This window comes from Triticum aestivum, chromosome 1D (genome assembly GCF_018294505.1).
Source record: "Triticum aestivum cultivar Chinese Spring chromosome 1D, IWGSC CS RefSeq v2.1, whole genome shotgun sequence".
Taxonomy (NCBI): domain Eukaryota; kingdom Viridiplantae; phylum Streptophyta; class Magnoliopsida; order Poales; family Poaceae; genus Triticum; species Triticum aestivum.
Genome location: NC_057796.1, coordinates 473413083 through 473484351, shown reverse-complemented (window position 1 = coordinate 473484351; position 71269 = coordinate 473413083). Strand labels below are relative to the sequence as shown.

The 71269-nt window shown below is 47.5% G+C and overlaps 3 protein-coding genes and 3 pseudogenes across 5 annotated transcripts; 2 read left to right on the top strand and 4 right to left on the bottom strand.

Moving 5' to 3' along the window:
• The first annotated feature begins 14233 nt into the window (after positions 1-14233).
• LOC123183140 (uncharacterized) lies at positions 14234-21399 on the top strand. 2 transcript variants are annotated; one of them, XM_044595878.1, is made up of 3 exons: positions 14234-14611; positions 18485-20333; positions 20450-21399. In XM_044595878.1, the coding sequence occupies exons 2-3, from the start codon at positions 20085-20087 to the stop codon at positions 21134-21136; spliced, it is 936 nt and encodes a 311-aa protein (XP_044451813.1). In that variant the 5' UTR covers positions 14234-14611; positions 18485-20084; the 3' UTR covers positions 21137-21399. The 2 variants fall into 2 exon arrangements, with proteins under 2 accessions (XP_044451813.1, XP_044451812.1); XM_044595877.1 differs by lacking the exon at positions 20450-21399 and having other exon boundaries at positions 18485-20443.
• Positions 21400-27868: 6469 nt separating this feature from the next.
• On the top strand, positions 27869-43692 carry LOC123183137 (uncharacterized). Its single transcript, XM_044595875.1, has 3 exons — positions 27869-28322; positions 41004-42798; positions 42941-43692. The coding sequence occupies exons 1-3, from the start codon at positions 28021-28023 to the stop codon at positions 43547-43549; spliced, it is 2706 nt and encodes a 901-aa protein (XP_044451810.1). The 5' UTR covers positions 27869-28020; the 3' UTR covers positions 43550-43692.
• On the bottom strand, positions 37351-45427 carry LOC123183138 (uncharacterized). Of its 2 annotated transcripts, none has more exons than XR_006492434.1 (3): positions 45305-45427; positions 38613-38666; positions 37351-37619 (listed from the first exon to the last, which is right to left on the bottom strand). XR_006492434.1 is itself a non-coding variant. In XM_044595876.1 (3 exons), the coding sequence occupies exons 1-3, from the start codon at positions 39491-39493 to the stop codon at positions 37600-37602; spliced, it is 807 nt and encodes a 268-aa protein (XP_044451811.1). In that variant the 5' UTR covers positions 39494-41015; the 3' UTR covers positions 37351-37599. The 2 variants fall into 2 exon arrangements, 1 of the variants encoding a protein (XP_044451811.1); XM_044595876.1 differs by lacking the exon at positions 45305-45427 and adding an exon at positions 38761-41015.
• Positions 45428-48854: 3427 nt separating this feature from the next.
• Positions 48855-51170, bottom strand: LOC123176727 (uncharacterized; annotated as a pseudogene).
• Positions 51171-55494: 4324 nt separating this feature from the next.
• LOC123161033 (uncharacterized) lies at positions 55495-57714 on the bottom strand (annotated as a pseudogene).
• A 2905-nt stretch (positions 57715-60619) lies between these two features.
• LOC123161025 (putative F-box protein At3g10240) lies at positions 60620-61780 on the bottom strand (annotated as a pseudogene).
• Positions 61781-71269: the final 9489 nt, after the last annotated feature.

Below are 71269 nucleotides of genomic sequence, written 5' to 3'. Positions count from 1 at the left end.
AATGGAGCGTAGTAGCAATAGCTCACAGAGTAGGCATCTTGTGTATGTGAGTGTTGAAAAAATAGTCTTCTGTGTATGTGATCTTTTGTTAGAAATGGAAGTTAGATAAAAATAATAATACATTGCGAACGCCCTTTGAAAACATGGTTAAAAAGTTAAAATATGCAATGAACATTTTTTAGAAACATGATGAATATATATGAAACGATATTTTTTATATACATGAGTATTTTTAATATGTGGCAAACGTTTTTTAATACATGATGGACAATTTTATATGAAACAAATTTTTTTATATACATGAGTATTTTTAATATGTGGCAAACATTTTTTAATACATGATGGACAATTTTATCTACATTTTTTGAGAGAAAACATTTATATATATTTGAAGAGAAACAATTGCTCAAGTGAGCTGGCTAGAGTTGGCCCGCCCATTGTGCCTCTGCTCAGACATAGCCTTGACTATTTGACGCCGATGGGCGTCAAATATAGGTTTCCTCTTTTATTTTGTTATGATAACAAAACATATTTTGATTCTATTCTGATGGACCGCCTCAGTGGACTTCGAGTAAGTGCTGCATGCTTAGGGCATCAGAAAATAACGACCAAAGTTTGCCGGACTGTCATTGCCGTTGTCGTCGCCACCATCTATCTGAGAAATTTTGGTCCCCTCGCCTCCGGCTGCCATCTTGGCGCTGAGATGGGGGGCCTTGGATCTTCAAGACATCTATGTTCTTCGTGATGTCTAGTGATCATCATAGTTTTGTGAGAAAAAAATTCCTCTCGTTCTTTTGGTGGTGCCATGAGATTATTCTGCCCTCACATATCTGATTATTCGGATATGATGAGTTTATGTTACTGTGTCAAGCTTTTTGTGTTGGTCTGATTCTTTGTGAAGGTAAAATCTTTCATCGACACCATGATGAAGATATAGTGAGTCGGCGGCCTACACTTCTAGGGGATCATCCCCGGCCCAAGTACATTCATCGAACAAGGCTTCCATCTTCTTGGATGGGCAACTCAAGGTGCTTTCAAAAATCATTATTGGTAATGTTCGCGCGGGTGAAAGAGTGACAACATCGTTGCACCAGTCCAATTTGCAGCCTCTTTACCGAAGTGTTTGGAGTATTTTTTTTTTTCAAGCAGAGATTGATGTGAAGAAGGCGAATGGCCGCCGCAGGGCAGGACCAAAAACCACCACCGCGCGCATGCAGAACTCGAGAACTTTTGGCAAACCATCGGAGGAAGAAATGAGGGAAAAAAATAAAACGCTAGATTACCAGGGAACATGTGGAACCACAGAGGGTGGCACATGTGTAAACACACAACACACGCACAAGAAGAAAATGAGGTGTTTCCTATTCGGCGCTTCAGGCAGTTTCTAAGGTCCTCCATTTGGGCTCATCCCATTTAAAAAAAAAATCCTTCTTCGCCCCGCACAACCTAAGAAAACGTACGCTTCATCCCTTTTTTGGGGGAATGACCTAGCAGATTTGATGTAGTGTCTAGAAGCTTTCATGTATTTTCTCTCTTTATTTCATGTATTTTCTAATGGTTTTTTATCTTTATCTTTTTTGTTTTATCCTTCTTTTCAAATTCGTTAACATTTTTTCAAAATTGATGATCTTTTCTCAACTTTTTGGTACCATTTTTTCAAATTTGACGAACTTTTTTCCAAAATCAATGAACTTTTTTTAAAATTGATGTCTTTTTTTCAAAATCGATGAACTTTTGAAAAAATAATGAACATTTTTTCAAATTTGCGATGTTTTCTTCAAAATTGATGAACTTTTCTTCTGCTTTTTTGAATTTTATGAACTTTCTTTGAATTCCGTGAACTTTTCTGATTTTTGTGATCTTTTTATTTTTATTTTTATTTTGAATTCGGAGACGATCCAGTTTGAAAGTGAGATCCATAACAATTTCGTGTAACTCTGTCGAAGTTTTACCGCAACATTCAAAGGTTCATGATACCATGGCAAGTTTCACATTTTTCAGACTTAATTTACACTTTTTATAAAATTCAAAAACAATTTACCTCCATTAAGAACATGAAAATTCATTTAATGCCCTAAAATATTAAATTAACCCTAAAAGGTACCAAACTTTTATATGGAACTTCCTGTGATGTACCTTTAATGCACAAAAAAATTGGGCCATACATCCAAACTTGAAAAACTATAATCATAACATTACAAAAAAAAACAAAAAAAATGGCGGGGGCCAACCAAAAGAGATCGCCAGTGGTATTTTCGACCGACAGTTAAGTCAGACCCAAACTTACCAGTGGCGAGCACAAAGTCACACCCATCACTGGCGGGCAGAAATTTTTACCCGCCACTGGTACTTTTGGCCCATGACTATTTTGTCTCGAGATACCAATGGTGTGCACATATTTCTACTTGCCACTGGTACTTTTGGCTGATGGCTATTCTAGCCGAAATTCCAGTGGCGTGCACATATTCTACCCGTGACTGGTAACTTCCATTTCAAGAAGCCAAATAAGAAGAAAAAGGAATGAGGTCAAAGTCCGCGAGCGAAACTCAAATTGGAGGTTTTCTTTATTGGAACTATGTTTATTTTTATTTGTTTTTCGGAATTTGGTTGGGTGCTCTTTTACCTTGCATTGGAAAATTATAGTTGCCCTATGGAGAGTAGCAGCGCCCACGAATGAGATAAATACTATTGTTGCTTTAGCTTTACTGATGTCGATGGCCTATTTTTATGCTGGTCTTAGCAAAAAAGAATAGAGCTATTTCAAGAAATATATTAAACCAACTCCAATCCTTTCACCAATTAACATCCTACTAGAAGATTTCAGAAAACCATTTTCGGTGATGGGCATGACTTTGTGCCCGTCACTGGTAAATGGTCAGATTACCGGTGGTGAGTGCCAATGTCCTGTCCAACATTAATGTGATTCTGCCTATAAGTAGTTTGGTGGTAGACTACCCACAGTGGGAGTAATATAGGTGGTAATATCACATATCTCTAGGCAAAACAGATGATGTGGCGAGTAAGTAATGAGGAAATCGGGCATGTGGTAAAATAGCTAGTTACTGTAACATCACACATACCAAGACAAGATGAGTCTACAACCTAATAAATGAAGTGTTGCATGACACCACATATATGTTACTCCCCACTATATAGAGGTAGTAACATATGCATGTTACTAATGTAAAAAGAAAAACATATGCATGTTATTAGTCTCTACTCCTAATGTCTCAGTTGGTAGTCTCCGTTCCGGGTTTATTTTCGTACCACCTCCCCTGGTTTTTTTTCGTCCTCCCTCCCACCTCCCAATTTCGTTGGTTTTTTTTCGTTGGTTTTTACTCGCCCCCTCCCACCTCCCAATTTCGTCCGGTTTTTCTTCGTCACACCTCCCACCACTCCCTCGTACTAGTTCTTTTTCTCTCCACTCTTTCCTTGCAAACAAATAATTTCCTAACATACAAAAGATCACGAATCTATCTTTCCTTACCTGAATCAATCGCTCCCTACATCAGTGCATTCTTTATTAAGAAAACTAACACGTAAATCTTAACGCATTGTAAACAAATCCCGTTATGGACCTAATTAATTTATTATGGAATCTGTACGTGGTCGCATTGGTTTTTTTCTCTCCACTCTTTCCTTGCAAACCAGTAATTTCCTAACATACAAAAGATCATGAATCTATCTTTCCTTACCCGAATCAATCGATCCCTACATCAGTGCATTTCTTTATTAAGAAAACTAACACGTAAATATTAACGCATTGTAAACAAATCCCGTTATGGACGTAATTAATTTATTATGGAATCTGTACGTGGTCGCATCTCTCCCCTCGTGAAAAAATCGCATCCATCTCCCGTTAAAAAGGAAAAGAGAACATGAACGATCACTCCCACACCCTGCATCTCAGTAGCAAAAAATCGCCCCCGCCTCTGCTACCGCGCCTCGCCGTGTGCCCGTCTCGACCCATGCCTCGCCTGCATGGCTGGACGCCGCCATCTCCACCGCCACGTACAAGAAAACGGTGGGCAGAACCATCCATTCAAATCGCACACCCCCACCCTCCTCCGCAATCCCTAGCCCCGCATCACCCTATCGCTTTCTCGCCTCTCTTTCCCCTCGATGTAGATGGTGCCGAGCGGCGGCCTCGAGCACTAGCAGCGCCGCCCTCTCTATCTTCGCCGCGTCGAGAGATGGGCCGAGGCTATCGTCGGTTCGCCGCCCACGATTGGGCCGCCTCCGGTTGTCGCGCACCACCGGCTCCACCTAACGTGCCCGACCCTCTCCGCTTTCGACCTTCCGGCGACCACATCCCTCCGCGCCTCCATCCATCATCCACAAGGCCACTCCCTGCACCCACCCTCCTAAATTCTCCATACCGGGGGACAATCACCGAAGATCCAAGTTGGCCCGATATCAATTTTCTTACGTGCTTTCTTTATCAGTTGGTGATGGGAATGGGTTCCAATTTCTCTATCTGACTGTGGATTCGCAGGCAAGAAGCGCTTCTACATGCATCCTCCTGTCGGTCCCTAAAGTACCAAGGTAAATGGTTGATACTGCGTTTGTCTAGGATGATATATGTTGGCTCTGTTCCGGTTCATCCGAGCAGTTTGGTGACTAATTTACTGATAATTTAATTATATTAATTAAATGAGTCGGGTGTATCGTCGTGCATTTATCTTGCCAGTAATGTTCTGTGATGCTCTGATGCACTTTGGGAATTGTTTATCTTGTCTTCAGTGCAGAACATTTGTTTATTAATGCATTAGAAGAATCCTTGTTACTACCTTGAACCTGTTTTATTACTGAAGTAAGTACCCAACCTCTAAATTGCTACATTACCTTGTAGATTGTATACGCTCATTCTCTTATGATTTTGTGGTTGTATATACAGTGTTTTGAAAACTTTATTTGCTAACATTATGAAACGCCTGCTTTTGGCAAGATATTAACTTGCATGGATGCATCCGAAAATCAATTGACAACCCGATGCATGTTATTTTTACGATTGAGAGATATTAACTTCAAATTTATGAGATTGATAGTTGGAGTTATGTTCTGAGGAGTTCTGAACATGTGATTTTTGGGAATGCTTAACCAGTTCATCTTTGGCCGTCAGCTTTATTTGTATTTGAGACTGGAACATAGTTTCTGAGTTACTTCATCAGTGCGCTTCAATTTTTTCTTTGTGCATGCCTAGGAGCTGGTATGCACGTGCATGGTGACAAGTTTAACATGGCTTTTGTCTTTGTTCCCGCTGGTCTGGATACATATGTTTTCTTGTCCGTAGCTAACTAGATATTGATCGTGTGTACAAGGATGCAATAAGCTCTGCAATGCTACGGTATTTAACAGTAATATATCGGCTAAATAGGCTATGCTGATTGGCACTAAAGTTGACCTAGCACCGCTTGATTATGTTACATATAATCTCCAAGATCTCGTCAGCGGCGTCATCTCTTTCATGTGCTCTACTGCATCACATAAATCGTGTCTCGACAGCAAAATTGTAGGAGTAACCGGTCCTGGTTGCACAACCTTTTAAATAAGAATAGGGTCAGGCAGATTAAGGAGTTCGCTGACGTGAAGAGTTGGATTGTGTGATACCACCATTCAATTGCGCCATTCTTTTGTTTTTTAGGAGGAAACGACAAGAGAGGCTTCTACTGCATTTAATTAACAAAAGATATTAATGTTACATATTTACAAGAGGGGTGCCACTTGTTTGTTGTTTTGCCTCAGTTGCTCTTAACGCGTTCCTACCTTCTGTCATGCGATGCCAAAGGCGTTCCAGGAGGCGTTGCTGTGACGTCCCCGATTTGACCGTACACTAATCATGCACGCAAATGTGTACGATCAAGATCAGGGACTCACGGGAAGATATCACAACACAACTCTAAAATATAAATAAGTCATACAAGCATCATAATACAAGCCAGGGGGATCGAGGGCTCGAATACAAGTGCTCGATCATAGACGAGTCAGCGGAAGCAACAATATCTGAGTACAGACATAAGTTAAACAAGTTTGCCTTAAGAAGGCTAGCACAAAAGTAGCAACGATCGAAAAGGCAAGGCCTCCTGCCTGGGACCTCCTAACTACTCCTGGAAGCCGAACTCCATGTAGAATCATCCTCGGGATCTCTAGCTCCTGGACTCCAGCATCTGGTTGCGACAATCAGGTATAGAAAGGGGAAAAGAGGGAGAAAAGCAACCGTGAGTACTCATCCAAAGTACTCGCAAGCAAGGATCTACACTACATATGCATGGGTATATGTGTAAAGGGCCATATCGGTGGACTGAACTGCAGAATGTCAGAATAAGAGGGGGATAGCTAATCCTGTCGAAGACTACGCTTCTGGCCATCTCCATCTTGCAGCATATAGAAGAGGGTAGATTGAAGTCCTCCAAGTAGCATCGCATAGCATAATCCTACCCGGCGATCCCCTCCTCGTTGCCCTGTTAGAGAGCGATCACCGGGTTGTATCTGGCACTTGGAAGGGTGTATTTTATTCAGTATCCGGTTCTAGTTGTCATAAGGTCAAGGTACAACTCCAGGTCGTCCTTTTACTGAGGGACACGGCTATTCGAATAGATAAACTTCCCTGCAGGGGTGCACCACATAACCCAACACGCTCGATCCCATTTGGCCGGACACACTTTTCTGGGTCATGCCCGGCCTCGTAAGATCAACACGTCGCAGCCCTACCTAGGCACAACAGAGAGGTCAGCACGCCGGTCTAAACCCTATGCGCGCAGGGGTCTGGGCCCATCGCCCATTGCACACCTGCACGTTGCGTACGCGGCCGGAAGCAGACCTAGCCCCCTTAATACAAGCGCGAGCTTACGGTCCAATGCGGCGCGCGCCACTCAGTCGCTGACGTCACGAAGGCTTCGGCTGATACCACGACGCCGGGATACCCATAACTACTCCCACGTAGATGGTTAGTGCGTATAGACCAAATGGCCAGACTCAGATCAAATACCAAGATCTCGTTAAGCGTGTTAAGTATCCGCGAACGCCGACCAGGGCCAGGCCCACCTCTTGCCTAGGTGGTCTCAACCTGCCCTGTCGCTCCGCCATAAAGTAACAGTCGGGGGCCGTCAGAAACCCAGGCCCACCTCTACCGGGATGGAGCCACCTGTCCTTTCAGCCCCCTGATCAGAATCACTTGCGGGTACTCAACGAGCCGACCCGACTTTAGTCACCACATGTGTCATGTATATAAAGTATATAGTATATACCCGTGATCACCTCCCGAAGTGATCACGGCCCAGTAGTATAGCATGGCAGACGGACAAGAGTGTAGGGCCACTGATGGAACACTAGCATCCCATACTAAGCAGTAGGATAGCAGGTAAGGGTAACAACTGTAGCAACAATGACAGGCTATGCATCAGTATAGGATTAACCGAAAGCAGTAACATGCTACACTACTCTAATGCAAGCAGTATAGAGAAGGATGTTGGGAATCGTAGCATAATTTTTAAAATTTTCCTACGCTCACCAAGATGCATCTATGGAGTATACTAGCAACGAGGGGAAAGGAGTGCATCTACATACCCTTGTAGATCGCGAGCGGAAGCGTTCCAATGAACGTGGATGACGGAGTCGTACTCGCCGTGATCCAAATCACCGATGACTGAGTGCCGAACGGACGGCACCTCCGCGTTCAACACACGTACGGTGCAGCGACGTCTCCTCCCTCTTGATCCAGCAAGGGGGAAGGAGAGGTTGATGGAGATCCAGCAGCACGACGGCGTGGTGGTGGATGTAGCGGGATGCCGGCAGGGCTTCGCCGAGCTTCTACGAGAGAGAGGTGTAGCAGGGGAGGAGGGAGGCGCCCAAGGCTGTGATTGTGCAGCCCTCCCTCCCCCCCTTTATATAGGCCCCCTGGGAGGGGGGGCGCCGGCCAAACCCATCTAGGGTGGGGGGCGGCGGCCAAGGGGGTGCCTTGCCCCCCAAGGCAAGTGGGAAGCCCCGCACCCTAGGGTTTCCAACCCTAGGCGCATGGGGGGAGGCCCATGGGGGGGCGCCCAGCCCACTAGGGGCTGGTTCCCTTCCCACTTCAGCCCACGGGGCCCTCCGGGATAGGTGGCCCCACCCGGTGGACCCCCGGGACCCTTCCGGTGGTCCCGGTACAATACCGGTAACCCCCGAAACTTTCCCGGTGGCCGAAACTTGACTTCCTATATATAATTCTTCACCTCCGGACCATTCCGGAACTCCTCGTGACGTCCGGGATCGCATCCGGGACTCCGAACAACTTTCGGGTTTCCGCATACACATATCTCTACAACCCTAGCGTCACCGAACCTTAAGTGTGTAGACCCTACGGGTTCGGGAGACATGCAGACATGACCGAGACGCCTCTCCGGTCAATAACCAACAGCGGGATCTGGATATCCATGTTGGCTCCCACATGTTCCATGATGATCTCATCAGATGAACCACGATGTCGAGGATTCAATCAATCCCGTATACAATTCCCTTTGTCAATCGGTATGTTACTTGCCCGAGATTTGATCGTCGGTATCCCAATACCTTGTTCAATCTCGTTATCGGCAAGTCTCTTTACTCGTACCGCAATGCATGATCCCGTGATTAACGCCTTAGTCACATTGAGCTCATTATGATGATGCATTACCGAGTGGGCCCAGAGATACCTCTCCGTCACACGGAGTGACAAATCCCAGTCTCGATCCGTGCCAACCCAACAGACACTTTCGGAGATACCCGTAGTGCACCTTTATAGTCACCCAGTTACGTTGTGACGTTTGGCACACCCAAAGCACTCCTACGGTATCCGGGAGTTGCATGATCTCATGGTCTAAGGAAAAGATACTTGACATTGGAAAAGCTCTAGCAAACGAAACTACACGATCTTTTATGCTATGCTTAGGATTGGGTCTTGTCCATCACATCATTCTCCTAATGATGTGATCCCGTTATCAACGACATCCAATGTCCATAGTCAGGAAACCATGACTATCTGTTGATCAACGAGCTAGTCAACTAGAGGCTTACTAGGGACACGTTGTAGTCTATGTATTCACACATGTATTATGATTTCCGGACAATACAATTATAGCATGAACAATAGACAATTACCATGAATAAAGAAATACAATAGTAACCATTTATTATTGCCTCTAGGGCATATTTCCAACAAAGGAATAGGCGATATCTGGTGATCAAGGGGGGGGCTTGCCTAGTTGCTTTTGCAAGGAAGGGTCGTCAACTCCGTAGTGGAACTGGGGTCACCGGCAGTCTCGGGGTCTACCGGAAAGAAGTAACGGAGGGGGAACACAATAAATAACAAAGCAATCAAATGTAAGACAAAGCAAGAAGCGGCGATACGTTGTGCTAGGGGTGACCTAACGTAGGGATAGGTGCTACTGGCGAAGGGGGGAAACATCCGGGAAAATATCCCCGGTGTTTCGCGTTTTCGGACAGATGAATCGGAGGGGAAAAGTTGCGAGTTTGCTATGCTAGGGATGTGTGGCGGACGAACGGGCTGCGTATCCGGATTCGTCTCGTCGTTCTGAGCAACTTTCATGTAGAAAGTATTTTCATCTGAGCTACAGTTTATTTTATATTAATTTTAAAAGATTTAAATCATTTTTAGGATTTATATAATTATTTTAATTCAATATTATCCAGAACAGTGTTTGCTGACGTCATCATGACGTCAGCAGTCAACGGAGGTGTTGACTGGGTCAAACTGACGTGTGGGTCCGGATGTCATTGACTAAGATTAATTAAACAGGTTAATTAGTTTAATTAGTGATTAGGTTAATCTAATCAGGATTAGTTAAGTTAATTAATTCTTTAGTTAATTAATTAATTAATATGTTTGTTTTTATTATTAATTTTTTTATCTCTTTTCTTTTTTTAAAACGTTTCAGCGGCGTGGGCCCCGAATGGCAGTGGCCTATCAGGCCAAACGGGCACTGGTGCTTGCGGTTACGGGCTGCGGGCGCTGGGCGCTAGCGGCGCCCGTCTGTTGGGGAACGTAGCAGAAATTCAAAATTTTCTACGCATCACCAAGATCAATCTATGGAGTAATCTAGCAACGAGGGGAAGGGGAGTGGATCTACATACCCTTGTAGATCGCGATGCGGAAGCGTTGCAAGAACGCGGATGAGGAGTCGTACTCGTAGCGATTCAGATCACGGTTGATTCCGATCTAAGCGCCGAACCACGGCGCCTCCGCGTTCAACACACGTGCAGCCCGGTGACGTCTCCCACGCCTTGATCCAGCAAGGAGAGAGGGAGAGGTTGGGGAAGACTCCGTCCAGTAGCAGCACGACGGCGTGGTGGTGGTGGAGGAGCATGGCAATCCCGCAGGGCTTCGCCAAGCACCACGGGAGAGGAGGAGGAGGGAGAGGGGTAGGGCTGCGCCGAAAGAGAGACGTTCTCATGTCTCTTGGGCAGCCCAAACCTCAACTATATATAGGGGGAAAGGGGGCTGCGCCCCCTCTAGGGTTCCCACCCCAAGAGGAGGCGGCCAGCCCTAGATCCCATCCAAGGGGGGCGGCCAAGGGGAGGAGAGGGGGGGGCGCCACTAGGGTGGGCCTCAAGGCCCATCTGGACCTAGGGTTTGCCCCCTCCCACTCTCCCATGCGCTTGGGCCTTGGTGGGGGGCGCACCAGCCCACCTGGGGCTGGTCCCCTCCCACACTTGGCCCACGCAGCCTTCTGGGGCTGGTGGCCCCACTTGGTGGACCCCCGGGACCCTCCCGGTGGTCCCGGTACATTACCGATATCACCCGAAACTTTCCGGTGACCAAAACATGACTTCCCATATATAAATCTTTACCTCCGGACCATTCCGGAACTCCTCGTGACGTCCAGGATCTCATCCGGGACTCCGAACAACATTTGGTAACCACGTATATCTTTTCCCTATAACCCTAGCGTCACCGAACCTTAAGTGTGTAGACCCTACGGGTTCGGGAACCATGCAGACATGACCGAGACGTTCTCCGGTCAATAACCAACAGCGGGATCTGTATACCCATGTTGACTCCCACATGTTCCACGATGATCTCATCGGATGAACCACGATGTCGGGGATTCAATCAATCCCGTATGCAATTCCCTTTGTCTATCGATATGTTACTTGCCCGAGATTCGATCGTCGGTATCCCTATACCTTGTTCAATCTCGTTACCGGCAAGTCTCTTTACTCGTTCCGTAACTCACATCATCCCGTGATCAACTCCTTGGTCACATTGTGCACATTATGATGATGTCCTACCGAGTGGGCCCAGAGATACCTCTCCGTTTACACGGAGTGACAAATCCCAGTCTCGATTCGTGCCAACCCAACAGACACTTTCGGAGATACCTGTAGTGCACCTTTATAGCCACCCAGTTACGTTGTGACGTTTGGTACACCCAAAGCATTCCTACGGTATCCGGGAGTTGCACAATCTCATGGTCTAAGGAAATGATACTTGACATTAGAAAAGCTCTGAGCAAACGAACTACACGATCTTGTGCTAGGCTTAGGATTGGGTCTTGTCCATCACATCATTCTCCTAATGATGTGATCCCGTTATCAACGACATCAAATGTCCATGGTCAGGAAACCGTAACCATCTATTGATCAACGAGCTAGTCAACTAGAGGCTTACTAGGGACATGGTGTTGTCTATGTATCCACACATGTATCTGAGTTTCCTATCAATACAATTCTAGCATGGATAATAAACGATTATCATGAAGAAGGAAATATAATAATAACCTATTATTATTGCCTCTAGGGCATATTTCCAACACCGACCAGGCGTGGACCGAGCGGTGCAGATGGGCACCGGCGTCGGGCGACGACCGGGGCCGCGACGAGGCCGGCCGGGAACGGCACCGGCGAGGCCAGCCCAGCGGCGGCCTGCAGCAGAGGACGACGGGGGGGTCGCGCGAGGGGGCGGTGGAGGCGGCTGCGGCCGGAGACGAGGCCACGACAGGGAAGGGAGCCAAGGCGGGTGCCGGCGGCTGCAGCAGAGGCGGGGAGCGGCGGTCGCGCGTAGCCAGGGCGCGCGGACCGGCTGCGGAGGTGGGCAGCGGCAAGGGAGGCACTGGGAGTTGCGGGCAGAGGCGGGCGTAGGTCAGGCGACGCGAGCGTCGAGCAGGGGCGCTCAGCCGGCAGCGGCGCTGGGCGCAGGCGACCAACGCGGTAGGTGAGCGGGAGCGCGTGCGTGTGCGGAGAGCGGCGACCGCGACGACGGGGACGGGGAGAGAGGGAGAGGCCGGGGGCCTCACCGCGGGGCCGTAGGGCAAAGGCAGTGGGCTCGAGGAGGTCCGGCGAGGCAGATCGACGACGGGGGGAAGTGGTGGCGACATCGAACCGCGTTGGCGTCTGGGCTTGGTTGGAGAAGAGGTCGAGGACGGGGAGCCGCGGCAGCCATGGCAATGGCTTGTGTCGGGAGGAAGCAGAGGCGCCAGGAGGCCGGTCGAGGAGGAGGGTTGAGGAGGCGGGTGCTGGCGATGGCGGGGCGGCGATGCACGCCGAGGCGATGGGGTCGGAGCGCCGTTTTCCCCGATCCAGATTGGGGACAGAGGAGGTCGTGGGGGGAGGAGTGGACCGGTTAGGGTTAGGGGGGAGTGGGGGAGGCCTAAGTAGGCCAGTGGCGTGGGCCGGCCTGGCTGGGCCAAGGCCCAGTTGGGCCGAGGGGGGTTTCTTTTCTTTTTCTGTTTGTTTTGTTTTTTTACCTTTTATTTATTATTACCCTTTTCTATTTTATTTTATTTTAGTTTTATAAATCATAAAGTTTGTACCTAAATTAGTACCACTAATTATACCTCTACTACAAAAAGTTTAAACCTCCAATTAAAATAGTTTAACATTTTAATAACTATAAAAGGCATTCAATTAATTCTTTTGCTACTGTTTTATTTATTTTAGAACATTCAAACACTTTTAAAGATGTTGGTTTCTCCACCATTACTACTTATGCATTATTTGCTACTACTAGAACAATTTGATTTTAATATTTGAAAACTTTTATTTGTTTGCCTTTGTTTTAAATTTGAAATTTGAACTGGGTTTCGAACTGACACGAGTTTATCCACAGTAACCGAGGTGACGTGGCATTCTTAGCGAGGGATCACTGTAGCTTAATTATCCGGGCGTCACAGTTGCGCATGATGGAATGTTGGTGAGTCACAGGTGCACCAGATCATCAGGGCCTCCAACAGTACCACATGGTACGTTGAGGTTCACGCAGCATTCACAAGTTGAAGATGAAGTTGTGTGAGTCGTAAATTGGAGTGGCTCGTGATTCTGTATGTTAGCCCTTCCTTGTAGGTGCTTCTCAAGCTGGAGGACAACATATTAGTCAAGACATTAGGGATCCTCATTGATGTTTTATCTCTCGTCTGCACTTATTTTGTTTGCTCCAATTCTATATATTCTCACGAGTAGATGAGGTGTAAGCATGTGCAATGTAGTTCCTTTTTCTACGTATGGTGATTGATTTCTTCTTTGGTAACCCAACTAACGGATGGTAATCAATCTTCAAATACCAAAACCAAACGTACAAGGCAACAATCAATTCACGTATCACAATCAGATTCTTCTTTAGTACCCAGCTTAACTCACGGATGGTAATCAATCTCCAAACAAAGGAAACAATCACTGTCGTTTACCTCTCGCCAATGTTACATAAAAATAACACTGAGAATTTAGATGCATTGTTTGTCATGGAGCTGTGGCTGGCCGATTTACATGAGTGAGGAATATAATACACATAATCCATATTGTTATGCACTAGCGCGTGTGCGTGTGAAATAGATGGATTATGGTCCCGTATCCAATAAGATGGATATGTGCGTGTGTTAGAGAGAGAGAGAGAGGGAGAGGGGGAGAGAGTGAGGAAGAGGGAGGGAGAGAGAGTGTGTGTGAGAATTTGATGGTAAAAAAGGTCGCCAATGTCACTTGATATGTATGAGAATATTAAATGTAATATTAACATAATTGATATTGAACTCTTAAAGTTAATATGGCCCCGTTGCAACGCACGGGCGTTTTTCCAGTATAAGTTACTCCCCACTATGACCAGCCTTAGTGATGCTGTGTTGTAGACCCCTATTCTTGTGTATATGCCACTTTTTTGCTGTCCAGGATGTTCCCTCTCCACCACTAGTGCATTTACCCCTTTCTCACCACCAGCGCGTTATTTACCTCTTCCTATCCCCTCAATCATTTGGCTTTAGCTATTCACGCATCCTCTCTGGTCATCCACTCCTCAGTCTTCATCCTCAGAAGCTAGCTTGCTGAACTCGCCACCTCGCCCAAAAATGGAGGTGGCCGCGGGAGCAGTCGTAGGGGCATTAGTCGGTAAGCTGATCAAGCATGCCATAGCTACAGAGGAAAAGGTGGTGACCGGACGCGGGCAACCGGACCACCAAGCGCGAAAGCGGCCGGAGGAGATGTCGCTCAACAGTTACGCGCTCCTTCAGGCGTACGTTTTGATGGCGGTAACGGGGTTAGGCTACTTGGCGCTCACATGGTCAACGGTAGTTCTCCTGGGCGGCTTCGTCACCTCGCTGGGGAAGAAGGATTTTTGGTGCCTCACAAGCATCAGCATGGTACAGGCAGCCAGGTCAGTACTGCTTTAGGGGCCTCTTTGTTCTGTCCAATCTTTTTCTAGGCTCGGGGGCTCGTTCCCGCTCCCGGAGGTTCTGGGGTCGGCAGACGCGGCGCAGTGACGAGAGGTACAGTTGGCGGTGTCCCCTGGTTTGGACGCGGGTCAGCGGCGGTGGCCTTCCTCACTCAACGGAGAAGGTAGCCCGGTGGGCGGCGAGGTGCGTCCATGAATCCATGATGCCTTGGCGCCGCCGATCTTGGGATCCCGCAGGTAGATCTGGGCGGCCGCACAGTGGCCGGGGGCATTTGGCCAGCGGCTGGCTGTGGTGTTTGCCGTGGGCGGTGCACGAGTCGCGCGACGGCCTCGCCGGGCTGCTGAGCGGGGGTGGGTCAGAGACTCAGAGCTCGTGGATCGCGGTGCGGGCCGGTCTGTTTGTTTTGGTAGGTGGAGGAAGCACAGCGTTGGAGAGTTTAGGATTAGGATTAATTCCTCCGTGGCCAGAGGCATCCATAGGACGCCGTGGCGCCTGTTAACCTCGTTGGGGGATTAGGATTTGCTACCACGCCATTGCAATTCTCCTTGGAAGTGTCTCTCTGGACTCTGGAGCCCCTGATCGGCGTCCTGTCTTTCCGTTCTTGCTCCACCGAGCTGCAGGCTTCAGGCAACCATGATTGCTTCTGGGACCTGGCTACCTGGCGCACGAGCGCCCGTTCGGGCCAGCGAGCGCCCTCCTCAAAAGGAAAGTTTTACCGCACGCCGCGTCAGGACAGTCTAGAAAAGGAAAAACCTCCCGCACCAGCTTCCACCTGCATTTATTAGGGGATCAAAAACTTTAAAAACTTGTAACTTTTGATTAGAATGTCAAAATTCAAATCCGTTTTCACCGGTGGGTTTCCCGCGACGAGTTCTTCAAAACTAGACCCTACATGAGTAGGTTTCAAAGAACTTTTTTTTCCGAGCAACTTTGTGTGCTACAGAGGCAACTTTAGTGTTATAGAAAAGCAACTCCTTTTTCCTAGTATGACTACCTATCAACGGAGGATCCTTTTAAGTCGGTTACCATGACTATCAATTGACTAGTTTCACCTCTAAATCGCCTAACATAAAGACAACTCCAACGTGGATCACCAAAACGCCCCAAATATCGGAATCGACCTCTCTAGACACTTTTAGCCATCCAATGAGTCCAACTACTATCAAGTATGTAAAAACGGTCTGCTGCCCCATATGAGTTCCTTGCAGTAAAAAATAGCATGCATCCCCTATGCAAAAGTAAAAAAACATGCAACAACTTTGCTATGATTTCAGACAACTCTTACAAAATTTGAAGCAACTAGTGTCATGCATTAAAAGAGGGGCTGCTGCCCCATAAGCTCCTTGCAGTAACATCATGCAACCCTTGTGCAAAAAAAAAGAACTACAAAAATAACTAGTAGAGACAACATATATAGGTATGTTCCACCTGCTCCCCTCTACGGTCGCACCAAGGGATCTCACCCGAGGAGGGGAAAATCTTGACTCCCCCTCTATGACCCAAACTTAATTACAGGTATCTAAAACATTTAGATATTTATCAAAAATGATCTTGATAAAATATTTCTGTTCGTGAGGATTGGGCAACTGGATACATGGTTTTAGACAAACTATTTGTTGATTGTGGGCAACTGGATACTTTATTTGAGCTAATTGTATGGTTGACTGTGGGCAACCGGATACTTTTTTAGGGCAACTTTGGGTGTGAAGGAGGCAACTATCGTGGTATAGAGAAGCAACTTCTTCTCTTTGGCCTAGTAGGACTTCCTATTAGGTTTGTTGGCGTAAAAACAAGAAAAATCGGACAAAACATAACGCCCCTTTAGTGCAACATACAAAACAACTTCACTATACTATGTGTACCTGTGAATTTTACTAACATTATCCCAACTTGCCTATCATGCATGGTTGCTCATTTGCCTATTGTTTGATAGTTAGTTGCCTACAATTGATGTGCAGTTGCCTATAAATATTGTAAATTGCCTACCAATTGATGCCTAGTTTCCTACTATTGGTAATTAGTTGTCTATCATTGCTTCTCGGTTGCCTAACTTTGCAAAAATAGTTGCCTATAATATTGTGAAGTGGTTTACCATTGTTTTTCTAAGTTGCATGCAAACACTCTAAAAGTTGCTAAAATTGAGCACCAAGTTGCCTATCGTAGTTAGCAATAGCAGATACAAGAGTATCAATGGTAGATGACTTCATAGTATTATAGGCAGTTTAGAATCAACAATATGCAACTTAGAAGTACCAGTGAGGAAGCTAGGAGAATATGCAACTTAGAAGTACCTGTGAGGAAGTTAGGAGAATGTTAGAGAAAATTAATTAGGAGAAAGTGTAGTGAAGTTGCCTATTTTTTGCACTAAAGTTGTCTCTCGTAGAAAGAAAGTTGCTTATAAAGTTGGTATGATGTTGTCTACCTCTGTTCAAGGTTATTCTCTATTACTAGTTAGTTGCTCATTGTTGGTACTTAGTTACTTTAAATTGGAGTGGAGTTGCTTCTGTTTAGCACTAAAGTTGTCTCATCTAGCGTCCAAGTTGCTTTCTGAAAGAAAGAAAAACCATCAAAACATATTCATGTGGGTATAGTTTTGAAGAGCTCGTCAGGACCTGGCTAGCCAACATCCGTGTGCTTAATAGCGTTGGTGGGTAGACTCCCGTAGAAAAGGAAAACACACAGATCTCATACCACCCATCCCCACATAGTTCAAAATTTGAAATCATGATAGATGACTTAAATCCCACAAAAACTTTTCGATATTGTAGGCAACTTAGGTCCCTTGATGGACAATTTTCATAGTATTGTAAGAAATTGAGGATCACTCGTAGGCAACTTCGTAGTGAAAGGGCAACCTGGTTTCTGCGGTAGACAACTTATAAGCCATGTTAGAGTTTCCACTCTACGGTAAGAAATTTTCATAGTATGATAGGCAACTAAACAATCCACAACTTATTTTCCAATGTATGCAACTTAGAAATCATGGTGACCCCCCCTATTACACTGTTGCACACAACTAACTAGGTGGCTACTAGACGAAGTTAGTCATACACACGGTGCAATTCATCTAGCAACAGAGTTGCTCATGTTTAACACTATGTTGCTTCATCTAGCATCAAAGTTGCTTTCGAAAAAAAATCATCAAAACATATTCATATGGGATCTAGTTTTGAAGAGCTCGTCGCGAGGAACCCTGCAGTGAAAACGGTTCTGCGTTCTGACACTCGGTTAAAAAGTTGTAGCTTTTTGAAAATTTGAAACAGAATAAATAGATGACGTTGGCACATGCATGTGCTTTACACTACCCAGTGGATAACGCGTTTATTACAGACAGCAAACTAGTTTTGTCATCTAGCGCGTGCGCTCGCCGCGTCCATCGGGCGCAGCTGCACTGTGAAGTATTTAGGTTGCTTCTGTCTCAATCGGAGCTGCCATAAAGAACACACCCACATCAACCCACCTGCCCACACACACAAAGTCTATTGAAGGTCTAAGTTTTTGAACTTCAAAATTAACGTAGTTACCATAGAACACATCACTATTGACGGACTTTCAACAATAATCTGTGTTAATGAGACACCAAACTTGAAGTTTAACCTCATAGGTTTGGGTATCACCATTCTCCTAACCATTCAACCAGTTTGTGCTTGCTTGTCATGCTTTGGTAGCAGGCAGATGGTGCCTTGGGTCTTGGCCTTGTGCTAGGTAGTGTGTCCATCATGTAGGTTTTAACTCTTTCTTTTCTGTAAGTTAACAGGTCACCCTGTTTTCCGGTTTCGGAAAATAAACATTAACTCACTCCAATTTATATTACCGACCGGGCACTGACTATGCATTTGCAATGCCACACACAGGATCTTCAACGACTCAGGGGACAACATGTTTCCTATATTTCGGAAGCTAATGAGAAAACTTGCGAGGAAAGTTTTTGCAAATCCTGTAGGTGGTTTTATAAAAAAACTGTTTCCTGATCCCTTGGTGAACGGTGGAATTACCAAGCCCAAGGGCCACAGTATTTTTACATTTCTATGGGTACAAGTTTTCCTTGTCATCGTCCAACTACTATCCATGCCGGCCCTGGCTGTGGTTCTAATTGCATGGATCCTTTATGTGTTTGGGCCCGTCGCCTGCATTGTGCTCTCACTGTGGCGCCTACGGCAGCATGATTATGGCGACACCGCAGGCGATGACAGCAAAGCGAACCTGGTGCCAGCACTGAGCATCTTCTACTGGTTGGCTATTTGCCAAGGTCTGCTCTTCTTCATTTGGTGGTTGATCGATGTCTCGGCATTGTGGGTTGTCGTTTCGTTCCGTGAAGAATGCCAGTTGCCAGAAAAGTGGGGCAGCGTAACAATTGTAGATTACCTCTATGATACCCGAGCCAAATGCTGGCGAGACCCTACATCCATCGATGGCAGGAATTTGATCAACTATGCTGTTGATTTGGTTGACTCGGAATCACAGAAAGACTATCTCTCAGGAGCAAGGATGTTGGACAACTTTATTAAGCTGGAGGCAGATGTAAGGTCCCTGCTACTCCCCTCTAGACCAAAGATTCAGAAGCTGATCGATACACTTGGGTGGAGAAGCAGCGACAGAGAACTCAGGGAGGTGGTCGCACGGATTGTCGCATACCTTGCTGGTGATATTCATTTCACCCAGTTCCCTGGAGCAACGCAGTGCATATCCTCACTGCTCGATATCAGCCTTCCGTATTGGAACAACCAACAAGGACCTGACCATCACTCAACTTTTAGAATGTCAGGAAAGGGTACTGGCGGCGCTAAGGGAAGATTGATTTCTGTTGTCAAAGGCATAGAGAAATACAGAGCAAAAAAAAATTAGAAACCAAGGTGCTGACATTCAGCAAGATGGAGTGGATAACTCATCCCATAGCAGCAAAGGAGATGGTTGGAATGAGCTCATTCTGCAAGGCCTGGCAATTCTCGAGAGGCTCGCCTTCGATCAGCACAACTGCATTGACATATACAACGCCCCAGATCTCATCACTAAGATCATGGCACCCCTGTACTCCGAGACACTAATCCAAGATATCAATGCAAGTGCATGGGCCAGTGTAGCGAATGGATCGCTTAAAGTGGTGCACAGGCTTATCCGTGCTCCGGATTGGAATGGCAAGCGCTATGTGGTCAATTGTATCTCTTCCAGCAACCAGGCACTGAGCAACCTGACGAGTTTTCTTGATGAGCGAAACAATGCTGACAAAGAACTACAGACTAGAGCCATAGAAATCCTCACAGAACTGGCTTTTAATTCGTCGGCCAACCTCAGCACGGAAACAAAAGAAAATCTAATCAAGATGCAGTTACAGATATTCCTTCATGGTGATAAAGGGGAAAAAGAAGGGGAAACAGAAAAGCTTAGAGTTACGGCTGGGAAATCACTGGCATTACTTTCCGAGACGAAAGAAATTTCTATGTTCCTCATGATGGAATGGAACAGAAGAACATTGTTGGTCGTCTCATTGCCATACTTGATGTTACGAAAGACATTATTTATCATGTCAATGAAATACGTAATGATAAGAAGATTTATCTACTCAATGAAAGAGAATTACATGATGTTACGAACCACATGACGTACAGCATCACATACAGTACAGTAGCATTGGAGATCTTGGAGAATTTGTGCACTCACTGTACATTGGACAAGGATTGTGTTAAGGAAGCTTTGCTGCCAAAGGTTAGCTTACAGATCCTTTCATCTACTTATATCTGAATTAGCAACGAGCCCACGACAATAGTTTTGTACCATCTGGGGAGTGATTTGTGTTTTTAAGAGTTACATTATTGTTGTAGGTCCTCATGGAAGTACTGGACAGTAGGCGAGACCTCCCTAGAAACGGAAGAAAAAATTCTTCATGGGATAGGTTATTGCAGAAGCTTGCAAAAAAGGGCAACAGAATAACGACAATTTTTAAAACCAAAAAACGTGAAGAAAACCAGGCAATTTCTAGACCAGAAGATGATGAAGAAAACCAGACAATTTCTGGACCAGGAGACCATGAAGAAAATCGACCGGTGCCCAAACGCAGAAGCCAAATCAACTCACCTGAACAGTCAAATGAGGAGAAAAATGCTAAAAGGGAATTCCAAGAAGCATTGTTATCGCTTACTTGGGTGATGTGTGACAAACTGATCAATGCAGGTGACTTCGATGATGTAGCTCGAGAGATTGCCCTCGGAGAAGGTGAATTTGCGTGGAAGCTTACGGACATAGTACAAGAGAACTGTGAGGCCACAGCTGATTGTCTAAGAATTGTGAAGCTTTGCGGCCAGATTGCCATATTAATGCTGAAGCGTGGCCAGGACACCGCACAGCTCAAGGAATGCGTGGACTCATTGCAAAAGGCTTCAAAGATCATGTCTAGCCTTGAAAGCTGCATGCTCTTTGCAGGGACTGATTGCGGAGTGAAGAAGACTGCCAGGCCTCTGTGTCTCCTCTCAGATGTTGCAAAAGAAGCGCGAGAATTAGTTGAAATGTGATAGTTGGCTGGTATTAAAATGTGAATGTAATTTCTACCCATGTGCTGTCTATGTATCAGGAACAAACATTCATGTTTCTTTAGCCCTCCTGACCTGGTGCCTTTTCTCACTTTGAAGCAATATTGTATTGTTGGAAAGCTTGGAATCTACTGTATATCTACTTGTAGATTGCTCCTGAATTGGTGTGGCCCCTCAAGGCTTCTTTTTCTCGCCACACATGTAAACATATTGCACGAAAAAAATTCATGTGTATAGAAAAGATAGCCACATGGTATTTTTAAGACATTAAGATTCGATGCGCTTGGTGTTTCTTGATAAAAGATGTAATTGGTGTCGTATGCATTGAAAGCAAGGAGTGTGGTCTTCGGCTTCATTTGCTTGGTGCTTAAGCACGCACACTAAAATCATGACTACAAAATCATAATTTTGTTGCTTTCTCTAGAAAAGATTAATAAAAAATAAATATATCTTACTCTCTGCATTGCAGGGCACTTGCTGACTTTACTGCAGCAGGAAAATTTTACCTTCCCACATTGTTCCGCTCAGAGAAGAAGAAAAAAAATGATGTCAACAATCTGGTAAAAATCTTTTGCTCAAAAATAAAATAAAAAAGATCACTCTAATACTGTCGTCACATCAAGTTCAGTCACCCATTCTGACAGCATATATGGGTACAGATGTTGGTACTTGTAACGATGGGATCCGACCACAATGGTACTCCCTCTGTAAACAAATATAAGAGCATTCAGATCACCACTTTAGTAATCTAAATGCTCTGATATTTCTTTACTGAGGGAGTAGAATACGAGTACTTGGTCTGTAGATCAGAAGCAGAAGGTTCAACTGCAGGCGCCTGGGTATGAATTTTATCCGAAAGTGAAGTCAGAGGGACTCTCCATCACTCTTGATAAGACTTGGCAACTGCCCAGGAACCAGCATTCAGACACTGATGCAGGGAACGTCCATCCATCATGGACCAAAGACCTCTGCCTGTCCTTTGCACTATACCGGCTATTCCATTGCAGATTTGACGACTTACCATGAGGACGAAGATTAATGTATGAAATTATTGGCAAGAAGGACGAAGATTTGTCTGCACCAATAGACCACCACGTGTTGAGAGCATTCAGCGTTGATTTGCCTGCACAAATAGACCACCACGCTGAGCAGATTTGCCTGCACAAACAGATCGACCACCAAGCTGACAGAGCATTCAGAATTGCTAAGTTGGAGCTAGCGTTCCTCAACGACTACTTCTACACAAGATACCCCATCCTATTTTGGCGTGGCTTCCCGCTCATTTTGTCTTGGCACCCTCTCTTGACCATTGCTCTCATCGCTTGGCTTGGAAGGGACATCCACAAACTCTACAAGCCTAAGAAGGGGGAAACTGCGCACGTTGTACACGGGGTCAACGTTGATCTCATCATCACATCTATACACACACACGCACCGGGGAGCCCCCGCCCTCCTCCTACAGCCTCGCCCGACCTCCGCTCCCCTCCACCGCCGTCGCCCCGGGCGTCACAGGGCAAAGCCCTTGTGGCGTGGCGGCGGCGGCAGTTTTCTCCTCGGATCACGATCTGGTTGGGAGGCGGCGCTCCTTTCCGGCTAGATCGGCGGCGACATGGAAGTGGTGCGTGCGGCGGCGGCGGTGGAGGACGGCACCAGCAACGGTGGATCTGGCCTTGATGGGCTATTTCGTTGTGCTACCGATCTCAATCGCCGTCAGCGGTGCACTGCTCCTGGACTTGATCCGCAACACGAGGATGTCTGGGGCGCCGGCCCTAGGCTTGTTGGTGGTGGCCTTCTTCTTCGTTGGAGTTGGTCGGCCGGCTGGCTGTGCTCGCATGGTCATGGAGGCCGAGGTCGCAGTGGCTGGCGGCTTGGCCGGTCGGCGGCGGTGGAACATGGCCGGTGGCAGCGGCAATGTTCTTTCTGGATCCCGGGGCGGCGGCCCTGGAGTGTGGCGGCCGGTGAAGCTAGGGCTTTCCGCGGCGGCATGGAGTGGTGCAGTCCCTGTCCAAGGCGGATCTGTGACGGCGATCTGATCTACGGATTGGTTCGGATCAGAGACGGTGACGAGCACGCGGGATCCATCTCGGCGGCTCTCGCGGCTTGGCGAGCGGGGTGGGAGCCCTCCTCCTAGGCTCCAGTGGTGGCACACTCAGGCAGTGGCCGGTGCGCCAAGGCTCCTACGGTGGCACTACTGTTGCGGTTGGTCGCCGGATCTAGGCGGCTAGATCTGGGGCTTTGAAGGTGGTCGAGGCAAAGCACAGGTTATCGGGTGGACTACTTGGGACGGATCCGGGTGAAAACCTGGTCTTCGGTCGATGCACCGGAGCCGGTGATGACGATGTCCTTATCATCGTTTCCTTCATGAAGGCATCATCGAGGTGAAGCTCCCAACTCCACTCAATACCTCCGGGGGAAACCCTAAATCAGCTGATCGGATGTTGGCGGCAATCATGTGTCGTTACCCCCTTGGGGGCGGCATTCTTGGAGGTGCACTCGTTCTCGCGGGACCAGCGGACGGCTTCTTTGGTGGAGCGATGCTTCATCCTACACATTCATGGCGATAGATCTCGACGGCATGGCGCAGTACAGATTCGGCGTTCGATGTGCGAGGATGGACTCGCGCAGGAGGACGACGCTGTCTGGCGTCGATGGCAGAGAGACCTGGCACGATAGATGCAACAGTACAGCTCTGAAGATGGATTGGTGATAGGTGACTGCGTCGACCTCATACCCGGCAGGCGTCCTGGTTGAGACCTCAGGTCTTAGATATTTAGATTTGGCTGCGAGGTCTGTTTGGTATTAGACCCAGACTATTAGCATCCTTTCATCAACTGAATAGGAGTAGCGACAGATGTTGCCTAGACGGTGACTTTAGTCTTACTGTTATATGACTTTATAAGGTCTTGTGTGAATAATTAATAAAGTGACCGCATGCATCGTCTAGATGCAGAGGCCGGGGGTCCTCCTCCATTTCTAAAAAAAACACGCACACACACAATGCCTGTTGTTGTAAGTTGTAACAGCTGTTGGCGTGGTGGGTTGTCAGGTTAAGTAGTTCCGTGGCGAGAGAGCTAGGCTGCTGTCGTTTGGGCAGATTGTAACTGAATCCCAAACCTGTATCTCCTCTACTCTCAATACTAGCTCCTGATGTTGCCTGTCCGCAGTTCTCTCTGCTTCTACCCTGCTCTTGTTGCTGCTGTATCAATTGGACAGGCCATCGTGTGGGCATTAGTCTACGTAGGCTGATGTACCACCGTGGCGTGGTCGATGATTCTGGGCCTTTTTCCTATCAAGATGTCTCCTCTAGCAGAGGTGAGTTAGTTTTACATGTCTCTGTTCTGTCGAATGGTTTGATCGGTGTTTCTAGATGTTTCCTCGTCGGGTGATACTTGCAGAGGCCATCTATAACTACCCTGTTTTTGTGCTGGACCACCGTCGGCGGAGGCGGCGCAGCAGAGAGAGAGAGAGAGAGATGAGAGATGAGATGAAACAGGGGGTTGAGAGGGAACGGATCATGAAACGAGCGAGCGCTCACGATCCTCCTCCCAGGTCCCCGTCACACGAACACCAAACCCAATCCAATCCAATCCACCGGCCGCCGGCAACGCCCCCAAATCAAACCGAGACAGAGCAGAAAGAGGGACCAACCACTACCGGAGAAGAAGAGCCGCAGCAGCTTGGACGAAATCAATGGCGACACTCTCCGGAAGAACGCGCACGGCCGCCGCGGGGACGGCACCGGAAACCAGCCTCGAGAACTTTTGCCAAACCCTCGGAGGAAGGAGAAACGAAAAACATAAAAACCACGGAAATGTTACTTGACGAACGTTAACTCGCACCCTCCAGCCACAGGAACGCATCAGTTGGGCTAGAGAGGTGTTTGGAACACTTTTGCGCTCAAACGCCTTTTATTTTTTTAGTTAATTTGTTTTTCATTCAGTTTTTTTTTTCATTTGAAAAAAATTTCCAAAAAACCGGAAAATTTCCACTGTTTGAAAGAACAAACAACCTGAATTTCTTAGAGGTGATTATTTTTCTAAACTTGCCATGTGCATTTTTTTATTATATTATATGTAGGATGGCAATTTCCATTTCTTTTTTAATGCCCCCATGGCAACTTTTTATAATAGCATGGAATTTTAATAATTAGTAACATGACATTCTCATTATTAAGAGCATGACATTTTTAGTATTAGTAACATTACATCTTTTATTTGTCAACAGGATAACATTTTTATGATTACGAGCATGCCATCTTTACTTTTATTCTGCTTCTGTCTTGCTTTACTCTTGTGTTGCTTAAATTCTTTTGCCACAATCTGATTTTCATACTTGTTCTAGTAATATCATCTGACAAATTTTGGTTAGGAGACATAGGAAGTAAAGTATTTTTTTTTTGAGAACTTCCTGTTATTTATGTAACAAACGGCTGATGAAAAAGAAAGTGAAAATCATGTGTCAGGACAAACTGTATTTTGCCTCTTTATTCCCTGGGCCATGCTGTCAATTCGTCTCACTTTATGCTTAAAACTGATACATGGACCATGCTGTCACTTTAACTCGCTTTTGTCAAACAGACTGCATTGTGACCAAAGTCACATGTTCAAAATAGATTGAATTATGCACTACACTATAGCCAAAGTCACATGTAAATTTCCCGCAAAAAAAGAGTCACATGTACTCCCTCCGTCCCAAATAACTTTGTAGTATATAGTTAGTACAAAGTTGAGTCACTTAATTTGGAACGGAGGGAGTAAAGACTGATTCAGCTCCGTTCATAACCTTCACATTGATAGATATCATCGTATCATCAGGAACTTACATTATAGCTTAATACATCATCACGTATAAAGATAGCTTCACCGGTTCCAGCGCTACAGAATACACCAAACAGACTATCTACAAAACACACCAAATACAGCAACTTGCAATGACAAGCAAACATCTTCTCAGTCGTTCACCTTTTTCTTAGCACCTACAACTTGCAACGGTCGCACACATCTCTTCTCAGTGCTCCATGGTTGACCACCCCCTGGAGGAGATCACCCCGAACAAATTGATTTCAGAGCTGGCAAAAGTTCAGCTAAGTAAACAAGTAGAAGGACTGGTCCTAGCTGAGGTCTCATCCCTGCAAAGACAACAAATATACATTACTTGTGCTGCCTTAGTATCCATCTCTTCTTTAATTCTAACAGCGACTTCTCTACAGGAGGAGCTACAATTGAAGCTTGAGCCACATCAAACTCGGGATGTGCTAGGAAAAGTACCAAGCTTCTCTCCAGGCACACGCATTAGCCAATTATACATGGAGCTAAACACATTACTGTCCTACCGATCGCTGAAAAGAAACATGGACTTCTTCGGATTCGTCGGAAACATTACAAATTTCTTCAGAAACAAGACATCGACAACTTGCCTGGACGGCACCTATTTGGCGTCGGAGGTACAACCTAGCTGCGGGAATTGTTGCACTTCACCAACTTCTTCATTGCTTCTAGTACTCTGCTCGTTGATGAGTTTGATCATTATCGTCATCTTCATAGTGATTCTGGGTGTGCTCGTGTATCATAAATTTTTGTTGCATAGCACGTTCCCCTTCACAATAGCGCACGAATTGGTGTAGCCCCCGAGCCTGTGATCGACTTGCGGGGTCAGGCAAAGGGTCTCCATTGATTTCTCAAAAGGCAAACAATGCGTTAGCTCAGCCCCATGGCGGGAAGACGACGTGAGCTGCCGGGCTTGGATGCCCAGCGGAAAAACCGGAGCCAGCCACGGCTTGGTCTTATTTTGTCGTTGGAGACGGTTAACTTCGGAGGACCGAGCGGGCGGCGGGGGACTTGGAGCTGCCCAAGTCGCGGGACGACGTGCAGCGGGTCGAAGCGAAACTTCAAGATAAACTATTACAACTACGACTATAAGAAAAATGGCATAGACGTTAACACCGCATAGACTATGCCGATTAGTTGACTGAACTTTGGGGGTCGTTGATGCTAATTGTATTACAAAACAAACCTCAAGCATGAGTTTTTTTTTCTCGAAAAGATGATTACCCGGCTTCTGCACCACAGGATGCACACAACCATATTATTAAACGTGAATCTAGTTCAAGTCACCATGTTCCAGACAATAAAACAAATAAAAGGAAAGTTGGATGACAAGCGGTCAAACCCGACATTACATAGCTCATGCACATAATCTATTATTAGTGCCTCCCCGGCCAAATTGGTTGAATAAACCCTGTCCAACCGATTCCAGTAGGCTACATCAACATGCACAAGCATGCGTGCGTCCACATGTTACAGTGATGATCACATACGTGTAGACCTCGAGCAGGCGTTGGGAAGAGTTATATTCATGAAAAAAGCTAGCTACCGAGTGTTACGGACCTGGAGGCCGTTAATCCGTCTACACTTTCAGAAAAGCATTTGAAGATGAAACAATCATATCGCTGTTTCAGACATTCAGTTACTGCCGAGCAAGTAGAGGGTTCGACCGAGTACAGCCCGGTGCGACACAGGCGCACTAACCGTGAGTTTGGGGCAAACCCAAAGTTGATTGGTCCCAGCTGGGCTCGTTGAGGGTAAAGACAAAAGAGGCTAAAGGCAGAAGGCGTCGATGGAGCAGATCGTGAGGAAAGAATATGCACTCCTCTTTCTTCCTCTGCAGTCTATACCCAGTGTTCCTCCTGGCATTCAGATTTGTGTTCCTCGTTCTTCCTCTGCAGTCTGTACTCCTCTTTCTTCCTCACCCCGGCTCCCCTTGTATCCAGATTTGTGTTCCCTGTAGACACTCTGAACCTCAGCAGGGGGTGTGATCTGTGTTGGGTCTCCAACACATAGGCTGCTGCCAGATCGCTCGCCGCTGAAATGGCTGAAATGACAGCTATACTGACCGATACGTTGATGGTGAAGTTCAGCCGTGCCATATCTACAGTGCTGAGTCTGATGAGGTCATTGGAGGAGCAAGCAGTAGGAGAGCGAGCGCGGCCGGAGGAGTTGTCGCTCAATAGTTACGTGCTCCTTCAGGCGTACATTTTGATGGCGGTGACGGGGTTAGGCTACCTGGCGCTCACATGGTCGACGGTAGTCCTCCTGGGTGGCTTCGTCACCTCGTTGGGCAACAAGGATTTTTGGTGTCTCACATGCATTAGCATGGTACAGGCAGCCAGGTCAGTTCTTGTACTTCTTAGTTTTTCCTATCTTTCCTTAATCTTCACGTCTGTCCTGATGCTTTTAGAAATACGAATTTACTACTAATTTTAGTTGCTTCAAATTTCGTAGATCTCAATCACCTAGGGTTGCAATGCCTCTACTCTTTGAGATCTGCAATTTTAGTGACATACTAGTACAAGTTTTAGTCCATAGTTTTTTAACACTACTTTTAGTCAATATCCCATAGTGTTTATGTAATTAGGAACAAAGGAGCAAGATTTCATTTTATGAGACTCTTTTACCTTCCGGGGAATTTCATGACTTTTGTGAAATTCCCAGAATTTTAGCGAAACCCGAAATCTTATGTTGTCAACTTTCGCAAAAATAAGGTGTAACCATGGGGTTTTGGACCAAGGGCCAGCGGCAGATCTTAACTGTGATCGCCAAGCTTAGCCTAATCACTTTATTGCATTTTGGGAGGGGGTGCCGTGGCACCCTCACTAAATCCGCCCCTACCCAGGACCAACAAAAACCAGGAGGACCCCATGGCTGTAATACAAAAAACTATGCCTTCTTTTATTAAGATAACTACACTTTTTTTTGACATTTTTCAAATTGCACTGCTTGAGATTGCTAAATCCCGTCTCCTTGAAGAAGAAAAAGAACCCACCGCGTCACTCCTGCGAGCGATGGGGAGCAACCCTAGCTGCCGCTCCTCCTCGCCCCCACCTCTCCCTCCCTCTCCTTGCCGCTGCCGAAGCACGTTGACGAGCAATGCCCTGTCGGTGGAGGCGGGGCCTCCTCTCCTCTTCCTGTGGTGGTGGGCGGCGCAGGACGGCTGCTCCGTGCGGGGGCGTGGCACCTTGGAGGGCGCGGCGGCGGGTTCACGGCGTGGAGGGCTCCGTCGCGTTGGCTGGGGCGCGTGCCCATGCTAGCCACGGAGGTGCGCGCTTGGCGGCGGCGGCCCCATCTAGGATCCGGATCTGGCGGGCGTATGGGCGTCGGGAGGTGCGGGGCGAGCTGCGACCTGGTGGGGTCGTGGCTATGGTCGTGAACCACGGCGGAGTCACAGCTGCAGTTGCTGGCGGCGGCGGTTGCCGGCCAGATCAGCTCGGATCTAGCCCATGGCAGCTTGCGGGCGGCTCGGGGCTAGACCTCGGTTTCCCGGCGTGGATGTGGCTTGTTCCACGGCGGCAACTAGACTTCTACGGCGTCGGCCCGTCAGTGAGTGGCTCACGAGGTGGCAGGTCGGTAGCAGCGGAGGCTGGCTTGTTCAGGCGTCGGCTCGCCCGTAGGCGACCTGTGTCGGCCTTTGATCCTTCTCCTTGTCATCTGGGCGCTACTTTCGTCGAAGGGTTGGCTATCTCCTAGCTGCGGTCCATTGCTCGTCTAGCACCCGGTGATGCAGGGCCGAGCTCGTCTCGTGCCTTGCAGCAGGACCGAGCTCGTATCGCACACCGTAGCAGGATCGAGCTCGTCTCGCGCCCGGTGTTGCGGGATGGTTGATGGAGGCCAGTATTTGGCTGGCCTACTGGGTCTTGGCGGTGGGAGCCACCCAAGGGTGTGAAAGCTGGGGCCTTTCCGTTCGTCTCTTTGGTTGGGGTAGCGGCGGGGCTCGGGTGAGGTGGTGTCAAGGTCTTGGATGTTGGGGCGGCGACCCTGGTGGTGGTTGCGCGGTGCTCATGGGCAGAGCCCGTGGCTCGGTGCTACCCGGTGGCCATGGTCGTGTGGGCGACGTGGCAGCCGGGGTGTGGCGTTCGGTGGCAGTTAAACTCTGATACTCGGGTCGGGCGGTGGTGGCACTCCGGTGTCGTATCCTTCCTGAAGACACCGGTTTGGAGCCCATGATTCGTCGTATGCGGCTTCATCTCTTCGCGGTGGCGTGTTCACGGTTGAGGACCCCGGTTGCTCTTGTAGTGCTTGGGGTGGTGTTGCTGCGCTCAGCTCTCCTATGTATGATGCCTTGGGTGTGTGCGTGTGTTTGTACTGGGTTGTTGATGATCGTTGCTTTATATATAAAGCGGGGCGAAAGCCTTTTTTGTAAATCCCGTCTCTTTTAGAAAACCATCGGTTTCACGAATTTCAAGTAAGCCGAAGTTTTTATGGACAGAGAAGAGAAAATGGTGTGATCAAAGGCCCTTTGTCAAACCCGTCACGTTGCCGCTGGCTAGGCTGCGGAGGTGGTGGGCCCCACACCCTAAGGTTAAGGGGCTCATACTCGTTGTAGATGTACAATGATTGATATACACGGATGGTGATATCTCAGTGGCGGGAGGTACACGTGGGTACGACCCAGGCTTGGCAGTGGTGATCCTTCTCAGACAGCAGGGATGGCCGACCGATGAGTGGGGTGCTATCCCAAAGGGTACCCATTTTCACCCCTAAGGTGACCCATGAGTCAACGACGAGGACTTGTTGCTGCGGTAATGCCCATTCTGGGGGTGGCTCAGTTGGCTTGACCTCAATGTTGGTCTTCATCGGTGGCACAATACATTCACTTACACGAAGAACTTGATGGAAAAATAAGAGTTTTTGCTGCGTGCAAATACGTCGCAGCTTTTTCTCTATTTCTCATTTCCTTTTATTTTGTTACCAACCGAAAGAGCCTCTAACAGCCCAAGGCAGGCACCCACGCCGAACCTTGTATTCGTGCCATCCCATGAACCAGTACGTGCCGGCATGGACTAAGCCTAATCCAAATATCTAGCTAAGAAACTCACCTAAACAGCTAAAAAGGTGCACACACAGTCTGTATGCAGACTTTTGTCGTGGCAACATTAGTTATTGTGCTAAAAACAGTTGTCATGGCAGCTAAAAAGCTCTGCCATGAGGATTGTCCCCGTTCCCCACCTTCTCATGCGCTCCCGTCGCCCCCCGTGGCAGCGGAGCGCCTCCACCCCGTCTCGACCCCCTCCTCCTCCATCCCCCTTCGCCGTCGCCGGCAGAGGACACCCGTGTGCCCAGGTGGCGCCGGCGCCGGCGGACGTCCCTTCCCCGCGTGCTTGGAGGTGGAGTCGGGGCTCGCTGCTCGGCTGGCGGCAGTGTGGCTGTTGGCTGCGGGGCCGCGTGGTGTGCGGCTGGCCGGCGGCCCCCGCTCGGCCCAGTCTGGGCCCTTTCGGGCCCCATTTGAGCTGGGGCGGGCCGGCGGTTTGGGGCGTGGCGGCACGGCTCCCTGGTGGTGCGGCGAGGCGGATGTGGCTGCGGTGGTGATGGCTTCGGCGGCTGGCGGGCTGCAGCGTGGTAGCAGGGATTGTCCGGACCCGTTGGGGTCCGGCCGGGCCTGTGGTGGCCTGGCAGGTCCCTATCGCTATGTCCGGTCAGCTCCTCGCGGCGGTGGAGGTTGTCCCCTCTTGCCGGCTGCGTTGTGGTTGCCCCCGTGCCCGGTGTCTCCTCTTCCTCCCTCCAGGTCTCGTGTTGGTGGCCTCAGTGAGACAGTGAAGTTGGTGCGGTGACCGTAGTGGTACAGGCTGGCGGGCGGCATGTTGGGTGGTACACTTCCGATTGTCTGGGGTGACGGTGGTGGTATCAGGGTGGGAGAAATCCCCGGCGGCTCATCCGCCACTGGCGTGGCTACGCCCGTGGGCGCCGCCGGACCTTCTTGAGGGGCGTCGGTGATATGCCGTCCCCACTGCCATCCGTGTACCTGGGGAAACCCTAGGACTTGTCCGGGCAGCAGCATCATCGTCGTTGCATTCTTTCCTGAAGGTGTTGCTTGGTACGCGAGGCTTCGGAGTGCTAGGCGTGCGGTGGTACTTCTCCGGAGGGTGCAGCGGATGTCGGCCATCTTCGCTTAGTTGAGCTGCCGGCGTCGGCATTTGTTTCTCTTTTCTTTCTCTCTTTTTCTTTTGGGTTTGTTTGTGTTGCGGCCCTAGCGAGCTGGTTACCGAAAAAGGCTTTCGCCCCGCTTTATATATAAAGCATCGACCAACAACAACCCGGTACAAACGCACGCCACCACAACACACGCACACACCCAAGGCAAGATACATAGGCGCTGAGCGCAGCAACACCACCCCAAGCACTACAAGAGCAGCTGGGTCCTCGACCGTGAACACGCCACCGCGAAGAGATGAAGCCGCATATGATGAACCGTGGGCTCCAAGGCGGTGCCTTTAGGAAGGATACGACACCGGAGCGCCGCCACCACCCTACCCGAGAGTCAGAGTTTTCCCTAGAGCAACACGACGGGCAATGATGGCTCCGACGACGCCTTCAAGAAGGGAACGAGCTTCGCCGCCGCCGGTCCATCCGAGGATAGAACATGTTTTCATCCCGGCCAATACTCACCGCCACCGGACGCCACACCCCGGCGACCATGCTGCCCACACGACCATGGTCACTGGGCAGCACCAAGGCACGAGCTTTGCCCATAAGCACTGCGACACCACCCCCAGGGCCGCTCCCCCGGCATCCAAGACCTCGACGCCACCTCACCAGTCACCTAGCGCCACGCCACCCAAAGAGACAAGTGGAAAGGCCCCGCCTTTAGCACCCCTGATCTGTCCCCAACACCGAGATCCAATAGGCCGGCCAAAATTGGCCTCCATCGGCCCGTCCTGCTGCCGGGCACGAGACGGGCGCGGTCCTGCTACCGGGCGCGAGACGAGCGCGGTCCTGCTGCTGGGCGCGAGACGGGCGCGGTCCTGCTGCCGAGCGTGAGACAAGCGATGGACCACAACCGGGAGAAGCCCAGCCCTTAGACGGAAGTGGTGCGCGGGCGACGGGGAGAGGAATTGAAGGCCGACGCACGCCGCCTACAGACGAACCGACGCCGAAACATGTCAGCCGCCGCCACATCCGACCTCCCAAGCTACCGTGGATCCCTCCACGGCAGGAGCAGCAGCCACACCAGGCCACTGCCCATCCTGCGCCGCCCGCCGAACTCGAGGCGTTGAATCCGCCGGGCACGCAGCCACCAGAACGGCCAGCGCACCGGCCGCCATGAGCACGACCGGAAGCAGCCAGCCACCCCAAGACAGGGGCCGGCTCAGGCGTGCATGCGCACGACCTCGCCACCGGTGCCCTCTGCACCCTGCACCCTGCCGTGATGCGACAGCTGCCGGCGCCAAAACCGCCCGCCGCCATGCACCATTGCACTAGCCGCTCGCAGCCCCCACCGCCCCACACCTAACCGGATCCATGCAGCCTCCGCCACGACCATGGTCGCCCGCGCCGCCGCGGCCGGGCCCTGCGCAAGTGCCGCGCCCTCTGGTGGCCACCGCATCCCGCGCTGCAGGGGGCCAACGAGGAGGAAGAGAGCCCCGCCGCCGCCTACGCCAACCGGGCTTTGCCCGGCGGCGCGCTCAGGCGGCAGCAAGGGGGAGGAAGGCGAGGGAAGAGGCGGGCGGCGGCTCGATCTAGGGTTCGCCCCCGCTCGCGGGAGCGGGCAGGACGAAGGGTCTCCATCTCCTTCTACAGGCACGTAGTGAGTGTCAGTATCAGCGAGCTGGTTGTATCGGTTGGTTGTTGTTTTATAATATAAAGTGGGGGAGACCCTTTTTGTCAAAAGCTCTACCATGGCAACGAAACGGAACAACGCAGGTTAACTTCAACATTCACTCCATAAACCTTGTTCTGTTGATCTCAATCATCCCGATCTTTGGTCGTTGCTCCTGAAGCTTGACACGCCCAAGCCGAAGTGCTTTGGTGAGCATATTGGCGAGTTGTTCTTCGGATATGGATCTTCCCGTTCACCATGCCTCCCGAATAAAATGATATTGAATCTCAATGTGTTTGATTCAGTCATGGAAAATATGATTCTTACGTGGGGATATGGCTGATTTGTTGGCGACACTGAGCATCGCCGCCCTTGGCTCTTCATCTCTGATTTCTTCGAGTAGGTGTGTGCCTTGGCACGCGACCGTCGTTGCAGATATGTACTCGGATTCGCACGACGAGAGGGCCACCACCCTTTGTTTCTGCGACTGGCAGCTAACCATGTTGTTGCCGAGGAAGAACATGACGTCGTGGTGCTTCTTATGTTGTCAACATCGCGTCCTAGATTGTACTCCCTCTGTCCGGGAAAAGTTGTCCGCGTGTTAGTTCAACTCTAATTTTGCAAAAAAACCCTTCTGCCTTTTAAACTGCTGCAAATCAGTCCGCCTCAGCTTCTTCCTCCTTCCTCCGTCGCCCTATCCGGCCCCCGTCCGGCCCCCGCCAGCGAGGCCCTGGCCGTGCTCTCCCTCCGCGTCGTTGACCTGTGCGTGGACTTCGCCGCCGCCGCCGGCCACGAGATCGCCGAACGGGGCAGCAGCATCGCCTCAAGCGTCGGCGCCGCCTGCGTCATCGAGGAGCCCGACCCCGACTGCGGCTGCTCCTCCAAGGCGACCACCTCGACGGGCGCCTCCTCCTCGTCGCGCTCCTAGTTCACATCCATGATTATATGCACATGATCATAACAGGATTATATGCAGCTAGGTGCTGCTCGTTCACATCCATGATTATATGCAGCTAGGTGTCCTCTACTTACCAAAATGAACAAGGAGTACTTCTAATCTCTACTTTTCCCTTTCTTGGGTTATTTGCTTTTTGCCTAGGATTCTTCATGGTTTTCTTCTTCTTCTTCTTCTTCTTCTTCTTCTTCTTCTTCTTCTTCTTCTAAGATGAGAAAGGAACATTTTTGGTAGAGATGCTACTATGATTCATTTTGTATGATTTGTTCATTTTGAAAATAAGAACAAGAATAAACTTATTATTTCAAAGCATGTGAAGGAGCTAGAGCATGTGAAGGAGCTATGTGTGTGTGTGTGTGTGACATGTGAAAATTGAGTTAGATAACCACTGATAGAAACATGTGAAGGAGCAGGAGCAGGGTACTTTACCTGAGTTTGCAATGGTTGGATCAAGACCAAGGGTAGCGGGAATAGACATTGCTGCTTTTAAGTTTTTCAAACTAAGTTCTGTGTTAAAAAAGTGCACAATTATGCAATAAACTGCAGTACACTGAATTGTGCTCCGAATAGCGCACAATAGTGCATAATCTATTAGTCTTTTGTGCACTATTCCAAACTGAAAACTGAAGTAAACTGAAGTTTTTCTTGCTGCAATGATATTTAGAGCAGCACTTCACTAGTAATCCAAAGAGCACCTTACATGGTTAATTGATCTTAACTAAGAGTTGATAAAAACATGTCCCTCAAAATAACATTCAGTAAATGCATTCGTTCGCAGCATACACACGCTCCCCTGTTAAGTTAACTGAATTATTCAGATTAAGTTAACTGAATTTCTTGCCTTGGCTCAAGCATCCACTGGCTGTAATTTTTTTTCCATCATATGAACAGTGGAAATGACCAATAGTTCAACAATTGATTAAGATTATTTCCATCAAATGAATAGTGGAAATGCCCTTATGTAGCCATGCCAGGTTCTAGTTTTCTAGTCCTGTAGTAAGCCAACCATTGGATTGATTTTGATTGAACGCACCTAGTGTAATTTCATCCCTGGCTAGTCATATTCTACGAGCTACCAGATGCATATCCTTATCCATGCCCTCTATGAATTAGTGTTACAGTTTCTGAAGGATTTCACAGTTAGTAGACCCAATTACCGAAAAAGGTTCCCCCGCTTTGTATACAAAGCAACCAACCGAACCATACAGAGATAGGTGCTGGGGCGGAAGCAGCACAGTCACGCCCAAAAAAAAAGACAGAGAAAAAGCAAAAGAAACAAATGCCGACAACGGCGGATCAACAAAAACGAAGAAGCCTCGCGATTGCTGCGCCCACCGGGATCTTCCGCTAGGCTCCAAGACTCCGAAGCGCCCGCACCTATCAACACCTCCAAGAAGGATCGTGACGATGACGACGCTGCTGCCAAGGGTTTTCCCCGGTACACGACGAGGCGAGAGGAAGGGTAGCCCCCGACGCCCTCCCGAAAGGTCAGGTGGCACCCACAGGCGCCACCGCGCCGGTGTCGGCCATGCCGACAGGGGTTTCCCCCGATCCCAACCCGCACCTCGGGCGCTCCAGATCCAGCCACCAACCCAACCACCACCATGCGCCAACGCGGTCATGAGGCCCCCACGCCGTCTCACCATGGCACCGCGAAGTGAGGACAGCGCGGCGAAGAATCTGAGCCGGGACTAGGGCATCAGCACCGTCGGCACGCGGGAGGGCCCCACCTCCACCGTCAGCGACGGTAGCCGCCCGGACGCAATAGCAGGAGCACACCAGGCCCGAATGAGCCCTCGTGGGCCCGTAAAGCTCCCGCCTTCGCGCTGCTGCTGGCACGCCATCGGCGCCGACGCCCCATATCCGAGCTACTCCTCTTCCTCACCGCACCGCAGACAACGAGGCCACGCCGGGGGCCAGCCCGCTAGGACCCGGATGGGGCCCGCCGGGCCCAGATCTGGGCCGGGGGCGCGACGTCGGCCACCCCGCACCACCACGCCGCCCCGCCGCCAAGGAGCAGCGCCGCCACCACGTCCGCCGCCAGCCACCCCGCCGGGTCACCGGACCGTCGCCAAACCGAGCGACACCGCCGCCGCCCTCCTGCCCCGGGCCAGGATGACGCGCGCGCGGGGAGAGGAGATCCTGCCGCCGCCGGCACCCCCCGGCGGCGGCAGGGGAGAGGAAGAGGATGCGAAGCCAAGGGGAGAGACGCAGGGGCCGCTCCGGCCGCCTCCCGGGGAGGCGGCGTGAGGGCGGAAGGAGGGGCTGGGAAGGAAGGGCGGGGGGGGGGGGGGGATTCGGGCCGCGCGCCGGCGAGGGCGGCCGGATCCCGCCGGAGACGGGCAGGGGAGGTGGCGGCGGCGAGGGTTTCGGGGGTGGGGTTAGTAGACCGAATTAGAGCACTGATAGTACTCCCTTTGGTTTGAGTGCATAGAGATATTTTAGGAAATGTAATGCAGATCATCTTAGGTAAGCAAGAAAGAAATTTCTACACAAAATGCTCAGTACTGTATGTTCAGAGTAGCTGCACATTCAACAGAACAAAACACAAAATGCTCAGTACTGTACAGTGGCGGAGCTTGACAAGAATCTATGGGGGGGCCAAAGACACACAAAAAAATTAACCAACTGCAACAGACGAGAACTTGTAGCCTTCAGGCAAATTTATACTTATATTATCCATATTGATTGTAAAATACATGTATGATTAGCAACATATACTTCATAAGAGACCTAACTACACCAAAATATACGACTTGTCTACATGGATATACCGCTCTACCTTCAAACTCCAAAGGCATTCTCTGAGTGGACGAAGACCTACAAAAGGAGTGGTACTACAGATTGGCTTTTCGATCCCCATGCTCTTGAATTCCTTTTGAGAACCACCAATAGCAATTACTCAGCAGAACAAATACAAATCTGGGATGCAAAACACAAATTCCCCAATTAGATCAGATGAATAGGCATACTAATTGCTATATTACTAATCAAACTCCTACAGGAAGCAACAAAAATTCCACTACTCGTATAGATGCAACACTACACATGGACAGTGATCCAAAATCCAAGTTTCCAATAGTTTAAGCAGTGGGCGCAGCCGCACAGGCACAGAGCACTTGGGCCTATTCTCGCCCATATGTGCCTTTTTCGCCGAAATAGGGCTTTAAAAATGGGCCAAAATTGGCGACTGGAGGCGACGACTGGGCGCAAAACCCCCCAGCGCCGAACGAATCACCGGCTCGCCCCCAGGGGGCAATTTTTATGCGCCCTGGGGGGCCAACGACTGGAGATGCTCTTACAAACGGGGAGCCGGGGAGCAGCCGACGGTGACAACGGGTGGCCGGCCGGCCAGCTGACGTGGACGACCACCGGACCCCCGAGACCAGCGGCGAAGAGCAGGCGACAATGATGTCGTTGTTCCTCCCACCTCGGCGCTCGGATGTTCGCCGGTGCCGTGCGCGGACAGGGCGAGCTTCGAGTCGGCATCGGCGCTTGCACGTCGAGCGAGTGCGGTGGCAGGTTCACTGGTCGATGGAGGCGAGCGTGGTTGGGGAAGGGGAATAGAGGCCAACGGTGGAGGAGGAAGCAGGTTACGCTCCGAGCGACCGAGCCTGAAGTGTGCGTGCATGCATGATGATTTGATGGCCATTAGCCCATTACTTTTTTTAGTAGAATAGAAGCCCATTACTTAGATTACTAGTAATATCTAGTAAAAAAATATTTTCATCTGGGCTGGGGGGGGGGGCCATGGCCCCCTCGGGTCTCTACATAGCTCCGCCATTGGTACTGTACACTTTGATCTTATTGCAACAGAAGACAAAATGATCAGCACACAAAATATACTCCAAAATTCTTTACAGTTATACAGTCAAGCATACTGTATGTTCCATGGAAGCAGCATCTTTAGCTCACCTGAGATCAACGGAAGCAAGATCCATTCCTCTGCAGCAAGTCCACCTCCAATCGCTGCAGAAACCAAGAGGATAAGAAAGAAATCAGCTCACCATACTGAAAACAGCAACTAGGAGCAGAAGCACAAGAAGCCCCAGAAGCAGAGGACCTGAGCGGTGGGCGGGCGGGCAGCAGAAGCAGAAGCGGCGGCGGCGGCGCCGGTGGAGCGAAGAGGGCGAGGAGCTCGAGAACCTGGAGGAGTAGCTTGAGGACCTGGAGGAGGAGCAACTGCCGTTGACTTCTGCAGCAGCTCGAGGACGAGTAGCTCGGGGTCGGGAGGAGGAGCTCGAGGACCTGCCTCTAGGACATGAGCGCCGCCGCCGGAGCCGGCAAGTCGCGGGATTTGCAGAAAAGGGGATCGCTTCCCTCTTGATTTCCTGGTGCGGACAAAGAGAAGCGGCGAGACGACGGGGAGAAGGCGTCCGGTGCGTGGCGAGGCGATGGAGCAGGCGGCCGGCGCGTTGCGAGGCGACGGAGCAGGGAAGCGGTCGGAGTGAGGGCTGCATAGTTTGTCGGAAGAAAGGAGAGGTGCTTTTCGCAAAATGTTGTCGGAGACAACTTTTTCCGGACGGAGGGAGTAGCCGATTAGGGGCCCTCTGTGGGTGCAGAGTTCCTGCAACGTAGCACACTATGTTCTTCACCGCCGCCATGTGCTTCGTCGTGGGCTCTGCATGAACTGTGACACTTAGTCGACGAAGAAGGACAAATCCGGCCTGGTGTGGATGAGGTAGAGAGCATGCCAATGATGCTCCCGTACTCCATGGTGTCTGGCTGGCTGAGCTCACCCTACTCAGCTTAAAGCGCGGCTCCATGGGAACATGGCACGGGTTGCAGCCCGCCATACCCCCTTGTGGAGGATCTTGACTACGTACCCGGCCTGGCAGAGGTCAATGTTGGCGTCGTGCTGCCGCACCTTGATCCCCATGTAATATTCGAGTTGCCCGAGATCTATCATCTCGAACAATGCCTGCATCTCACCTTTGAAGCGTGTGATCTCCTCCTCGAACCGATGATTATCAGATCATCGACGTAGACGCCGACCACCAGCCATGACGTTGAAGTGCCCATAGTGTACATCGCGTGCTCTAAAGGGCACCAGCTGAACCCAAGCGACATGAAGCACGCGTCCACCATGGTGTTCCAAGCGCGTGGCTTGTTTCAGGCCATATATAGAGCCCCTTGTCCAGCTTGAGCACCTTGTTGGTCTCGCCAGCGACGAACAACCCTGGAGGTTGTGGCATGTAAACCTCCTCTTCAGGTTCACCATTGAGAAAGGCATGTGGTGGACTATCTAGCCTATGCGTGCCGTGAGAGCGAGGAGGCGTACGGACTCGAGTCTCGCCACCAGAGCAAATATTCCATCGTAGTCGACATCGTGCTTCTGGACATACTCCTTTGCGATGATCCTGTCTTTGTACTTCACCAGGACGCCACCTGCATCCTCTTTTACATAGTAGACCGACTTCAAACCGACTGAGGGATGACCAGGAGGGAGATCCACAAGGCGCAGTGTGTTGTTGGCTTCGATGGAGCCCATCTCCTCCATCATGCCGCATCGCCAGCACTCGTGCTTCTCGACTTCTTGGAACAATCCGGCTTCTTCAACCAGAGCAAGATGGAGCTCGTAGTCAGGGTCGTCATCGTCGTCGTCGAACTCCTCTCCGATGACAGGGACGCCGCCACCACATGATAGCTGCTTCTCTGGCATGTCCATGTACCGACGGTTCGGGAGGAAGATGAGATCCTTGAGAGTGTTTTCATTGCGCGCACTCGCTTAAGTGCACCAGTGGTCGTCGGTGCGGCTATGGAAGCTTTTTTCGCTGCCATGGTAGTGCTTGGGCCGTGGGAGAATTTGTTGCCATGGCAGACGTTTTGGCTTTCACGGCAGCATTTTCGGCCGTGGACTAAGACTAATCCAAATATATAGCTAATAAACTTACCTAATCAGCTAAAAAGGTGCACACATAGTCAGTACGCAGACTTCTGCCATGGCAGCATTATTGTTGTTGTGAAGTCGGAGTCGACATATCATGGATGCCATAGGTCATCACAATGATGTGGATCTTCCCATGGGGCATATTGAGTTTCTTCTACCTTTTTTCCGGGAAAAAGTTTGTGCTACCTTGGCCATGGGCAGATGGTGCTATTGACCTTGTTCTATGTACCAAGTCTCCTGTCTCCTATGCGGGTTTAAACCTTTTTTTTTATTCTCAATTATCTGGATAACTTTCTTCTTCTTATGGTAGAAATTCTTCTCCGCTTGTCGATTTTGGCCAAAACAAATAAATACTAACCGACTCAATCTATATTAATGCTCGGGCACTAACGACGCATTTGCAATTTGACAAACAGGATCTTCAACGACTCAGGGGACAACCTATTCCCTATATTTTTGAACCTAATGGAGAATCTTTCGAGGAAAGCTTTTACAGGTCCTAGGGAACATCTTACACTAAGTTGGTATCTACCGAGACAAGTTATTCAGTTGGTAGAAGTTATCATTATCCAAATATCATCCTTGCCAGCCCTGGTAGTGGTTCTAATGGCAGGGATCCTTTATAAACTTGGGCCTGTTGCATGCATTGTGCTCTCACTGTGGCGCCTATGGCAGCATGATTATTGCAACACCGCATGTGACGACAACAAAGCGAACCTGGTGCCAGCACTTTACATATTCTACTGTTTGGTTATTGGCCAAGGTGTGCTCTTCTTCATATGGTGGTTGATGGATGTGTCAGTGATGAGGGTTATGGTTTTGTTCCGGGAAGAATGCCAGTTACCAGAAAAGTGGGGCAGCATAACAATTTCAGGTTACCTATATGATACCAGAGCAAAATGCTGGCGAGACCCTACATCCATAGATGGTATGAATTTGATCAACTATGCTGTTGATTTGGTTGACTCGGAATCGCAGAAAGACTACCTCTCAGGAGCAAGGATGCTCGATAACTTCATTAAGATGGAGGCAGATGTAAGGTCCCTGCTACTCCCCTCCAGACCAAAGATTCAAAAGCTGATTGATACGCTAGGATGGAGAAGCAGCAACAGAGAGCTCAGGGAGGTCGTCGCCAGGATCGTCGCATACCTTGCCGGTGACATTCATTTGTCCCAGTTCCCAGGGGCGATACACTGCATATCCTTGCTGCTCGATACCACCCTGCCGTATTGGAACAACCAACAAGGACCCAATCATGCTACTGTTAGTGAGTCAGAAAAAGATGCTGACAGTGCTAGGGAAAGGTTTATTTCTCTCGCCAAAGAAATAGAGGAATGTAGAGGAAGAAGAGTTGCTGGTTTCAGTAAGAAAAAATCAATTTTTGTTCTCAAACGCACTGAGGACAACAAAGCAAAAATTGTCAGAAGTCAAGGTGGTGACATTCGGCAAGATGGAGTGGATAGCTCAACCCATCATGGCAGCAAAGAAGATGGTTGGAATGAGCTGATTCTACAAGGCCTCACAATTCTTGAGAGGCTCGTCTTCGATCAACACAATTGCAACGACATATGCAACACCCCTGGTCTCCTCCCTAAGATCATGGCACCACTGTACTCCGAGACACTAATCCAAGATATCAATGCAAATCAATGGGCCGATGTAGTGAATGGGTCACTCAAAGTGGTACACATGCTCATCCGTGCCCCAGATTGGATTGGCAAAAGTGATCTGGTCCACAAAATCTGTTCCAACGGCCATGCACTGAGCAACCTAGAGAGAATTCTTTATCAGGGAAAAAATGATGGCACAGAACTGCAGATGCGAGCCATAGAAATCCTGACAGAACTGGCCACTGATTCGTCAGCCAACCTCAGCACCGAAACAAAAGAAAATCTAATCAGAAAGCAGTTGCAGATATTCCTTACTGATGATGAAGGGGACAAAGATGGTTTGAACAAGAAGAATGATGATAAAGGGGACAAAGGAAAGCTTAGAGTTACAGCTGGGAAATCACTGGCATTGCTTTCCAAGATGGAAACTGTCTCTAAGTTCATAAAAAACCAACAGAACAGCATTGCTGATTGTCCCAATGAAATACTTGATACTAAGAACGACATCACGTACAGGACAGTAGCATTGGAGATCTTGGAGAACTTGTGCACTCACTGTACATTGGACAAGGACTATGTGAAGGAAACCTTGCTGCCAAAGGTTAGCTTACAGATCTGCTTATCTACTTATCTATAGCACAACACTATTATTCCAGTAGTCACGACCATAGTGTTGCTTATACCCTTTAAGCAGTATCATATGGGCAAGTTTTTGTATTTTACAAAGTTACATTATGTTGCAGGTCCTCACGGAAGTACTAGCCAGTACACGAGACCTCCCTAAAGAACAGAGAGAAGAGAGAAAAATGTCTGCAAGGGAAAAAAGATGTGCAAGAAGGGGAAATGATGAAGAAAAACAACTGACAATAGAACGTAGCGGCCAAATCAAGAAGTCACCTGATAAGTCAAGTGAGGAGCTAAAAGCTGAAATAGAATACCGAGAAGCATTGTTATCACTTACTTTTGTGATGTGTGAGTGTGACAAACTGATCAGCGTCGATGACTTCGATGATGTGGTTCGAAAGATTTCTCTAGAGGAAGGTGCATTTGTGGGAAAGCTCAGGGCTATAGTAGAAGAGAACTGTGAGGACAGAGCTGATTGTCTAAGAATCGTGAAGCTTTGCGGCCAGATTGCGGTATTAATGCTGCAGCCCGGCCAGGACACCGTTCTGCTCAATGAATTCCTGAAGTCGTTGGAAAACGCTTCAAAGATCCTGTCTAACCTTGAAAGCTGCATGCTCTTTGCAGGGACTGATTGCGGAGTAAAGAAGACAGCCAGGCCTCTCCTCTCCGATCTTGTGGAAAAAGTCAGAAATTTGGTTGGTAACGAGAATGTAACTGTAATTGGCTAATTGCTACCCATATTCTATCTTGTGTACCAGGAACAAACAATCATGTTTCTGCAGCCCTGACTTGCTTTATTTTCTCATATTTTCATAATAAAGCAACATTGTATTGTTGCAAGACTTGGAGTCCAGAGCTATTGTTTCTATAGCACTGGTCTGCTTTATTTCTCACGTTTTCACTATAATGCAATTTTTGTTGGAAAACTTGGAACCAATAGTTACTATCTGTGGAGCCCTGGCATGCTTTATTTCGAATGCACCATGAAAATTATACCATTGGAAAGTTATGTCAAATATATATTCAATTGTATATTTTGTATGGCATATAGCTCGTTTTTGTTAGTCAAAATTCGAGGATAATGAATGGACAACATATCTTTAATGACACTAATCCCCTACTTCCATGTGTTACAGGATTCTGTCACCTATTTTATTTTTGCTGAAATATATAGGGTTCTGTTATTGGCCACTAATAAGACCCGTTATCCAACTAGCGTGTATCAAAAGCTAGGGCATGCACAATGAAATCAAGCCAGCTAATTAGTAATTAGTTTATATTTAGGCTTGCCAAATAGAAAAGGAAGGACAAAGCGATGGTTGAAGTTAAAGTTAGATTCTTCACCTTGTTATAAACGCTCGGTGTCACCGTTCCTTCCTCCACGATTGTCAGTAGCAACTGGAGCAATTGACAGACACGCCTGCAGCAGGTTACAGGCGGGTGACTACTGATTAACGTGCCCCGTGGAGCACAGCACGGGAGTACTAAACATGCTCCTCTGTTTCTTCTATCTCTGAATTTTCAACTGACAGACAGTTTTTCAGTCAGACAAGGTACACTTCCCCAAAGGAAAATGGCGGAAGTAGTTGCAGGTAAGCGATCGAGCAGCTGTTGCCCATCTTCGAGTCAACTCAAAGTGACTTTCCTCAAAAGAAAAAACTCAAAGCGACCCAGCATGCGTGTACTTTCACTGGTTTCATGATGCTACAGAAGATGTTATTGGTTAATATTTTCTGGGTAAGAACATGAGTGCTGCTTAACCATGACAACAGCAGCCAATTTGCTTAATCTGATTTGCATAGCCAGTAGTCTAATAACTTGGTTTCCTCTAGCAGAGGTGAGTCGGTTTTGCATTTCTCTGTCATGGACTTGGCTTCAGATATGGTGCTTACACCTTCAGACAAAAGCAGAGGCCTAAGGTGAGAAGACTTGGTGGCCGTCCAGCTAGGATCAGCGGGCTAGGCTGCTGTCTTTTGGCCAGATTGTAACTGAATCTCAAACATGTATCTCTCCTCTACTCTCAGTACTACCTGCTGCTGAATCTCAAACCTTTCAGAGTGCGTGTGTCCTCCAATGGACACGTCATTTGTATCGGCTAATAATTACTTCCTCCGTCTCATAATATAAGAGCATTTTTGACTGCAGTAGTCTATATATAAGCAGGGTGGTGTATCGTCGTGGCATGGTCGACGATTCGGGGGCTATTTTTCCTCTCGTCAGGATGGTCTCCTCTAGGCTTTAGCAGAGGTGAGGCACGTCTCTGTTCTGTCGATCAAATCAATCCAATCCAATCCAATCCGAGAGAGGAGCGGATCATGAAACGAACGACCAAGCGCGTCCGAGAGCCCAAAATCCTCCTCCCGGCTCCCCTTTCTCTACCTCCCGTCACACGAACACCAATCCAATCCAGTCGGCCGCCGGCCGGCAACGCCCCCAAATCAAACCGAGACCGAGCAGCAAGGGAGGGAGAAAGAGGGACCAACCGCAACCGAAGAAGAAGAGCCGCAGCAGCCTGGACGCGACACTCCCCGGAAGAACGCGAGCGGCCGCCGCGGGGACGGACCGGAAACCACCCTCGCCCGCGTGCACAACTCCAGAATTTTTGCCAAACCCTTCGCATGAAGGAGAAAGAGAAAAAAAACATAGGGGAACGTTAAGTAGTGAACGCCAGCTATTAAGCAATTCCCAGCGAACTGCTCTAGAGCCGTTGGATCGGGCGCGCGGGTCATGAAGCAGGGAGCGTGCCACGTCGCTCGTTCGGTGGGGCGAGGAGTCGCACAAACGACCTCACCCCCCCCCCCCCCCACCCCCCATGGTCTTATCCATTTTCTACGGCTGCTTGCTCCTCTCACTCTCTCTCATTCATTTTGCGGCTACTCGGGTCGGCGAAGATGGAGAGGAGGGAAAGAGGAGTAGGATCGCCTGCGATGAGGCTCGGGGACTAGGGGAGTGTCCTCTGCAAACCCTCGGAGGAAGGAAAAAACATAAAACAAAGTAACGCCACTGGATTACCAAGGAACAGGTAGAACCACAGAAGCAGCACACGTGTAAACACACTACACGCACTGTCGTGGGAACGATCCTGCCAGTGCGAAGTAGGAGTACGGACGAGGGCTGATCCTAACTACGACACAGGTGTGACACATGGGTTTTACGGGTTCGGATCCCTCTCGGAAGAGGTAACAACCCTACATCTCGAGCTCTGCAGCTATGTGTTTCTCTTGTGTCTGGGATTACAGGGGAATGTGAACCCTTGTTCTAGTGCTACGGAGTGACTTGTATAGAGTGTGCCAACCCTTTGTCTACCTATGTTACATGGAGATTGATGGGCTAAGTTTAATATAGGCGTTACTACGACTAAATAAAGCATTGCTTGCTAGTAACTCCTGAGAGCGCGTGCCCTCGGGCGTTCCAGCTTCCACGTTGGTCGTTGGCCTCGCTAGTTCGAGTGCTGGCGGAGCAGCCGAGTGGATCGTAGGCGACCGAGTGAACAGGCAATGTTGGATTGGATGATTGACATCTAAATGGAATAAGTCTTGATGACCATTTGAATGTACTTATGGCCCAAAGGCATCAATGTTTGTTGATGCAGGGCCCTAGGTGGACTCAAGATGCGTGCCTCGTGACCCTACCCATGGTGGATGACCCCAACATTAGCCCCTGAATCGGTTGAAGTTTTGTAGAACGAATTCACTAAAGACTCGACTTGTCCTGAGTATCGTAGAGGTATTCAGGCTTTGTCATCAAGTTTTAGTCACCCATGATCTGAGCAAAACTACAACGGATTCTGTTCTAGGTGCTTCCCGAATGACCGAGGCAAGTTGGCCGCGAAGGTAAACTTGGTGTCACTCGTACATCTCCCTGAGGAGACCGACTAGTGGTCTGAGTGTGGACGTGCCATGAAAACCTGAGCAACGATGCTACCGCGTTGTCTGACTCTTCGGAAAGATGCCACAAATTATCCCGGAGGAATGCCGGCACAGACTGTCTACAAGTCCAAGTTCATGAAATTTACGCTTTGGAGCCTAGCAGAAGGGCCAAGCTAATCCGTAGAGGAGCGTCGATCTCATCCTATAGTAGCCCCGAAGATAACTTCAATGGGCATGTTGTGCGTCCGTCCTTGGCTCAGTGGTTGAGCATGCGGTTGTGCAGCCTAACTACCCGAGTTTTATTCCTAGAATTGACAGGTGATGCAAGGGGGTTTTCTCTCATTTATTGAGGATCAAACTTGGTGTGTCGTGGAACCACTCATTAAAAAAATATCTTGAGATTCATTTAAAAAATAATTTTGAGGACCATGTTCATCTTGGTACTCATACTAAAATGGCCGTATGCATCCCTAGTTGATGCAGAGGCTGGGAAGTGAAAATCATTCCCATTTTTAAAAATTTTGTGTGTCCGTCCGAGTGGATGGCAACACTTCGATAGTTTTCGGTGGACCGAACGCGTATCTTCGGAAAGATATCTTTCGTGATCAGACATGGCGAGCAGTCGGGCGAACAACCTCATCCCCCCCTACGGGCTTATCCATTTTCTACGGCTGCTCCTCACCCACTCTCCTCTCTCTCATTCATTTTGTGGCTACTCGGGTCAGCGAAGAAAGAGACCATTTCTCTTGAAACTTCTGTCCCTCCAAGCATTGTACATCCTTCAGAGCTTCCTGTCTTTCCTGCTAGTAACTTCTACTCAGTGTCAGATGCAGCTATACCTTATGGAATGAACATCCAAATCTAGCTATCTTAGCAAAGGAAGTGGCATTCAAATCTACAGGTTTTTTCTTCTTTAGCTTTTTCGCCCAGCATTGTCATTATTAACACGTTTTGCGATCCCTGTTTTTGAGATCCTCAATGACTACCACCAGAAAGGAAATGTGACCACCATTCTTATTTGAGAAAAGTGACTCCACTATAGCACTAACGATCCTAGACAGCAGAGAAAGCTTGATTGGAGCTAAGAACTATTTCTAAAGGATCCCTTCCACTCTTGTGTGGAAAGATCTTTCTTCGTTCAGTCCAGTCTGATTTAAAACGTGTTATCTACTATTGTTCATGAACTCCTTGAAAATCAAACAGACTTATTATTAGTGCTCCAAGCTCCATGTGTTCTAGGAGAGGAGGGGAAGAGGAGTAGGATCGCTGACAACGGGGCTTGGGGACTAGGGGAGTGTCCTTTGCAAACCTCGGAGGAAGGAGAAAAACATAAAACAAATTAACGCCGTTGGATTACCAGGGAACAGGTGGAACCGCAGAAGCAGCACTCGAGTAAACACATAGCGTGCATGGAAAAATGAGGCAACTTCTTGCAAGCGAGATGTGAATGAAGCTGCACATTTGGTAGCAAAACTGGGTTATGATTGCAATGTAAGCGAAGCCTCCCTCTGGGAGGATGATGTGCCAGCGGTGGCCATTGTTACTGTCTAGGTAATAAAGCTCTGCTTTAGCCCTACAAAATAAACTTCTGGACATGCCAGAAATGTTGTCTAAATAAAAAATGAATCTATCTTACTCTTGGCATTGCAATGCACTTGCCGACTTCGCTGCTGCTGGAAAATACACTGACAAGAGAAATTTTTTGTTGTTAATGTTAACAACCCGGTAAAAACCCTCTCTCTCTCCCTCTCTTAAAATACACTGACAAGAACATGAGATGTAATTAACCATAGCAACCGCAGCCGGTTTGCTTGATGAGAGTTCGTCAGGAAGTTAATCCCATTTGCAAACAGAATCAAAACTGAGTGTGGTTTCACGGAATGGTTTGGAGCTTGGACAGCTATATATATACTGGTGATGGACTAATGGGCCATCCTTCCAATTATATTTCAGTGTGATGGTACAAATTCTGCACTGTGGAAAACAAACTCAAACATGCCCCAAAATTGGAGATAGGTGTCACAACTAAATATCATTAGCCAATTTTCGGGCATACATCTGAGGAGAAACAGAGGAATGCATCCGCTGTACTTTATATATAAAGTGGGGCGAAAGCCTTTTTCCGTAATGATAGGAAAAAAGAAGATGCGCATAAGACATGCTACTACTCAATTACATCACATAAACGGCTCAGCACTGGGAGATTTGAGTAGCATGCCACATAATAAAAGCATTCCCAGGTCCAACCGAGGCGACCATCTTTAATCTCACTAAGTTGCTCTGTGCTAGTGTTGTATGAGAAAAGCTTATTTGACTCCTTATCAACGAGGAAGAGGACCCCTCTTTCCAAGTCAAGAGCAACAATCCGATAAAAACACAACCAGGACAGATAATCTCGGTTGGGAAGGAAGCTGTCCCTTCCAAACGCATCTCCCATACAAAAACGATGCTTTAGAGACCACTTGCAAGGACGATAATCATCAAGAGTGAAAACTGCAATTGTACTGCCGCCCTCCTCTGGAAATGCGCACTGCAAAAGCCCCATTGATTGGCTAAAGCAACCATTCCAACAGTCACCCGGCAGCTTGATAGTATAATGATATGGCATCATGCCAGAACTCATTGCCTTCAAGCCTCTAACCACAAGAATCTCACTAGTGTTGCTATGCACATGAAACACCCCACCTATAAAGTTGTGTGGTTTATTGACCATTATCCTATGGTTCCCACTCCATGCATCATCCACAAGCCACTCGCATAGGTCAGATGGGAACACCTCAAGTTTGTAGATAACAAGTGGCAAGGTGTTTTTTAACTTCTCCTGAAAGTTGAAGACATAGAACTGTCCCGATCATGATGGATCGAAGGCCAAAAAAGCTGTATAGCGGGAGACATTTGGGCCATATGGAGTATTAAGAATAGGAAGCGTCCTCCACTCTCGTGTTGCTGGGTTGCAAACAATGAAGCGGCAAGTATCTGCAGAAGTATATCTGCTCTTGTACCGGCAAAGTACCAGGCCATTGCAATAGTCCACAAGTTCTAATTGCTCGTACTGAGGGATGAATGTAAAAGCTCCATCAATTTCCTCATCATTTGGGGACATGCCAACAAGCTGGATAGCAGACCCGTATTGAGGTTTGTAGAGAAGACCAGTGGAAGTTTTTGGCAGCTTCCGACGGTAGTGAGGATCAGAGGAGAAGGCAAGCCAAGCCTTGCACACACATTTGAAGCGGCAAAATGACTTGGGTGGCACTCGAGAGAGGATTTCCACCACTAGATCATCAGTTAGACAATCAACAATGTTCACCCTCTTCGACTCCATATGTTGTGGCAGATTCCTGGAAGCAAATATTGACAAGATCAACATAAAAAAAATTGAACATGGTAAGTAATAAGTTCTATGGTAAATGATCCATTTTATTTAGAACGAAGCGACTGCTAGCAAAACTGAGATGCAGTTTATACATTGGTTCAAAACATGCAGTTGTACTAAACAAAATGTATCCCATCCCATGAGGTCCTAACAATCTACCTCCGCTTGTATATAGTTGAACTGTGCGTGTTGGAAAACAATGTGATTTCCTATTAACAAACGAGGGTGGCTACTAGCTAGGGTTGAAAATGGAGCAGAATTTGTCAGAATAGGCTAACCATTTACCCAAAGAAGAAATAGAATTAGAAATTCCGGTACTGACACAAATATAAATAGTGCCGGTTACGAATGCGGACGAATGCGAAAAGGGGACGGACTGAAAGTATTTATTGGAACACTTGAGGAAAACATCCATGACTATGCATGAGAAAACAAGAAATTAGGTCACTTTCCCTGGTGTTCATGAGTTACATTATATATGATTATGTAGGCAGTTCATCCACTTGTGCAACATATAAAGAAATTAAAATGGGACACACATCAGTATAACATTACCACGGTCATAGAAGGTAAATAAAATAAAAAGTCCACGTCTTGCTTGGACAAAAAAGATAAAATAGAAGTGCTTAAAGAAGATAAAGAGCAGCCCCATAATGGTGTGCATATTACATGGGATATAGGAGGCAAATCTATTGTTTAAAGATCATGGGAAATTCAGGCCAAAATCAAAGCGCTTAGCTTTCGGTGCCTGTCTTTTTGATTTACTGGTGATCGATGTATGGGTATGCTAACCAAGTAACCATTCAGGCAGAAAGTGCAAATTTTTGTCCTCTTTGCAATATCCAACTACGAGTTCTGTTCTGATCGATGAGGCCAGGCATGTACACTTACCTGCGCTTGTGCTATTTGGCAGAGTAGATGTAGAGCGGACGCGGTCGTCGTCGATCGAACTGGCAGCGCAGGTGCAGAGGCCCGCGCCGACGCCGGGGAAGGATTGATACGGCGGCGGAGCAGCCAGCGGCTGTGGCTGCGGCTGGTTGATGTTGTTGCGCGGTCGTCAGACCTAAGGTATTTTAGAACTGATCGTGAGCCAAAACCGGAAACGAAATCAAAATTGATCGTGCCTTCGCAGATGGGCCTATGGCCCGATGGGCTTCAAAGTTTTGTTGTTGTTCTGGATGTATTTGTCTGAGGTCTCCAAAATATTTTCTTCTTTTCTTTTGCTGGTAAAAAAACTTATTTTATTTTCAACTATGGTTCTTATTATATTTTCAGAAACACCAGCCTCCGCGGAGCCCTGGATCCAAATCACCATACTCCTTACCAAAGTGCTTACTTTGGCCATGTGCTTGTTCAATAGTGTTCAGTTAATCGTGTTTTAGTGGTTTCTAGCGCGCTTCCATGGTCACCACCGCCGACAAATCGGGTTGCACTATCTGTTGACGGGACCTTTTCTTCGGTGGATGGCTCGGCGGCAGCTGGCATGATTTTGAGGAGACATGATGAAAATGTGATTTTTGCTGCGTATCGTTGCCTGTTTAATTGCAACGACGCACTAAAGGCTGAGTTGCATGCACTGATGCAAGGTATGGCTCTGGCGGCTCAATACAGTGATGTTCCTATAATAGTGCAATCGGACTCGTCGGAGGCATTGGCGTCCCTGACTGGTGATAACCTGTCTCTGTCGGCATATGGACATTTGGTAGCTGAGATCAAGCATCTTATAGTACTTCATGAGTTTATTCCGCAGAAAATTAAACGTGAGCAAAATAGGGTAGCAGATCGGTTGGCTTTGTATAGTCGTATTGAGAATGTGACTGATGTATGGCTAGATCGTGGACCACCGTGTATAGAGGAACTTTTGCCTCTCGATTGTAACCCTATTTTTATGGAATAAAACTCTTTACCCTCGCAAAAAATAGTGTTGAATGCTTATACTTGATTTTTTTTTCAAAACTATCACTATTTTTATAGCAAATTCAGAAACTATAGCACCCAATGCAAAAAAAAAAATCAAAAATATGACCCCGTCGGCCTCGTGTGGGCCGGAAAGGGAGTTTTTGGCCAGGATTTGGCCGAAAAGTGCTTTTCGGCCGTGCCTCGGCCGAAGAAGTATGTACCCTGGGCCGAAAAGACCTTTTTGGCCAGCAATAGGCCGAAAAGGCCTTTTTGGTTAGCAGTAGGCCGAAAAGTCCCTGGGGCCCACCTTTTCACGTTAACGGGTGGCCGAAACTGCATGGCTCCACTCTTCGGCTTATGTTAGGCCGAAATGACTTTTTTTTTAAATTTTGGATTATGAGTACTGTGCAACCATTGCCCATCTTAGACACCGAAAAAATATATTTTCGCGCAACCCTTTCCCCTCAATATATTTTTTTCAATGTCTAAGATGGGCAATGATTGCACAGTATTCATAAGCCAAAATTAAAAAAAACATTTCGGCCTAGCATAAGGCGAAGAGTGGAGCCATGCAGCTTCGGCCACCCGTTAACGTGAAAAGGTGGGCCCCAGGGCCTTTTCGGCCTACTACGGACCAAAAAGGCCTTTTCGGCCTACTGCTGACAAAAAGGCTGTCTTTTCGGCCCAAGTACGCACCTCTTGGGCCAAGGCACGGCCGAATTCGGCCCGCACGAGGCCGACGGGGTCATAGTTTTTTTTTTTTTTTTTGCATTTGGTGCTATAGTTTCCGAATTTGCTATAAAAATAGTGATAGTTTTGAAAAAAATCCTTATGTTTTTTTAAATATACTTTCAGGAAGAATATTCTCAGTATTGCGGTCGCACTACGATGGTGTTAGAGCAACTCTAGCAGAGTTACCATATCTGCCTGATTGCCATAATAATCACTCTTATGTCAATTTTGTCCTGAAAAAGCACTCTAACAGAGTTGCCATCTTGTCAAGGATCGCCATAATTTATGGAGCGTCCTCACTATTTGGCCTCCCGGTCTTCATTTATGGCATCTCGGGGCTGCCTTTTGGAGTGCATTCCATATAACGGTTACGTCTAGTTCCGTGTGGCCTGAAGGAAACTTCAGGTGCCCTCCCACCTCCCTCACTTGGGATGCCAGGGAGGTTAGGGAAAAAGGAATGTCTTATTGTCGAGTGGGTCCCTTGATTATAGATACAACAAATATAGACTCTCTGAGCTTGGTTGTTGCCTTTCGAGCTTCCATAATTTTTTGAAATGCACTCCACAATAATTACGGAGTTGTACCTTTAACGACTCTGCTAGAGTTTCTCTTACTATCTTTTTAGATTTCAACCGTAAATTGAGACCTAGGAACCTTAAAATTATCGGTATAAGCTAAATTCAAACCAAAAAACTCCCTTATAAGGCAACAACTTGGAACCATAATAGGGTGGCCTCAACTAATTATTACATATTTGAATGGCATAAGGAAATTAAGGCTTTGTTTGGTTCATAAGTCCTAAGACTTTTTCTAGTCCCAACTAAAAAGTCCCTAGTCGCTAAAAAGTCCCTCCCTGTTTGTTTCCAGGGACTAAAAAGTCCCTAGTCCCTTCCTAGAGGTTATTAAATGACCATGTTATCCCTAGTATACAGAAAAATAACAACCAAATAACATCATGGAGCGGCAGGGCAATGGGTGCAGGGAGGGGCATTGTTGGAAAAGTCCCAAAAAGTCCCTAAAAAAAGCAACTTATAGTCCCTAGTAGTCCCTTCTGTTTGGTTAAAAAGTCTCTAAGAGGGACTTTTTCTAGTCCCTATACCAAAAAGTCTCTGGAAACAAACACCCCCTAAGCTTCACATGGTCGGATATTGGCAATGCAGCATATTCCTGATTTATCACATCTCCTCACAACGTTACATATGTCCCCTTGTTTCCTCAAAGACAATATTGCGATTTGTGACAATGAGAAAAATGCCACGACTGAGCCCAAGGCCACCACGCCCATCTCCCAGTACTGTTGCTAGTAGCGCACGGGTGGCCCTACCACCTTCAGATTAGGTGGCCGTCGGCACCATGGCCACCATGAGAGAAACTATAGTAGATCCGATACAAATCTGTACCGCCAAATTTGTTTGAGGGATCCTCTAAAACAAATTGGCGGTACCACGCACGGCACGGCCGAATAGATCCTCTAAACGATACTGCATATTTTAAAACTTAAGTTCACGCCATGATAGTTCACCACCGGAGTTCATAGTCGTTATCACCCTCCATCACACGAGTCGGGCAAACCTTGTTGTAGTAGACAATCGAAAATTCGTCGTGCCAGCACCCATCACCGATGAAGAGGAGCGCTGATCAGAAGGATTAAATCCATAGAAAAGCACCTCCGGATTTTTTTGGGCCGAAATGAAGCTCAGATGTCACCCGCCATTCTTTAGTACAACCGTCGCCCAGGCCGCCGTCGGAACCGACATTGCCACCGCCGTCGGGACTGACATTGCCACCGCCGTCGCCCATGGGCCATGCGCCCACGAGGAGACTATCCGCCAACGGCGACGGCCCGTCACGGCGAGCCACCTTCTTCCGTCGTTGCCGCGGCCGTTGCCACTGTCAAGGGTTAGGGATTTGGCTTGAGAGGAAGGCTGCCTCGGTCGAGTGTGAATTTGTGGGAAGAACAGAGAAGAACCGCTAGGGATTTGGCTGGTGCGTGGTGAACAGAGAGGCTGGCTAGGCTACTCGGGGATCTATTTACATCATACAGTGGGGGGTTCCTGTAAATTAACCTGGATGCGGGCCAAGTTCCTAGTGCCGACTTGGCAGGTTTCAACTAATTTGTATCAGTTTGCTCCCGTAAAGCAAGTTTATGGGCTAATTTGAGTCATTTTGTAAGTTTTTGTATGAAATTGTACCCGCGCCGCAAGTTTATGTACCAATAGTGTAATTAACTCCATAATATAAGATGTTATTACAATTAATTTCTATATAGACTTGCCAATTTGAAAAGGATGGACGAGGCAACGCAGGAGAAACCAGTCAAATATAATGGCCAAAGCGATGATTGGCGTCACCGTCACCGTTCCTTCCTCTACGATTGTCCGTAGCAACTGTAGCAATTAACAGTTCTTACTAATTAATGTTCCCCGTGGATCACAGCACAGAGCAGATGTGTACTAATTAACATGCAAAAGACATGCTCTTGTGTTTTTTTTAGCTCTGAATTTCTAACAGACAGACACTTGTTAGTCTGACGACGGTTCGCTTCCTCAAAACAAAATGGTGGAAGTAGTTGCAGGTGAGCGATAGAGTAGCTGTTGTGCATCGATCGAGTCAACTCAAACTCTCGAAGCGACCGCGAGCAAGCTTAACCACGACAACAGGAGCCGGTTTGCTTAATCTGATTTTTTGTAGGCAATTGATCTCACGCCATTCCTCATATCTGTTTTCCCTTTGATGTTACAAACCCAATTTTTTACCTAAACTGGGTGTGAACCTGAATAATTAATTAACAAATCCGCCAAAACAGAGACATGCAGCCACATCAATGGCAAAAAATAAAAAGGGTGCAACAAACAAAGTGCACACAAAATATGCTGCTACACAGTTCATCACAAAAATGGCTCTGCCTGGGAGCTTTGAGTAGCATGCCATGTATGAATAGTAATACCCACAGGGCATGTTGATCTGACCATTTTCTTATCCCACTAAGTGTTGATGTTGTATGACAAAAGCTTCATTACATGTTATGGACAAGGAGAAGAACCCCTCTCTCCAAATCAAGACCGATGAGATGATGATCACACAACGAGGGCCAGGAATCTCCACTGCAAAGAAAATCATCCCTTCCTACTACTTCTGAGACTAATGGCAAGGCCAATACACATCCAGACTGAACGAAGGAGATGTATACTAATTAACAAGCTCGTGTTTCTTCTATCTATGAATTTTCAACTGTCAGAATTTTTTTTAGTCTGACGTCATAAGACTTCTCCCAAAGAAAATGATTGAAGTACTTGCAGGTAACTGATATAGTAGCTGTTGTCCATCGATCGAGTCAACTCAAAGCAATCGAGCATGTCTGTACTTTCAATGATCTCGTGCTGCTGCATTAATATTCTATGTAAAAACATAGTTCTGCTGTTGGCTGATTAACAAGTTTCTTGTGCATGTCCAACAGAGGAGAAACATAGACATATGCAGCCACATCAATGACAGAAAGAAAATGGTGCAGCAAACAAAGTGCACAGAAGAGGTGATGTTGCTACTTGCTACTCAGTTCACCACATAAACGTCTCATCCTGGGTAGCTTCGAGTAGCATGCCACATAATAATAGTATTGCTCATAGGGCATGCTGAGCTTACCATTTTTTATCCCGCTAAGTTTCCCAGTGTTGATGTTGTACGACAAAAGCTTCATTAGATTGTCATCGACGAGGAGAAGAACCCCTTTCTCCAAATCAAGAGCGACGATCCTATAATCACAAAACGAGGGCCAGGAATCTCCACTGCGAATAAAATCATCCCTTCCAAGTGCATCTCGCATACAAAGACGATGCTTCAGAGACCACTTGCAAGGCCGATAAGAATCAAGACTGAAAACTGTAATTGCACGGCCGCCCTCCTCTTGAAATGCACACTGCAAGAGCCCCGATGATTGGCCAAAGCATCCAACCTTGAGACCGCGCTGGTCATGTGGTAGCATGATAGTAAAATGATGGGGTGGCAATGGCATGCGATGACTCATTGCTTCCAAGCTTTCGACCACAAGAATATTATGACTCCTGGTCTGCAAATATAACACCCCACTCATAAAATAGTGTGATTTAACAGCGAGTATGATGGAATTCCAACCCCATGCATCACGATCCCAACATTGTGAATCATCCACAAACCAGGTGGATAGGCTAGGCGAGAACACCTCAAGTTGGCGGATACCTAGTGACCGACTTCCATCGAACTTCTGCTGAAATCTGAAGACATAGAACTGTGCCGACCAAGATGGATCGTAGGCCAACAAAGTTGTATAGCGAAAGCAGGAGTCATTTGGGTGAACAGATGGGTGATCGTGAGTGGGAGGAGCAGGAAGCCTCTTCGACTTTGGTGTTGACGGGTTGCACACAATGAGGCGGCAAGTATTTGAAGAGGTATTTTTATAGTCGTTCCAGTACTGACAAAGGACTAGGCCATTGCAACAGTCCACAAATTGTAATTGCTTGTACCATGGCACGAATGAATGAGCTCCATCAATTTGCCGTTTGAGGACAGGTTGATATCATGATCCCTGTCGTGGCCTCTGTACAAAAGAGCAGTGGGAATTTTTGGCAACTTGTGATGATAGTGAGGATCAGCTGAGAAGGCAAGCCAGGCCTTGCAGACACATTTGAAGCGGCAAAAAGACTTGAACGGCACCCGAGAGAGGATTTCCACCACTAGATCATCGGGTAGACTAGCTGCAGTGATCACCTTCTTAGACTTCCTCTTTTTTGGCATAATACTGAAAGGAAAGTTTTACAAAGTCAACCCAAAAAAGAAACCATTCTTTGAACATGGAAACAAATAATTGAATGGAATTCAACGAATTGATCAGTTTTTATTTGTAACAAAAGCAGTCACTAGCAAAACTAAGATGCGGTCTATATGTAGTATGCAAAACATGTATGTATTGTACTTCCTCCGTTCCTAAATATAAGTCATTTTAGAGATTTCAATATGGACTACGTACCGAGTAGAATGAGTGCATCTACACTCTAAAATACATCCATATACATCTGTATATAGTACGTATTGAAACATCTAAAAAAAACTTATATTCAGAAACGGAGGGAGTACTAATTAACTGAAAGTGTACCTCCACGGGATCTTAGCAATCTAGCTCCACTAGTATGTATATGGTTTAATTGATCTCTGTGCGGAAACCAAATCGATGAGGCCAGGCCTAGATTGAGTTATGCTCACTTGCCTGTGCTCGTGTTGTATATGCAGTCTGCTGTAGCGTCAACTGCGATTCTGTGAACCAGACAGAGGAGGGATCCCGCGATTGGCAGAGACGACGAACGGGCGGCGCGGGTGGGGAGACGGCAGTCGGAAGGCGGGCGGTAGGAGCTGACCCGGCACGGTGGACAGGCCCGCGGCGACGGTGGAGAGGAGGGATCGATATGGCAGCGGAGCAGGCGGCGGCAGTCGTCGTGACCTAAAACTTGCAAACGGAATCATCAAAACTGGAGTGGGACTTCACGGATTGGTTTGGAGCTTGGGCCGCTTATATTATGGACAGTGATGGACTGATGGGCCATTCTTTCCCTCTGTGCCAATCTACTAATTCTGCACAGGGTTTTGCTAAAAAAAAACTAATTCTGTATGGCGGTTGCTAAAAAGTAATTCTGCACGGGCCAACCATGTACGTGAAGCTCAACTACCCCTAAAGAAAAGGTGATTCTCAACTTCCTACAAGCTAGGGTTTTGCTTCCCGTGCCGACGTGTTTCGAATGTATCTTCCTCCTCCTTCAGCTTCTACCTCCGCCAGTTCTACTCAGGCTGACTACGGGGTGGTCTCGCACCAGCACCCGGCCTTGGTGAATGATTGCGGGGATCCGTGATATAGAGGTTTTAGCAGGGCTTGGCCTTTCCAAGATTGGCTCTTTCTGGTTTGAGAGAAGTGCAAATTTCAACCCCTAGCTCTTGCCCCGGTCTAATTTATACTCTCAAACCAGAAAGAGCCAATATAACTCCAATACCGTCTACATTACAACCTTGAACTCTTCAAACCAACCAAGATTCAACCCTCCGCTCCCCCATTGACTGGTTTTGACCCGTTGACCATCCAGTGAGAAAAATATATTTTATGAGAACTAAAAAAATATGAAAAATCAAAACATAGAAAAATTAAAAATACCGTAAAATCAATAAAACAATACTAAGGATTTGGAAAAGTTTTTCATTTTTCAAATTTCAGAATTTTGAACTTTTTTCTCATATTTTTTCAGAAAATATTTCTGAATTTGTTTTTTATTTTCTAGAATTTTGAAAAAAATCAGAATTTCTAGAAAACAACCTTAATTTTTTCCAGAATTTTGAACTTTTTTGATTTGACAGATGTTTTTAGTTTACATAATTTTCGATTTTATTTAATTTCGTTGATTTACTTTTTCTGAATTTTATTTTACAGAAAATTTTCCAACTTTTTCTGAAAATGTTGATTTTTTCTGATGTGGCTTGCAGACTGGACATGCTGACTCAATGGTCAACAGGTCAAACCCGATCAACTGGGTCAAACTGGCCAACTAAAATAGAGGGTTGAATCCCGGCCGGTTGTAAGAGTTTGGGGTTGTAATGTAGACAGTATTGGAGTTGGGGGTTGTAAATTAGACTAGGCAAGAGTTGGGGCTTGAAATATGCACTTCTCTCTTCTGATTTCGATGGTGTCTGGTGATAGGCACGACTTCAGGCGTGGCGGGGCAGGACAACCTAGAGCCATTGATGAAGGATCTTGGGTTGCATGAGAAGGACCTCGCCGACGTGGTTTTTGAGGAAGAAGGACCGCCAACGAGGAGGATCTTCATTGGATAACCATTGTCGGGTTCATATTGACAGACATTTTAGTAGTTTCTGGTTAAGAACATGAGAACCACATGGGATCGGCAAGTGACATGAAGATCCACATCTTGGAAGAGAATTTGTTCGTGATGTAGTTTGCTTGTGTTGGAGATTAGGAGAATGTTACTCTCGGAGGGAAACGGAACTTCCGAGAAACTCGGTTCTGCTTGCACCTTACGACAGTTTTAAAAAACAGTCCGCAATAAAGCTGAACTACCTACACATCTGGATCCAGATCCATGACTTACAAGATGGTTCACGTGGTGCGATCAAATCTTTGGCTTCGAGGGGGGGGGGGGGGGGGGGAGGAGGTTATTGCCTCTGAACCGACGTCATTTTATTTTCAGGGATTTTTTTCAAAGTTCGAGTTAGACTTGATGCGGGCAAAACACTAAAGATTTTGTTGTGTCAATCAAGAGGGGTGTGAAGCGCGAGATTTCCTTCGTAAAGTTTGAGAGACTATGGGATTGGTGTGGTATGCTAGGCCACGTCTACAAAGAACATGCCGAGAACGTTCACCCACGGCCTCGTCTGCCCTTGTTTAAAGAACTTGCACTAGACTTGGAGGATGTGTTAGGACCCTCGAGCTAGAATAAGTCACGTTAGTGGGTGCTCTAGTTTTTTTTTTTTAAGTTGTGGGTGCTCTAGTGGTAGTACATGCATGGAGAGGTGGCCGAGATAGGGGAGATTATTACAGCAAGAAAAGTTGGCTTCTCTAGCCGCAACTTTATTTATAAAAGTAGACGCTCAGATGAGGATGCTCACAGTCTCACTAGGTTTAATCTTGGTTTTAGTCGCCACATTTGGTTGGGCTCCCCCTCAACGGTGTGGGCATCTCTGTAATAATCTCTTTTGATCAATAAAAAGCTAGCAAATTTTTCTAAAAATCATAATTCTGCACAGTGGAAAATAAACTCAAACATGCGCAAAATTGGCCATAGGTTTCACAACTGAATATCACTAGCAAGTTTTCCTATGTGCATCTGACAGAGAAGAAACACATGCATGCATCCACAGCAATTATAGGAAAAAGAATATGCACACAAGAAATATTACTGTTCAGTTACATGAAATAAACGGCTCAGCCCTGGAACCTTTGAGTAGCATGCCGCATAACAATAGCAGTCCCATTGCTCATCAAGCTGACCATCTTTAATCTCACTAAGTTTCCCGGTGCCAATGTTGTATGACAAAAGATTATTTGTCTCCTTACGGAAGAGGACGAGAACCTCCTCCCTTTCCAAGTCAAGAGCAACAATGGAATAATCATGTAACCAGGACCAATACTCTCCCTTGAGAAGGGAGTTGTCTGTTCCAAACACATCTCTCATGCAAAGACAATGCTTTAGAGACCACTTGCAAGGACGATAAGCATCAAGGCTGAAAACTACAATTGTGCCAACATCCTTCTCTGGAAATGCACACTGCAAGAACCCTGCTGATTGGCCAAAGCAACCATCCCGACAGTCACCCGGTAGCTTGATAGTGTGATGATAGGGCGACTTGCCAGAACTCATTGCCTCCAAGCCTTCAAACACAACAATCTCATCACACATGGTCTGCACATGCAACACTCCCTTTGTAAAATTGTGTCGTTCATTGACAAATATCCTATGATTCCCACTCCATGTATCATCCACAAGCCACGTGGATAGGTCAGACGAGAACACCTCAAGCTTGTTGACAACACGTGAAGTGTTGCGGAGCTTCTCTTGAAAGTTGAACACATAGAACTGCGCCGACCATGATGGATCGTAAGCCAAAAAGGCTGTATAGCTGGAGACATGTGGGCCATATGGAGTATTAAGAACAGGAAGCTCCATCCACTCTTCTGTTGCCGGGTTGCACACAATGAAGCGGCGAATACCTTGCGAAGTAAACCAGCTCTTGTACCGGCAAAGGACTAGGCCATTGCAGCAGTCCACTAGTTCTATTTTCTTGTACTGTGGAATGAACCTAAGTGCTCCATCGATTTCCTCATCGTTTCCGGACATGCTAATAAGATGGATACGTGACCCGTATTGGCCATGGTACAAAAGTCCAGTGGATTTTTGTGGCAGCTTTTGATGGTAGTAAGGATCAGAGGAGAAGGCAAGCCAGGCCTTGCAGACACATTTGAAGCGGCAAAAAGACTTGAACGGCACTCGAGAGAGGATTTCCACCGTCAAATCATCCGGTAGGCTAGCAGCAATAATCTTCTTCTTTGAGTTCATCCTTTATGGCAGTTTACTGAAAGGAAAATTTCACAAGATCAACATGGAAAAAAGGAATTATTCTTTGAACACGGTAAAAAATAAGGAATTTAACCAATTTTTATTTTATTTTTTTGCATGGTATACGTGTCTCATTCATATCATAAAGAACAAAGTACAAGTCATGTAAAGACCGACATGACAAAACTGAAAAGATAACAGAACATCTCTGAGCTTGACATCAACGCACGTCACCTGCCTCCGGCACCACCATAGCAGCCACCGAAAAAAGAATGACGAATCACCTCCTCACACGAGCTCGACGCGGCTCCATCGCTGATATGCAGCTTTGCGGACCTCCAAGGTGGCTCACCAAAAGTGAAGCCCTTGCCGTTGAACGAATCAAACCGGGGCAACACCCCGGACACGTCATCGAGCTCCAGATCTGGCACCCCACCACGACTAAGACGCCGAAGGAGGAAACCATACCTGCCATCCACTAACCACGAGCCTAGCACATGTTCTGTCTTCCAGATGTCGTCGATACAGACCACAATCTGCATCCGCTCCTGCACTACCTCCCAAGCTCCGCGTCGACGCTGGAGCAAACGCCGTCGCAACGGCGGAGCCTGAGGACACAGGTCCACCACAAGGATGCCGCCGCTGCCACGACATCCTTACTTAAAAAGACTAGTTTCCAAATCCATCCCCAACCATAGGACCGATGGCCTCAGGGAAGGATCCGAAGAATCTTTATTCAGCGCCGTCATCGTCGCGGCCAAAGAGCAAAGACGATGAACAACCTAAAAACCTAGACTACGAGGGAGTAATAATAATCCACACGAGTGGATCCGGCGACCCCCCTCATCACTGACGACCGAGGTCGCCGGCGGAGAGGAGCCGCCGGAGGACGGCGTTGGAAGATCGGCCTCTCCTGGCGGCGGCTAGTGTTCCAGCCGCCAGGGACTAGAGGAAAACAATTAGGTTTACAGATCATGGGACTTTTAGGCCAAATCAAAGCGCTTAAGTTTCGGTTGAGGTTGACAGGACTTTTTTTTTTTTGAAACGGAGGCAAAAGTTTTGCCTCATCTATTAAATGAGAGGAGAATAGAGTTTAAGTCGGTTACAGTACCCCACCCCACACGGCATGGCAATTACTCGCTTAATACAATTTTTCCTAGTTTCTTAGCACCGGCAGTAACCCAGAGGCTAGCCTCATCGGTAACTATTTTGAGGAGGATCGGGTGCGGCGCGCTCTTGTGCCTGAAGATCCAAGCATTCCGCTCGTTCCATATAGTCGACGACACTAGCATGGTGAGGGAGGCCATAGCTCTCCTGTTAGGATTTGTCATGTTGGTTCTCCTATCCCACCAATCGAAGAGCGACTCATGAAGATGCCAAACGGTTGTGTCCATGTGCACAAGCCCATATCTTGCAATGACCATGCTACCCACGAAGAAATCAAATCGACGAGGCCTAGATTAAGTTGTGCGGACATGTACACTTACCTTGTGCTCGTGCTGTATATGCGGTGGTGGTGCAGTCTGCAGCAGTGTGAACCGTGAAGCAAGGAACCACCAACGGAGAGGACGGATGCTGCGGTTGGCTGAGACGACTTCGAGCGGACGCATCTTCTTCAGATAAAATAACAGTTGCCACCATTAATGTCGTCAAAAGAGTATAAACGCTCCAGGAGAGGCCAACTCTTGTGTTGCCATTCCTTCCTCCACGATTGTCACTAGCCACTGGAGCAATCAAACACCAAGTTACAGGAGTATTACTACTGATTAACGTGCCTCATGTATCTAGAACAGGAGGATCGAGAGGAGAAGAGAGATGTCTGCTGGTATAATCGACATGTTCTTGTGTTTCTTCTATCTCTGATTTTTTTAAAATGTTCAATCTCTCTGGCAACATACATTCCCCAAAAGAAAAGGGTGGAAGTTGTTGCAAGTGAGCGATTACATAGCTGCTATTCCGTTCAGACTAAAAGGTACTCCCTTCGTTCCAAAATAGATGACTCAACTTTAGTACAAAGTTGAGTCATCTATTTTGAAACGGAGGGAGTAAAAGAAAAGAAAAAATAATGCTATTAGATAACATTCTGGGGCACCCGCAAAAAAAAAGACAACATTCTGGGTGACAACATGAGTTGTCACTATTAAAAATTGGGCTTTCGTTCGGGCCTGGCCAGCCCATTAGTCCCGGTTCTGCACGAACCGGGACCCATGGGGTGCATTAGTCCCGGTTCGTGAGCCCAGGGGGCCGGCCGGGCCACGTGGGCCACTGGTCCCGGTTCGTCTGGACCTTTTGGTCCCAGTTCCACGCACGAACCGGGACCAATGCGACTCGCCCCTGGCACAAGACCATTAGTCCCGGTTTGTGCCACAAACCGGGACTAAAGGGTTGGTCCTCGTTGCGGTTAGAGTTTAGTTCCACCTCGCCAACCGAAGGGCGCTCACACCGGTTTATAAGCCAGTCCCTCTCTGCCTTGTTGAGCTCCTCTCAAAATGAAAATAGATGCCCTTATACAGGGAATTTGACCTAAATTCAGAGTGAATTTCTCTGAAATTCATAGAAATTTATTATGAATTTAGGTTGAATTCTCTCTATAGGCGCATCTATGCTCATTTTTTTATGTTGGGGTTGGCGATCTTTACAGACTTTTTGTGTGTTGAATATGCACCATTCAAAATCAGTCTCTGCTTTGAATGGTTCATTTTGAACACACAAAAAGTTTGGAGTTCAAATAAGTTAAAGAAAATGAAATCTCTCTGTAACAGATGAGTTTTCGTCCGAAACCCTGATACTTCGAAAGAGATTGTCCATTTTGTTCATGAAGTGCATCCACCTTTTGCCGGGACCCTCTCAACTTTTTAGCACATGCTATGTGGGTGAAATGATGATACCATGCCAATTTTCAACATTTTCAGAGTTCATTTTGAAATGCTTTTCAATTTTAGGGTCTTATAGCTCAAAATAATTAGTAAATGCATAAAAAATAACAAATGAAGTCAGAAAGGATTGAAAAATGATGATGTGGCTTTGAATGGTGCATTTTGAACACACAAAAAGTCAGGAGTTCAAATAAGTTTTGAAAAATGAAATCCCTTTGTAACAGACGAGTTTCCGTATGAAATCCTGATACTTTGAAAAAGATTGTCCGTTTTGTACACGAAGTGCATCCACCTTTTGCCGGGACCCTCTCTACTTTCTTGCACATGCTATGTGGATGAAATGATGATACCATGCCAACTTTCAACCTTTTCAGAGTTCATTTGAAATGCTTTTCAATTTTAGGGTCTTATAGCTCAAAATAATTAGTAAATGCATGAAAAATAACAAATGAAGTCAGAAAGGATTGAAAATTGATGATGTGGCTTTGAATGGTGCATTTTGAACACACAAAAAGTCAGGAGTTCAAATAAGTTTTGAAAAATGAAATCCCTTTGTAACAGACGAGTTTCCGTATGAAATCCTGATACTTCGAAAGAGATTGTCCGTTTTGTACACGAAGTGCATCCACCTTTTGCCGGGACCCTCTCAACTTTCTTGCACATGCTATGTGGATGAAATGATGATACCATGCCAACTTTCAACCTTTTCAGAGTTCATTTTGAAATGCTTTTCAATTTTAGGGTCTTATAGCTCAAAATAATTAGTAAATGCATGAAAAATAACAAATGAAGTCAGAAAGGATTGAAAATTGATAATGTGGCTTTGAATGGTGCATTTTGAACACACAAAAAGTCAGGAGTTCAAATAAGTTTTAAAAAATGAAATCCCTTTGTAACAGACGAGTTTTCGTATGAAATCCTAATACTTTGAAAGAGATTGTCCGTTTTGTACACGAAGTGCATCCACCTTTTGCCGGGACCCTCTCAACTTTCTTGCACATGCTATGTGGATGAAATTTTATGCAACTTATATTAACAAAGTATTTTTTGTTCAAAACCTTTTGCCGACGCCGCCAGGCCGTTCCTCGTCGTCGTCGTCGTCGCCGCCCTGAGCCCCTGCCCCGACACCGTCGCCCCGCCCCTGACCCGCCGTCGACGTCGTCCTCGCCGTCGCCGCCCCCGAGCTGCTCCTCCCCGAGCCCTCGCCGCGCGCGTAACCCCTCCCCGACGAGCCCGCCGTCCTCATCGCCGTCATCGTCGCCAGCCTCGTCGTCGTCCTCGTCACCGGCCTCATCGCCGTCCTGCCTCGAGCCCCCAGTGAGCCCCTTCCCATCCCGATCTGTGCGCTGCCGCGGCTGCCGCCGCCCCCCTGCGCCACGCCACCGCCCCTGTTTTTGTATGTATGTATGTATGAATGGATGGATATGCATGTATATGGATGGATGTATGTGTATGTGTTCATAGTTTTTTTTTCATAGTTTTTTGGTCATAGCATTTTTAGGCTGTATATGTTGGAAATATGCCCTAGAGGCAATAATAAATGGTTATTATTATTATATTTCTTTGTTCATGGTAATTGTCTATTGTTCATGCTATAATTGTATTGTCCGGAAATCGTAATACATGTGTGAATACATAGACCACAACGTGTCCCTAGTAAGCCTCTAGTTGACTAGCTCGTTGATCAACAGATAGTCATGGTTTCCTGACTATGGACATTGGATGTCATTGATAACGGGATCACATCATTAGGAGAATGATGTGATGGACAAGACCCAATCCTAAGCATAGCATAAAAGATCGTGTAGTTTTGTTTGCTAGAGCTTTTCCAATGTCAAGTATCTTTTCCTTAGACCATGAGATCGTGCAACTCCCGGATACCGTAGGAGTGCTTTGGGTGTGCCAAACGTCACAACGTAACTGGGTGACTATAAAGGTGCACTACGGGTATCTCCGAAAGTGTCTGTTGGGTTGGCACGGATCGAGACTGGGATTTGTCACTCCGTGTGACGGAGAGGTATCTCTGGGCCCACTCGGTAATGCATCATCATAATGAGCTCAATGTGACTAAGGCGTTAGTCACGGGATCATGCATTGCGGTACGAGTAAAGAGACTTGCCGGTAACGAGATTGAACAAGGTATTGGGATACCGACGATCGAATCTCGGGCAAGTAACATACCGATTGACAAAGGGAATTGCATACGGGATTGATTGAATCCTCGACATCGTGGTTCATCCGATGAGATCATCGTGGAACATGTGGGAGCCAACATGGGTATCCAGATCCCGCTGTTGGTTATTGACCGGAGAGGCGTCTCGGTCATGTCTGCATGTCTCCCGAACCCGTAGGGTCTACACACTTAAGGTTCGGTGACGCTAGGGTTGTAGAGATATGTGTATGCGGAAACCCGAAAGTTGTTCGGAGTCCCGGATGAGATCCCGGACGTCACGAGGAGTTCCGGAATGGTCCGGAGGTGAAGAATTATATATAGGAAGTCAAGTTTCGGCCACCGGGAAAGTTTCGGGGGTTACCGGTATTGTACTGGGACCACCGGAAGGGTCCCGGGGGTCCACCGGGTGGGGCCACCTATCCCGGAGGGCCCCGTGGGCTGAAGTGGGAAGGGAACCAGCCCCTAGTGGGCTGGGCGCCCCCCCATGGGCCTCCCCCCATGCGCCTAGGGTTGGAAACCCTAGGGTGGGGGGGCTTCCCACTTGCCTTGGGGGGCAAGGCACCCCCTTGGCCGCCGCCCCCACCCTAGATGGGGTTTGGCCGGCGCCCCCCCTCCTAGGGGGCCTATATAAAGGGGGGAGGGAGGGCAACAATATTACAGCCTTGGGCGCCTCCCTCCTCCCCTGCTACACCTCTCCCTCTCGCAGAAGCTCGGCGAAGCCCTGCCGAGACCCGCTACATCCACCGCCACGCCATCGTGCTGCTGGATCTCCATCAACCTCTCCTTCCCCTTGCTGGATCAAGAAGGAGGAGACGTCGCTGCACCGTACGTGTGTTGAACGCGGAGGTGCCGTCCGTTCGGCACTCGGTCATCGGTGATTTGGATCACGGCGAGTACGACTCCGTCATCCACGTTCATTGGAACGCTTCCGCTGGCGATCTACAAGGGTATGTAGATGCACTCCTTTCCCCTCGTTGCTAGTATACTCCATAGATGCATCTTGGTGAGCGTAGGAAAATTTTAAAATTATGCTACGATTCCCTACAGTGGCATCATGAGCCAGGCCTATGCGTAGTTACTATGCACGAGTAGAACACAAAGCAGTTGTGGGCGTTGATGTTGCCAATTCTTCTTGCCGCTACTAGTCGTATCTTGTTTCGGCGGCATTGTAGGATGAAGCGGCCCGGACCGACCTTACACGTACGCTTACGTGAGACAGGTTCCACCGACTGACATGCACTAGTTGCATAAGGTGGCTAGCGGGTGTCTGTCTCTCCTACTTTAGTCGGAACGGATTCGATGAAAAGGGTCCTTATGAAGGGTAAATAGAAATTGGCAAATCACGTTGTGGTCATACGTAGGTAAGAAACGTTCTTGCTAGAAACCTACAAACCACGTAAAAACTTGCAACAACAATTAGAGGACGTCTAACTTGTTTTTGCAGCAAGTGCTATGTGATGTGATATGGCCAGAAGATGTGATGAATGATATATGTGATGTATGAGATTGATCATATTCTTGTAATAGGAATCACGACTTGCATGTCGATGAGTATGACAACCGGCAGGAGCCATAGGAGTTGTCTTTATTATTTTGTATGACCTGCGTGTCATTGAATAACGCCATGTAAATTACTTTACTTTGTTGCTAAACGCGTTAGCCATAGAAGTAGAAGTAATCGTTGGCGTGACGACTTCATGAAGACACAATGATGGAGATCATGATGATGGAGATCATGGTGTCATGCCGGTGACGAAGATGATCATGGTGCCCCGAAGATGGAGATCAAAGGAGCATAATGATATTGGCCATATCATGTCACTATTTGATTGCATGTGATGTTTATCATGTTTTTGCATCTTATTTGCTTAGAACGACGGTAGTAAGTAAGATGATCCCTTATAATAATTTCAAGAAAGTGTTCACCCTAACTGTGCACCGTTGCGAAGGTTCGTTGTTTCGAAGCACCACGTGATGATCGGGTGTGATAGATTCTAACGTTCGAATACAACGGGTGTTGACGAGCCTAGCATGTACAGACATGGCCTCGGAACACACGCAATACACTTAGGTTGACTTGACGAGCCTAGCATGTACAGACATGGCCTCGGAACACGGAGGACCGAAAGGTCGAGCATGAGTCGTATAGAAGATACGATCAACATGGAGATGTTCACCGATCTTGACTAGTCCGTCTCACGTGATGATCGGACACGGCCTAGTTAACTCGGATCATGTTTCACTTAGATGACTAGAGGGATGTCTATCTGAGTGGGAGTTCATTAAATAATTTGATTAGATGAACTTAATTATCATGAACTTAGTCTAAAATCTTTACACTATGTCTTGTAGATCAAATGGCCAACGTTGTCCTCAATTTCAACGCGTTCCTAGAGAAAACCAAGCTGAAAGATGATGGCAGCAACTATACGGACTGGGTCCGGAACCTGAGGATCATCCTCATAGTAGCCAAGAAAGATTATGTCCTTAGAAGCACCGCTAGGTGAAGCACCAATCCCAGAAAACCAAGACGTTATGAACGCTTGGCAGCAGCGTGCTGATGATTACTCCCTCGTTCAGTGCGGCATGCTTTACAGCTTAGAACCGGGTCTCCAAAAGCGTTTTGAGAAACATGGAGCATATGAGATGTTCGAGGAGCTGAAATTGGTTTTCCAAGCTCATGCCCGGGTCGAGAGATATGAAGTCTCCGACAAGTTCTTCAGCTGTAAAATGGAGGAAAATAGTTCTGTAAGTGAGCACATACTCAGAATGTCTGGGTTGCACAACCGCTTGACTCAGCTGGGAGTTAATCTCCCGGATGACGCGGTCATTGACAGAATCCTTCAGTCGCTTCCACCAAGCTACAAGAGCTTTGTGATGAACTTCAATATGCAGGGGATGGAAAAGACCATTCCTGAGGTATATTCAATGCTGAAATCAGCGGAGGTGGAGATCAGAAAAGAACATCAAGTGTTGATGGTGAATAAAACCACTAAGTTCAAGAAGGGCAAGGGTAAGAAGAACTTCAAGAAGGACGGCAAGGGAGTTGCCGCGCCCGGTAAGCCAGTTACTGGGAAGAAGTCGAAGAATGGACCCAAGCCTGAGACTGAGTGCTTTTATTGCAAGGGAAGTGGTCACTGGAAGCGGAACTGCCCCAAATACTTAGCGGACAAGAAGGCCGGCAACACCAAAGGTATATGTGATATACATGTAATTGATGTGTACCTTACCAGTACTCGTAGTAGCTCCTGGGTATTTGATACCGGTGCGGTTGCTCATATTTGTAACTCAAAACAGGAACTACGGAATAAACGGAGACTGGCGAAGGACGAGGTGACGATGCGCGTCGGGAATGGTTCCAAGGTCGATGTGATCGCCGTCGGCACGCTACCTCTGCATCTACCTACGGGATTAGTTTTAAACCTCAATAATTGTTATTTAGTGCCAGCTTTGAGCATGAACATTGTATCTGGATCTCGTTTAATTCGAGATGGCTACTCATTTAAATCCGAGAATAATGGTTGTTCTATTTATTTGAGAGATATGTTTTATGGTCATGCCCCGCTGGTCAATGGTTTATTCTTGATGAATCTCGAACGTGATGTTACACATATTCATAGTGTGAATACCAAAAGATGTAAAGTTGATAACGATAGTCCCACATACTTGTGGCACTGCCGCCTTGGTCACATTGGTGTCAAGCGCATGAAGAAGCTCCATGCAGATGGACTTTTGGAGTCTCTTGATTACGAATCATTTGACACGTGCGAACCATGCCTCATGGGTAAGATGACCAAGACTCCGTTCTCCGGAACAATGGAGCGAGCAACCAACTTATTGGAAATCATACATACCGATGTGTGCGGTCCAATGAGTGTTGAGGCTCGCGGAGGATATCGTTATGTTCTCACTCTCACTGATGATTTAAGTAGATATGGGTATGTCTACCTAATGAAACACAAGTCTGAAACCTTTGAAAAGTTCAAGGAATTTCAGAGTGAAGTTGAGAATCAACGTGACAGGAAAATAAAATTCTTACGATCAGATCGTGGTGGAGAATATTTAAGTCACGAATTTGGTACACACTTAAGGAAATGTGGAATAGTTTCACAACTCACGCCGCCTGGAACACCTCAGAGAAACGGTGTGTCCGAACGTCGTAATCGCACTCTATTGGATATGGTGCGATCTATGATGTCTCTTACCGATTTACCGCTCTCATTTTGGGGCTATGCTTTAGAGACTGCCGCATTCACTTTAAATAGGGCTCCGTCGAAATCCGTTGAGACGACACCGTATGAATTATGGTTTGGGAAGAAACCTAAGCTGTCGTTTCTAAAAGTTTGGGGATGCGATGCTTATGTCAAGAAACTTCAACCTGAAAAGCTCGAACCCAAGTCGGAAAAATGCGTCTTCATAGGATACCCTAAGGAAACTATT

Bases quoted from the DNA above. Each gene is read 5' to 3' on its own strand.
- LOC123183138 (XM_044595876.1), bottom strand. From the start codon at position 39,493: ATGGCGGGCTGCAACCCGTGCCATGTTCCCATGGAGCCGCGCTTTAAG. The intron at 38,667-38,760 runs GTCCTCTGCTTC...TGGTTTCTGCAG, and splicing joins CCCGCCCGCCCACCGCTCAG to CGATTGGAGGTGGACTTGCT. The intron at 37,620-38,612 runs GTGAGCTAAAGA...TTTGCATCCCAG, and splicing joins CTTGCTTCCGTTGATCTCAG to ATTTGTATTTGTTCTGCTGA.
- LOC123183140 (XM_044595877.1), top strand. From the start codon at position 14,307: ATGGAGGTGGCCGCGGGAGCAGTCGTAGGGGCATTAGTCGGTAAGCTG. The intron at 14,612-18,484 runs GTCAGTACTGCT...TGCCACACACAG, and splicing joins AGCATGGTACAGGCAGCCAG to GATCTTCAACGACTCAGGGG.
- LOC123183137 (XM_044595875.1), top strand. From the start codon at position 28,021: ATGGCTGAAATGACAGCTATACTGACCGATACGTTGATGGTGAAGTTC. The intron at 28,323-41,003 runs GTCAGTTCTTGT...TTTGACAAACAG, and splicing joins AGCATGGTACAGGCAGCCAG to GATCTTCAACGACTCAGGGG. The intron at 42,799-42,940 runs GTTAGCTTACAG...ATTATGTTGCAG, and splicing joins AGGAAACCTTGCTGCCAAAG to GTCCTCACGGAAGTACTAGC.